General features: G+C 53.1%; 2 protein-coding genes across 5 annotated transcripts; one reads left to right on the top strand and one right to left on the bottom strand.

The window, feature by feature from the left end:
- Positions 1 to 31,745: 31,745 nt before the first annotated feature.
- Positions 31,746 to 45,309, bottom strand: MRPL14 (mitochondrial ribosomal protein L14). Of its 3 annotated transcripts, none has more exons than XM_032862066.1 (3): positions 45,187 to 45,309; positions 34,749 to 34,827; positions 31,746 to 32,217 (listed from the first exon to the last, which is right to left on the bottom strand). In XM_032862066.1, the coding sequence occupies exons 2-3, from the start codon at positions 34,817 to 34,819 to the stop codon at positions 31,851 to 31,853; spliced, it is 438 nt and encodes a 145-aa protein (XP_032717957.1). In that variant the 5' UTR covers positions 34,820 to 34,827; positions 45,187 to 45,309; the 3' UTR covers positions 31,746 to 31,850. The 3 variants fall into 3 exon arrangements, with proteins under 3 accessions (XP_032717957.1, XP_032717958.1, XP_032717959.1); XM_032862067.1 differs by lacking the exon at positions 45,187 to 45,309 and adding an exon at positions 38,535 to 38,558; XM_032862068.1 differs by lacking the exons at positions 34,749 to 34,827; positions 45,187 to 45,309 and adding an exon at positions 32,934 to 32,955.
- A 98-nt stretch (positions 45,310 to 45,407) lies between these two features.
- On the top strand, positions 45,408 to 67,477 carry TMEM63B (transmembrane protein 63B). 2 transcript variants are annotated; one of them, XM_032862064.1, is made up of 24 exons: positions 45,408 to 45,530; positions 51,427 to 51,609; positions 51,896 to 51,975; positions 52,210 to 52,251; positions 53,209 to 53,299; positions 54,744 to 54,781; positions 55,709 to 55,851; positions 55,958 to 56,009; positions 56,501 to 56,609; positions 57,212 to 57,282; positions 59,149 to 59,229; positions 59,607 to 59,730; positions 60,341 to 60,474; positions 60,588 to 60,725; positions 60,843 to 60,996; positions 61,996 to 62,102; positions 62,348 to 62,434; positions 62,643 to 62,708; positions 63,927 to 64,089; positions 64,692 to 64,797; positions 65,802 to 65,969; positions 66,244 to 66,359; positions 66,559 to 66,639; positions 66,924 to 67,477. In XM_032862064.1, exons 2-24 carry the CDS (start codon positions 51,451 to 51,453, stop codon positions 67,113 to 67,115), a joined length of 2,502 nt encoding a protein of 833 aa, XP_032717955.1. In that variant the 5' UTR covers positions 45,408 to 45,530; positions 51,427 to 51,450; the 3' UTR covers positions 67,116 to 67,477. The 2 variants fall into 2 exon arrangements, with proteins under 2 accessions (XP_032717955.1, XP_032717956.1); XM_032862065.1 differs by lacking the exon at positions 52,210 to 52,251.
- The last annotated feature ends 1,893 nt before the right edge of the window (positions 67,478 to 69,370 follow it).

Here is a 69,370-nt window from a genome sequence, read left to right as displayed (position 1 = left end):
CAGGGAAGAGAACTGAAATAGGGGCTCCTGGATGGCTCAGTCAGTTAAGCATCAGACTCTTGGTTTTGGCTCAGGTCACGATTTCACGTTTGTGGGATCACACCCCTCATCAGGCTCTGTGCTCAGCGCAGAGTCAGCTTCAGATTCTCTCTCCCTCTCTGCCCCTCCCCCCATGCACCCTTGCTCTTTCTCTCTCTAAAATAGATAAGTCAAATCTTTTAAAAAGAAAAAGCAGGGCGCCTGGGTGGCTCAGTGGGTTAAGCCGCTGCCTTCGGCTCAGGTCATGATCTCAGGGTCCTGGGATCGAGTCCCGCATCCGGCTCTCTGCTCAGCAGGGAGCCTGCTTCCCTCTGTCTGTCTCTCTGCCTGCCTCTCTGCCTACTTGTGATCTCTCTCTGTCAAATAAATAAATAAAATCTTTAAAAAAAAAAAAAAGAAAGAAAAAGAAAAAGCAAACTGAAATAACTCTGGGGTGGGGTTGCTTCTTTGTCTGCAACCTGCCCGAGCCAAGCACCGAGAACGAATCCCAACCCCAGCTCAGCCACCCCAGTGAGCTTGGCTCCTTCCTCTGCCTGCTGGCAGCCTGGTCTGTCTGAGCTCCTCACTGGCTACCAATAGGCAAAGCCAGACAGCAGGGCCATCTGCCACATCCTCTCCCAACCCGATGGGAAGCCTGCTACGGGTTTCCTATTCTAGAACTCTCTGCGAGTTAACCCAGGTAGGAGAAACAATTTAGGCTCCAGACAGGCCTCAGTCCTTGTCCAACTGGGTGACCTTGGGCCCAACACAAAACCAGTATGAGCCTCTGTTTCCTTATCTGTAATGCAACAAAATCAGTATGAGCTTCTGTTTCCTTATATATAACTAATAATTGGACTAACTGTAAGGGTTGTTGTGAATATTGAAAGGCCAACTGTGTACGGAGTCCGCACATAGTAGGTGTTCAGTAAAATTCTTACTCTATGTATGCAGCAGGTGCCCCATAAAGAACCTGTTGAATTGGGATTTGCTGTCAGCATGTCTGAAGGCAGACAAATGAGCCTTTACACAATACCTTTCTGCAGAAATTAACAGCCATCCCACCATCCAGGGCCCTCTCCAAGCTCACCCACTCCTGGGGCCGGGGTATGGGGTATCCTGTTCTCTACCCAACTCCTTTTTCTCTTTCTGCACTGCCTTCACCTCAAGCATGAGCTGAGGGTGACACCTGGCGGTCATTCCTGTAGCTGCAGGCCCCTCACCGGAGACACCCTCCAGTAGGAAAAGCATGACATCTGGTGGGTGAGGGAGCCATTCTTCCCAGCACTTTCCCTCCACCTCACACCTCCCTTTCAGGGCTCAGGGGACCTCCAGACAGCCACTCCCCACTCCACCTGAGAGAGCTCTGACACTTGTACGTGCCTGATGGGCGGGATGATCAAGGAAACTTCTGCCCAGATCCTGCCCTGGCTGCGGGCAGAAGGCAGAAGGCAGAAGGATAATGTTTAATCTTCCCTCAAGAGCTGCTGGGCCCTTACAGGCACCATCTCACTCAATTCTTATCACTAGGGCCTATGACTGAAGCCAAGAAGTCAGGCACAGCAAAGTTAAGCAACTTGCTCAGGGTCGCACAGCTCAGAAGGACCTGAATGATGAAACGAATGGGATAGCGGTAAGCCTCCAGGCGACAGAGGAGGCCAAGAGGAAGTGGCCTGCCAGAGGGTTAGAAATGCCAAGTTCCAACCCAGCCTTGCCCAACCAGTGGAGTGACCTCCCTCAAGGGCCTTCTCAAACTGGCTGTACAAGAGAATCACCTGGGGAGAATTTGTAAAACGTCAGTGCTTGCCCTGGCCCTGGCTGATGAAATCAGTGTCAGGAGGAGTGGGGCTGAGGTATGGGTATTTTTTAAAAAATCTTTCTAGGTGATTTTAAAGAAGCCAGGGTTGCAAATGGGGCCTCTGGGAGTTTCCCATCTTCAGACTCCCCTGCTCTCCAGAGGTCAGCTCCCCAGGACTACCCACCCCCCACCCCCATCCTGAGGGCTCTCCAGAGAACCGGCACCTTCCTTTCCCAGCATTCTTGGGACATCTTAGCTTGTCCACCCAGACCCCCAGGACAAGGCATCAACTCACCCGAGGCCCCCAGGGAGAAGATTGGTCACCAGCTCATGCCAGAGGGGGCCCACCAGGCTTGAGCCTCCTGAATCTCTGACCCCAGGCCTCGCCTCTGTGGTGGGGGCAGTGAAGGCCACTGGGAGCTTAACCCCAACAGGATGAAGGCGCCATAATTAGGGTCAGGCGGTTGGCTCAGCCTGCGGAAATCCCCAGCTTAGTAGGGATGGGGGGCTTCAGCCTGGGAAGGGGGGGTCAGGGCAGAAGTGAGGGGGCAGGGAAGCCCAGGCATGTGGAGACCCCAGGACCTAGCCCCCAGCCACCTCCTGGGAGCTCAACCCAGTTCACCCCCACCCTGGATCGCTGACCCCCAGGGAGGGAAGAAAAGACTGGCCCCCTAACCCAGACATCCCAGTGCTCCTTCAGGCTGGGGTGTGCGGGGACCAACCCCCAACCCCAGCCTTTGGTGGGGGGAGGAGGGTACCTGTGGGAAAGGGCTACGTGAGTGTTCCCAGGACAACACAGGCTGCTCTCCGGCCCATAATCCTCAGGCCTTGAGTGCAGAATCACTTTCCTCTGTGGAATGTAACGCTGAGGGGACAAAATGTGTCAGGAGGATAGGGGGGTGGAGGGGGCAGACACCAGGGACTGAATTTTGCTGGGGGTATTTCCCAGCCCCTAAACAGCCCTCCAGGAGGTGGCTGTTACAAAGAGAAGTTTCCCCTACTCCTGGCTCATTCCAGGGCACAAGGTCTTGGGTTGGGCAGGGAGCCTGCTTCCTCCTCTCTCTCTCTCTCTCTCTTTGCCTGCCTGTCTGCCTATGTGTGATCTCTGTCTGTCAAATAAATAAGTAAAATCTTAAAAAAAAAAAATGGTAGAGCAGATGAGTCCAAGGCCTGCTGTGTCCCAGACACTCTGCTGAATTTGTTAGATGCAGGGGAGTCAAGTGTTGGACGTAGAACTCCCAGCATCCCTCCTAGGGAGCCAGGGCTGCAGCAGGGGGGCGAGCACAGCTAGCACGTGCACACACATGCACACACACACCCAGGTGGCATGAGTCCCTGCACGCCCTAGGAGACAGAGTGTCCCAGCCCATTCACTCCCCTCTGATAACCCAGTAACTTCCAGCAGGACAAGCACATACCTTCAGGCTGGCCACCTCGGGCACGTGCCAGGCCAGCTGCCAGGGCCCAGATCCCCAGCCCTGCTTGGCCCTTGAGCGTGACCTCCTTCATGGCTCAGCCTGTTCAACCTCAGGGAAGTGAGTGACCCGGAGGATGTGAGGCCCAGAGCACTCCCCCTCCAAGCACCTCCCTGGGGCTAGTGTGCACTGCAGGGCTAGAGACTAATGGAGAGCCTCGGGAATCCCTGTGGCTCAGTGGAGGCCGCTGGGTTATCAGAGGGGAAATTAGGGGTAAATGTGGGAAAGGTGGAGGTGTCTGTGTGAGATCAAGGTTTGGAATCCACGAGAAGTATAGAAGGTGCCTGGCCAGGGAATGCTACAAGGGCAGCTGGAATTTAGGGAAGAGAGCACCCATGGGGGCATAGACGGAGGAAATGGACTTCTTTATCCTGCTGCTTATAAGCTGGATGCCCTTGGGCAGGTAGCCTACTCTCTCTGAGCCCCTTGGTATCATAGTACCCACCTCACAGACTTGTGAGAAGTAAATGAAGTAAAACACTGAGCCTATAGCCTAACACACAGGATCTGACCAACTCACAGGCTCTATTGCAAGGAAAATCCAAAAGGCTCTGAGAGCAAACCCTGAAAAAGAAATCAAGCCTGTGCTGGGTCTGGTAGAAAGGAAGATTACAGAGCCGAGAGACCGGGAAGGTCCTGGGGCTTTAGACCTGGGGCAGACAACCCTCAGTGCCCTTGCCCATGGGGGATTCTGAAGTGTCCTGGGAGAGTCCTCTCCACCCCGGGCCCTCCTCATTCACATGAGGGGGCCTAGGTCCAGAGAGAAGGAACTGGCCCAAGGTCACTCTGAGAAGGCAGATCTGCTAACCCCCAAGCCAACCTCCTTTCCCTTGTGGTCACCCTGGCCCATGTTCAGAAGAAGAAGCCAGAGGCAAAGACCCCTCAATTCCATGAAAGGGAAAGACTTAGAAATCAAACTCCCGGGAGATAAAGACAAAAAGGTCCATTCCCATTCCCACTCGGGGCTTTAACCAAGACCTTGCTGAGGCCTGCAGAATGCTCATGTTTCCTCCAAAGACCAGACCAAAGGCACCTCCTCTGAGAAGCCCTCCCTGACCAGCTATGGCAGTGGTCCAAGTTGTGTTCCTGAGTGCCTGCTCTCTGAGGCTTCCACTGAGCCACCTCTGTGGTCAGCGGATTTTTTTTTTTTTCTCTCCACTGGGCTGAGGCAGTGGCAGGGTCTCAGTCAAGTTGGAGAGCCAAGGGCCAACGTCATATCCCAGCCTAGTGCTGGGAAGTGTGGATGAAGGAATCAGTTGGACCCAGATCTATCAGGGGCAAGGGCACCCAAAAAGTAGGGACAGGACTCTGGGGCAGCTGCTGTCCTGTTCTGGCCAGTCCTTCCCACCCCTGTGCCTGAGCCCCATGCTAAGAGCAACTTCCTGGTGCAGGATGTACCCTGTCCCAGATGCCTGGCATTTACCAAAAGGGCAGAGATGTGAGAAGGGCCTCACCTGTGCCATCCACTCAGCAAGGAGCTAGGCGGCCAGCAGGAGGGAGAGGAGTTAGGTTTCAAAGTGGCCGAAGATGACAGAGTGATGGCAGATGCTGGCCATGTCAGAACCCGCAAAGGCTTAGTTTCTAGACCAGACTATAGAAGGGGCTTCTGCAGAGCAACAAGAGGACAGCAAGCCGACCCCCAAAATGGACAAGAGATATGGACGGGCAGTGGAAGGAGATAAGACCCCCAAAAGCAAACACACATGAGGGGAGGTGCTGAAAATCACCAGGCTTCGCTTACCTCCAAAGGATGGGCAAAAATGAGAGAGCTGGAGAAAGCCCAGCAAGGGCAGGGATGTGGGGACCCCGGAGCCCATCACACAGGCGGGTGTAGGCTAGGCCACGCACTATGGACTCGGGTTGGCCATGCTCTGTCAGATGAAACATGAGGTCCCCTGTGACCCAGCAGCACCACTCATGACTGCATGCCGGAAGTCTCAGCCAGGTCCCCACGCGCCAGGCCCGGGGAGCCCCACAGCTCATTCCCACGGGGGGGAGCAGAAATTTGTGGGACTGCACCTCATGGGATACGGAGCAGCAGTTCGGAGCACCAAGGCTAGATTTTAAAACAGTGTTGAGTGAAAATGATAACACAAGGAACACAAACGTTCACCAAAGTTGTTTTGTTGTTGTTGTTGTTGTTGTTCGAAATAGCAATGCCTGTGGGCAGGAAATGTACAACTGGAAAGAGCTGCATCCACTACTATGAAGGGAAGAAAGGTATAAACACAGAAGATGGGCCAGGGTTGCCCGCTAACTGCAGGTGGGGGCCACAAAGGGGAAAAGTCCCAAAGTCCTCCACGCAGACCACAGGTGGGGCCAGGAGCCCCTGGCAGGCAGGTCAGAGCCGGGCTGCTCCCAGAGGTTGTCCCCGCCCTCCGCTGGCAGACGAGGGTCTTGACCAAGGTCAATCCACCCCACACTCAGAGTCCACCCAGCCTGGGCATCTTCCATGCCCTGGAAGTGGAAGCAGAAGAAACCTCAAACCCAGGGCCGTGGAGCTCCCCTGAGCCGGCCACAGGGAGGAAACCAGAGGTGAGTCCTTGCCTTCACAAACATCTCTGTAATTAAGGGATTTTTGTCCTTTTCCTGAAGCAGAGTCTTTACCTTTGGACGCACATTCAGAAAAATCTGTAAAACAATATGCAGCCTGAGGCATGCTTCAAAATCATCTCAGGGTGGGAGCAGGGGGAGTGGGGAGGGGGTTGGTGGAACCAGATTGGCCTCGAACTGTTTGCTGCTGAGTCTGGCGATGCGGGTATGCTAGTTCGTTATGCTTTGTTCTCTACTTCTATGTGTATTTGCAAGTCTCTCTAAAAGAAACTTGGAAACGGGGGGCGCCTGGGTGGCTCAGTGGGTTAAAGCCTCTGCCTTCGGCTCAGGTCATGGTCCCAGGGTCCTGGGATGGAGCCCTGCATTGCGCTCTCTGCTCAGCAGGGAGCCTGCTTCCTTCTCTCTCTCTGCCCGCCTCTCTGCCTACTTGTGATTTCTGTCTGTCAAATAAATAAATACAATCTTTTTTTAAAAAAAGAAAGAAAGAAAAGAAACTTAGAAACAGACAACGGTCCCGGTAAGAGAATCTGTCATTTATTTGCAGAGACTAGTCCCTGAACTTAGGGAGCCCCCAGTCTGATAGGGAAGACAGAGCCCCCTGCCCTCTGGGTGGCCAAGGCTTTCCTGCGTCTTCTCATCCTGCCTGCCTGGCCAGCAGTCACGCGTGGGACAGAGGCATGGTCCTGGCACTGAGGGCTGAGCCCCTGGAACTGGCCCTCATCCCTGAGGCCCAAGGGTCAGGTACAGGTACCACATGTAATCAGACTTGGTTCTGGAATTGGCTCTACCTGCTTGTGGCCTAGGTTCCTCCCCTTAGCAGCACCTGCCTGGAATAGAGAAAATGCCCCCTGTGAGTCCAGTTATCATGGGAGGAAAGGTGTCTCTGCTGCCCAGCCCCTCCCTAACCATGTCCCTCTGTCCTTACTGTGGTTACTCACCTCTTGCTGCTTCTGCCTCCAGGCCTATCTGATGAGGACCAGAATCACCAGAGTTTGAGGATTAAATGTGGTAATGGTTCATAAATGCTCATTCTGTTACCAGGACCAGAGGAAGGGGCAGGCTACGGTCACACAGTCATGCAGTGGCACAGCTCACTTAGTCACAGGGGCGGGATGCTGAGCCAGCTTCTCCCTCACTCACTATGAGGCCTGTAGACTGACAGAAAGAGTGGCCTTGTCCAGAGTTGGGGTGGTGTCCCTGGGACCATCGCTTTCAGCCCCCAGTTCCATTGCTCAGGACTCTGACTAAGAATCACCAGGAGCCCTGCATGGGTGAGATGCACGCCAGAGAGGGGAGGGCTGGGGAAAAAGGGAGGAGGAAGCCTTTCTCCTCCTGCCCTCGCATCCTCAGGAATACAGAGGGGCCCAGGGACATCCAACTAGGAGAGCATGTCCAGACTCAGGGGCTCTATCAGGGGCTGCTGGGCCATCGGGAGTCTAAAGCAGGCCTGGACGCCCCTCTTATGACAGTAGCAAGAACAGCCAACACTAGCACAGTTCCCGCTGCGTGCAAGGCAGGGTTCTGTCTGCCTTAGATGTATTATCTCAACTGATTCTCACAACAATCCTAAGAGGCCAGTGTGATTATTGCCCCCACTTCACAGATGGGAACACTGAGGCATCCAGTGATTAAGTAACTCTCCCAAAGTCACTCAGCTTATAAAGAGCAGAGCTAGGCTTTGATCCCAGGCAATCTGTCTTGAGTCTGTGTTCTTAACCACTCCAGCCCACCCCCTGAGAGTCACAGCCTGGCTTCTCCTGAGATAGTACTTCTGATTTTCCAAGGGTCTGGTGGTTACTGATGGAAGAGGCGGGGGTTCTATCACAAAGGGGCTGCCACACCTCCTTCACCCACGTGAGCCTGAGGCCCCAGCTCCCAGGAGACCAGATGGCATGGAGACCTGTCGACACCACCACCCATGGGATGGGGTCTCCTCCTCGTACAGCCTGCACTGCTGGTGCAAGACCGCCCCCATCTCTTGCTTTGGAAAGCGCAGTAGAAGGATAGTGAACAGGGAGTGACTGTATCAGAGAGATGGGCTTGAATCTACTTGGTTTTTCTTCCTAATTAAAATCAGTCACAGTGGGGCACCTGGGTGGCTCCTTTAGTGAAGCATCTGCCTTCGGCTCAGGCCATGATCCCCAGGTCCCAGAATCGAGCCCCATGTGGAGCCCTGTGTCAGGTTCCCTACTCACCAGGGAGCCTGCTTCTCCCTCTCCCTCTGCCTCTCCCCCTGCCTCTCCCCAATTCGTGGGCGCTCTCTCTCAAATAAGTAAATAAAATCTTTTAAAAAATCAAACCAGTCACAGGAAGTTAACCAAGATCACTAACAAATCACTTGCGAAGGACCCTCGCCACCAGTCACAGCGCGGCCCAGCAGAAGCTCTGCCCTCTACTGAATGAGAGCAGCTGGTGCGCTGCCTCCCCAATACCCCTCTGAGGCTTGGGCCTCTATGGAGAACACACAGTGCATGGGTGGGTCAGGAGCATGGCTTTCGGGGCCCACATGCCGGTGCTCCAGGTGAGTGCTGCCACTTGCGAGCTATGCAATGCCAAACCACATATTACTAACCTCTGGGCCTCAGTTTGCTCATCTGTGAAGTGGTGATGATAATACCATCCCCTGCACAGAGGGTTACAGGGTTTTTTTGTTTTTTGTTTTTTGTTTTTAATTTCATTTATTTGGAAAGAGAGAGAGCATGAGCAGGGGGAGAGGCAAAGGGAGAGGGAGAGAGAAAAGCCCAAGCAGACTCTGTGCTCAGCGCAGAGCCTGATGCATGCCTCAACCCCATGACCCTGAGACCATGACCCGAACTGAAATCAAGAGTCAAATGCTTGGGGTGCCTGGGTGGCTCAGTGGGTTAAAGCCTCTGCCTTTGGCTCAGGTCATGATCTCAGGGTCCGGGAATCGAGCCCCGCATCGGGCTCTCTGCTCAGAGGGGAGCCTGCTTCTCTTCTTCTCTCCCTGCCTGCCTCTCTGCCTTCTTGTGATCTCTGTCAAATAAATAAATAAAAATCCTAAAAAAAAAAAAACAGAGTCAGATGCTTAGCCACCCAGGCGCCCCAACAGGGTTTGGCACACAGTAGGTGCACCACATGGGCCGTTAGCATTATGATATGACTCCTCAGGGGAAGGAATCACATCTCGTTTATCACTGTCTACCTCAGCATTCCAGGGCTTGGAACACAGTAGGTACTCCAGGTTTTAGGTCAAGGTCCCCAGAAGCAGATCCTGAGATGGGGATTCCCAGCTCAGTGTTTTCCTAAGGCAGTGCTCCCAGGGGACACTGAAGAGGGACTGGGGGGAAGCAGGGTGGGCCAGCCAGGGTGCAGAGGCTGGCTTCAGCCTGTCTTGCAGGAGACTCTGGGGTACACGTTACACCTCAGGGTTCTCCCCATGCCAGGCAAGGGAGCTGAGCCCTCCATCGCCTGCATCTCAGTTGTTGGCTAAGGGCCACTTTGTGGGGGAGGGTGCAAACTTCCAGATACTTCCAGTATGGTCTAGCAGCTGAGTGCAGTCTGGAGAGAGAGAGCCCACAGAAGGGAAAATACACACAGGCCAGGGACAGGGCACAGAAATGGAAAAAGGGCCTCAGGGGATCTGCTACACTCCAGAAATATCTTCTTGGTTAACTGGAAACCAGTCCCAGCCCAGCCTCTGAAGGATCACAGACCCCTGAGGAGAGCAGAATGGTGAAGGCAGAGAGGGGCAGATGGCCAGGCAGAGGGCAACAGCTCAAAGCACCCCGTAGAGTCCCAGCCAAGAGGGTTCCCGGGGCAGCAGCCCCTCCATCACCTGAGCGAGGGTGGGACTGGGGCGGCCTGACAGCAGTCTCGAGAGTCCCCACCGCATGTCTGGCACAGGTGCTAAGTTCTTCGCATGAGTCACTCATTTCACCCTTACAGCAACCCTAGGTGGTATCCTGCTTTAGACACGAAGAAACTGAGGCATGCAGTGGGGCAAAGGGCCTGCTGGAGGCCTCCCAAAGAGTTAAGGGCAAAGATGATTCATGTCATTAGTCATTAAGAAAACGCGATCAAAAACCACAATGAGATACCATTTCACACCCAATAGGATGACTATAAAAAGGAAAATAACCATGGTTGGCAAAGAGGTGGGGAAATTGGAACCCTCACCCGCTGCTGCTGAGAGCAGAGAACGATGCAGCTGCTGTGGAAACGGTCTGGCGGTCCCTCAGTAAGCTAAACATAGCTTCGCCATACGATCCCCACGGTTCCACTCCTCGTGCATACCAAAAGCTGTGAGAACAGGTGTTCAGACAACACTTGCACAAGAACGTCATAGCGGCACAATTCACAATGGCTAAAAGGTGCAAACCACCTCAACGTCCGTCCACCGACAGAGAAACAGAATGTGGTATATCCACGCGGCGGAATACTATTCAGCCATAAACAGGAACAACGTGCTGATGCTGCGGACAAACCTCGCAAACACCACTCCGAGCCAAAGCAGCCAGGCACAGAAGGCCACATGCTGTAGATGCCATTTTGCATGAAATGTGCACAAGAGGCAAATTCGTAGACACGGAGAGTAAAGGGGCACTTGTCGGCGGTTGGGGCAGGAGGAACAGGGAGGTTTAAGGTCAGGGCCTAGCCAGAACCAGTAATTGACCCTTCCCTCCAAAGTCCGAGGTCTCAGCCACAGTGTCTCAGGACAGAAAGAACAAATAAAACACACACCTGTCAGACGCTATGTTGACAAATTTGGGACTCGAGTTGATTTTAAACATTTCTTCCTTTGGGCCACTGGAGAAATAGAGGCTCTGGCCTTGAGTTCAGGCAGTCTTGGATATAAATACTGACTCCACCATGGCCTGTGATCTTGGATGTCCACGGTGCCTTCCCAGGCCTCAGTTTCCTCATCTGGAAAATGGAAATACAAACAAGCAGTTCAGGGTACCCAGGTGGCTCAGTAGGTGGAGTGTCCAGCTCCTGGTTTCAGCTCAGGTCACTATCTCAGGGTCATGGGATTGAGCCCTGCATCAGGCTCCACGCTAAGCATGGAGTCTGCTTGGGATTCTCTCTCCCTCTGCTCCCTACCCCCACCCTCTCTCTTTCTCTAAAATAAATACATAAATCTTTAAAAAAAAAAAAAAAAACTTGGGCGCCTGGGTGACTCAGTCGGTTAAGTGTCTGCCTTCGGCTCAGGTCATGATCTCAGGGTCCTGGGATCGAGTCCCACATCGGGCTCTCTGCTCAGCAGGGAGCCTGCTTCCCTCTCTCTCTCTGCCTGCCTCTCTGTCTACTTGTGATCTCTCTGTGTCAAATAAATAAATAAAATCTTAAAAAAAATAAATAAATAAATTTTTAAAAAATAAATAAAAAACTTTAAAAAATAATGACAATAAATTGTTTTTAAAAGCAGCAGCAGCTCTGCATGTTGCTGGGAGAATTCAGTGAGTTTGCACAGGGGGAAAAGCCCCAAGTATCTTACCTGACACACAGCGAGAGCTTGGGAAAGGTGGTTCCCTCTCCTCCCTCTCTTTTTTCACCCACACAGCCCTCGACGTGGATCTTGGCAAGATTTCATCTGGACAAGCACCTTCCCAAAGGTTGCACACACACACACACACGCACACACGCACACACACACACACACACACACAGCCACACTTGTCCAGAGTTTCTTTGTTCCCTGCCAAATCCTGCCCCAGGGATATTTACAAATACCAAATAGAAAACTAGTGAATCTACAGAAAGTGGATATGGGGAAGTGAAGAATTTCTGGATTCATCCAAGAAACATTTGGGATGCGGGAGGACTCCCTTTTCCCTCCAAACACACCACTTGGACAGCCACCTGTTTCCAGAACATTTTCCTACACACACACACACACACACACACACACACACAAATACCTAAGCCAACAATTCCCAAGAGCTGGTCCCTAACCATGGTTTCAGCTGTCCACAGCCCAAAATGTCAGTGTAAGAATGCCTATAAACCTTTCCACAGAAAGAGAATTATTTCTTTGTATTAAAATTTTCATTTTTTTAAAGACTTGTATTTATTCATTTGAAAGAGTGAGAGAAAGAAGGAGGAGCAGAGGGAGAGGGACAAGCAGACTCCAATGCTGAGTATAGTGCCCGACGCGGGGCTCAATCCCATGAGTCTGAGATCACAACCTGGGAGGAAGCCAAGAGTCAGACCCTTAACCAAATGAGCCATCCAGGTGCCTCAGTGCTCATTTTTTAGGATGTAGTCATAAGAAATTAAATTTTTAAATTATCCCATGTCCTTATTTGACAAAATAAGATGCTAGCAACCCTTACATCAGTTCCCAAAATGACTTTTTTGAAATTCTATTGGTAAATCCTCAAATCTGAGGAGATGGCCCTGCCTGACCTGTCCCTCAAGTCTCCCTCTTTTGGCAGAGGGTGAATCCTGCCTCACTTGCTCTGTGGGTGGGAGGACAGTGGGGCCCTTGGGGTCCATCCCTGCCCAGGGGGCTCTCTCCAGCCCCTGGTCCCCACAGCGGCAGACTGATCCCAGGCTGATTGCCACATCCTCACGGACCAGCCTCTGCTTACCAAGACACAGCTCCCTGCATCCTGGCACCAGAGGCCTATCCTCCAATGGTGAAGGGGGAGCCATGACACCTCCCATTCACCAGACCTTTAGTTTGGCTTAAGAAGGGACAAGCCGTATTTAGGAACCAATTTTCCTGTGAACCAAGTGAAGCTTCATTAGATTATACGGAACCCACTCATCCTGAGCAATTCACAGCCCAAGTTCTTCCACCTAGAACGGGCCCAGGGTCATCACTGGGACCTCTTAGCCCACTCCAAGCCTCTCAGGTTAGACCAGACCATTCTATGTCACTGTTCTACCACCTGGAGTGATCCTGAGGGCATAGCCAAGGCCTCCAATTCTACAGGCAGAGTGTACCCCGAACTCTTCACTGCATATCTTGATTTGGGCTTGGAAGCAACAGAAGAAGGCCACCTGGGAGACATTCCTGCTCTGGAAGCCTCTAGGCTCCAGGAAGCTCAGCCCAGCATGCGCTAGAAGCCATCAGGAGACCATGAGGAGTTGTGAAGAGAAAAGAAGGGAGAACAAGGATGGGCAGACAGACAGCAAATGTGGACTGAGGGCTGACTCTGGGCCAGCCCTGGTGCTCTGTGCTAAGAAGACAATCATGACAGAAACACACACCCTGCCCTGAGGAGCTCCCCCAGGAGCCAGTGGAACAGGTGTGGCCAGAGCTAATGGCTCAAATCTGGTCATTGTCCATAATCCCAGAGACAAAATCTTCATCCTCAAGAGCTCGAGAGCTAACAATTAAGTCAAAAAGTAGGAAAATTCTTTGGCGCCTGGGTGGCTCAGTGGGTTGAAGCCTCTGCCTTCGGCTCGGGTCATGATCCCAGAATCCTGGGATCGAGCCCCACATGGGGCTCTCTGCTCAGCGGAGAGCCTGCTTCCCCCTCTCTCTCTGCCTTCCTCTCTGCCTACTTGTGATCTCTCTGTCAAATAAATAAATAAATAAATCTTTTAAAAAAAAAAGGTAGGAAAATTCTTTAAACAATTTCTTTTGTTTGTGTAAAAGATTTTATTTATCTATTTGTCAGAGAGAGCGAGCACAGGCAGACAGAGCAGCAGGCAGAGGCAGAGGGAGAAGCAGACTCCCCTCTGAGCAAGGAGCCCAATGTGGGACTCGATCCCAGGAAGCTGGGATCACAACCCGAGCTGAAGGCAGCTGCTCAACCAACTGAGCCACCCAGGCGTCCCTCTTTAAACAATTTCTTAATGATTTTATTTATTTGAGAGATAGAGACAAAGATAGCAAAAGAGAATAAGAGTGGCACAGGGGAGTAGGGGGTGGGGAGGGAGAAGCAGGAGCCTGGCATGACTCTGGGATCATGACCTGAGCAGAAGGCAACTGCTTAAGGGACTAAGACACCCAGGTGCCCCCAAAAGGTAGGAAAGTTCTAAACTGGGGGAAATACACAGAAAGTGGGATGGCATAGAGCCGGTGATTTAAGGGGGTGGTTGCAGAGGTGACATTAGAAATGAGGTAGAGGAGAAGGAAAAGCATCCCAGGTAGGGAACAGCAAGTACGGAGGCTAGGAGGCAAGAAAGGACTTAGTACATTTGAGAATGAAGAGTGGGACAGTGGGGGAGAGACTGTGTGCCTGGAGCATGGTGAGCCACCAGACAGGGGTCGGAGACAGGTCGGGCAAGGCCTTGCAGACTGAGGTGAGGAATCTGGGTTGTGTAATGAGAGCTTCACCTGCCTTTAGCCAATAAGAATACTAAGGCTCAGGGACACCTGGGTGGCTCAGTCGGTTAAGCCACTGCCTTCGGCTCAGGTCATAATCCCAGCATCCTGGGATGGAGTCCCACATTGGGCTCCCTGTCCAGCAGGGAGCCTGCTTCTCTCTCTCTCTCCGCCTGCCACTCTGCCTGCTTGTGCTCTCTCTCTGACAAATAAAATTTTAAAAACCTTAAAAAAAAAAAAAAGAATACTAAGGTTCAGAGAGGTGAATTAACTTGCCCATTGTCACACAGCTAGTGAGTGGCCAAGCGAGATTCCTCCATGCAGTCTGTGACCAGAATGTACACTTCTTTCCCCTACACGCCGGACAGGAACAGAGCTATTTCAAAATGCAGTCACTGGAAAGGGATTAATGACAGCTGATTTAATGACGGGGCGGGAGGGTGGCCAATTCACCAGGAAAGTCTTTGCGGAGGTGCCAACAGATGGACTGGGACTTTAAGGATGAGGAGGACTTTACGAGGCAGAGAAGTGGGAGGCTGGAGGCTGGGAGCACAGGTCTGTTTGGGGGATGAGAAGCAATGCAGTTGCAGAGCATGGAAGACAAGTGTGAGGAGGCAGGTTGGGCCAGATTATGAGGGACTTGAGTGCCTAGCAAGGATGTCCAAATTGACTCCCAAGCCATGAGAAGCCAAGCTGTTCTATGCCTTAGGAAGAGAGCTCTGGTGCAGAGGCAGGAGAGCCTGGGGATGGGGGAAATGGGTGGCTAACATAGAGGAGGGGACAGAGTCTGATGGAGAAGAGTGGAAGAAGGAGGGCAGTGGTAAGTAGTGAATTGCAGAGGAAGGTAGAGCAGGGTAGGGCCCCTCAAACCCTAGAGATCCCTGGCACTGCTGGTACCCACCCCTCTCCCTACTTCCCTGGCTGGGGCAGACTTAACTTGCTCACACATGACTTCTGCAACCTGTCTGCTGGGTATTTGGGAGAACAGAGGAGCCCAAGCAGTAGGTAAGGAAGGATTTTTGTAGGGCCTCACCCCAATACCCCACTTCATTCACCCCCTCCCCACTCCCTGCCTGGCCTGGGTCCATTGGTCCATTCCTAGCCAACGGCCCCAGACCCTGCTGCCAGTGACCCCATCCACCCAGAGCTTTCTGTCCATGTCCACAGACTCCAGGCCCATCTTCTTCCCTCTTTGCTTTCTTGAAGACCCCGCCAGATGATTCCTGCCAGGACTGAGGTAGGCGTTCAGGGATTTGGCTTCTGGGCCTTCCTGCGCCCCTGCCTGCCACAGTGAGTGGTGAGGAGCTCAGCCTGTCTGAAGCTTCCCTCACCCCAGCATCAGTGGAGAGCCCGCCCCCCACCTCTGGAACTGCCCATAGCAAACCTCAGCCAGCCTGTCCCTGCCCCTCTGCAGAGGGGCCCCTCCAAGCAACCTCCCCACACCCCCCTCTACCCTATACCCCCAACCCTCCCCTTACCCCACCCCCTGCTGGGCTGTCCTGGGAAATATTCACAGTGCAGGCTCTGGGATCAGAGAGCTGGGAGCCCTTGTGCCCACTAGATGTCATGATGTGCATAGAAATGTCGGTTTGACCTGCCTCCCTCCTCGCCTACCCCCAGGAAACTGAATTCACCGCTCACTCTTTGTCTTCCTCTCGCTCTTATGCCCACTCCTCATCCCCACCCGCCCCACTTGAATGTGTTCTTGCAAAACAAGTGCATGTATTTTTCAAAACTGGTGCTTAGTACCTCATGTAATTCTTACTTTATTCCCTCAGCACCATGTTTTTAAAACCCATCCGTGTGGCTAGTCCCTGGTGGGTACCATTTACATCCCCGTTCTCGGGATGCCAGGCATCCGGGTTCCCTTCAACTCCTCCCCTTGACAATCCTGCCATGCGTGCCCTTGCCCATGAGCCTTCGGCCCTGCCTGAAGATTCAGGGAATGGAACTGCCAGATTACACTGTGACCAAGTCTGATGCAATCGCACAGCCAGCTCTCACCCGATCCACGGATGCTTCCTGGGATAAGACCCCAGGCCTCCACCTCCAGGACTGCCAGGGGACTGGAAAGTGCCCAGGTCCCTGTGGGATACGGTCCCAGTCCTTTCTCTGGGCATTCAATACACATTTTCCACATGTGCAGAAATAAATGATATTTTGCATGCTTTTATTTTACATAAATGATGTATGCATATATCAACCTTCAACATGCTTTTCCCCACTCAACAATATGTCTTGGAGAGCTACATCTCTTCACACCTATGCCATCCTTCCTCGGAACCATTGTGCCTGGATGGGCTTTACTGATCAAATCCCCCCACCTCCACCCCGTGGCTGTTCAAATTATTCCCAGGTTTCATTATCAAAAATGGGGCCGAAAGGAACACACCTGTGCACTGTGGCAGGAGACCTGTATGGGGCAGGGACACACCATCTTCTTGTCGGTCACCCGGCTCACTAACACACCTGAGGGGAGTTCTCAGCCTGGGGGGACTGGAGGCCTTGAGGGCCTCGAACCCCTGAAGTCATACCCCAACTTACCTATGCGTGCCTGTGTGTATGGACGATTCTAGGGAGAGGGGACACAACCCTCACAGGTTTTCTGGTGTTCAGAGGGCCTCATAAAAGCTAAGACACACCCACAGGCGTGAACTGTGCGCCTTTACAGATCATCTCGTTACGTGCTCAAGAGGGTGAGGTGGGCAGCATAAACCCTCTTCCGCCCGGAGGTTTTGCCAACAAGGGTCCCACCTACTGCTGAGACGACCTTTGCAGCCAGACCTGGCCCAGATCCTGGCGCCTCCCCTCGCCGTGGGCTCCTGCTTAACACAACCCTCAGTTTCCACTTTACAAAGTGAAGTCACACCTGCCTTGTAGGATTGCTGTGGAGAGAATGAAGCAGTGATAGGCGCTGCTCTGTGTCCCTGCCCTTGGCCTCCTTACTTCTGGCCAAGATCCTTAGACAACTGGGACCCTCTCAAGGGCAGGGACCAAGGCCCACCCAGAGCCTGCTACCCCCTTGGGCTGGGATCCTAAATCTGCTGTGGACAAATGAAACACTGTGAGCAGAGTCCCAGCCCTGCCTCTGTGAGCCACAGCAAAGCGACGCCACCAGACAGACCCTGCCCTCAGACCGAAGTAGTGTACGTGTGTGTGCGTGCGTGGGAGTGTGAGTGCATGTGTGTTAGTGTGTCCACATGTGCTGGAGAGACGGAGACCACAGTGGGAGGCCGGGGTTTCCTCAGAGGCAGGAGCCCCAGCCCCTTCCCTGGAGGATCTTCCAGGCTGAAGGAACAAAGACACCATCACCAGACACTGCTCCTGTCTTTGAGGAGCTCGCAAGGGACAAATGCAGGACAGATGGGTTTAAGCAGTGTTGAACTGTGGCAGCACTGTCCCTACCCACTGCAGTCAGACTCGTAATTCCACAGGCACGGCCCCATGCGTGGCACCCAGGAACAGAAGTGTGTTCAAGACCCAGAGTGGAAGTGGGGAAGTCAACTCTTTACTGGGGCCACAAACCCAGTGGGAGAGAGGGGGCCCTGCAGACCCTGACCCAGGATGTCCACGGCCACCTTCTCCCCCTGCCCTGACCCTGACCCCGTCACATGCCTATGGAGCCATGCTGGGCAGACACCTCTAGTGCATAAGCAGAAGACCACAGGGGCCCAGCACCCTAGTACACTGACAATCCTTTCTCCATCCTCAGCCCTCTCCCTCCTTCTGGACAGCTAATCCCCACCTTTCCCACCCCCAGCTCTCTGGGGGCAGCCTCCCCCTCCTAAGGCCTTCAGGAGTGAACCCTGCAAGGTGCTGCAGGCCCGCTCCTACACGCGGACTGACCTCCCAGAGCACCCAGCCTGCCACCTATTCCCTCTGTTGGGGCCTCCCCCCACCAGCAGCAACCGCAGTGGCAGAGCACCCCAGCTCCACCAGTTCCTGGCCCTGGGACCTGAGACAGTCACTCTCCCACATCCAAGTTTCAGGCTCCACCTCTGCAGCAGGGGCCACAGCCCAGGAAGACTGACTGATCATTTACCTCCTGAGGCTTTGGGAAGACAAGATAGTATCAGCGTACCAAATGCTTGGAAGAGGGCTGGTAGGCAGGGAGGGTTTGCTCAATGTGATTGCAATGGCCTTAAGCCTCAGGCAACACCCACATGTCCCCAAGGCCACAAAGGCACTCTCCTACATTCACAAGGCGCTCAGGCACCAACAGCTGGTCACTTGTCCCATCACATCAATGTCTGGTCTAAGTTAGAGGGATGGATCCCCAAATCCACCCCTCCTGGGGCCTCAGTGCCCCTCCGCCCAGGGCCCTGGCTCTCCCTCTGGCAGCTTTGTTCAACTTTCCTCCCGGGAGATCCCCTTCCTCCGGCCTGGGTGCCATCAGAGGGCCTTCAGGGTGAAACGCAGGCTGTGCTAATAATGAATGGGTCTTCCCACGCTGATGACAGGACTTCCTAGTTCTTACAGGTAGCAAAAGTTCCACAATCACAGAAGTAAAACCAGTGAATCACCCAAGCAGTAAGTAATACAAGTTCATTCTGCACACACCAAAAAGCCAGTCTGCAAAGCCACATTCAGCACTCAAACCTAAACATGGAATGAGGCTCCAGTATACTGTTTTAAAGCAGTTTATATGGTGAGGAAGCTGACTGTGTATTCTGCGCAGTGATTGGTTATAACAGAGTTTCCTTAAATGACAGGGAATTAGTCAGTGTTACCTCATATCAACCTTGGGGAAAGTTTCAGATTTGCTTGTGATTTCCAGAGGCATAAGGAAGATATGACCCAGGTCAAGCTGGTCGTGCAAAATAAGCTAAATTAAGCTTGGCTCGTGTGACTAACCTGGTTTTGTCTGCTCAGGGAATTTTTGAGGTTGGCCTCCGCTTGCTGGTGATTTTTACATATGCTAGCATCTTCTTACCGAAGACCCGCTCCCAGCAAGAAGGAGAACCCAAGGGTGTACAAACTGCTCCGATCTCTCTCAGCCTTTTAAAGCATTCCTCTTGCTGCCCTCTCTCGGTCCTCTCCTATCAGACAAGCTTCTTGAAGAAGTTCTCCACACTCTTCATGACTGTCCGCTTGCTCTCATCCATCCTCGCCCCACCACAGGCTGCTTCTGCCCTCACTCTCCGCCAGTGACAGCCAGGCACTCACGCCACCCATCCCTCTGCAGACCTCACTTCTAGGGGCCCCTGCCCCATGGGATGGGAGTGACAGCTTCCTCCTCACACCGCACCTCCACTCCGCCACCCTCCTCCCTCCCTCCCACCACTTCTTGATCTCCTGCCCAGCCACCTCTTAAACACCAGAGCTCTCCAGGGCTGTGCCCTGGCAGCCAGCCCCTCTCTCCCCTTCCTTTCTCCCTGGGGGACCACATGCATCCTGATGCCTCTGCAACCTTCCACTCTGTTCTCTCCCAGACCTTGTGTTTAGTGTCCCCCACACACTTGCAACTCACCAGCCAGAAAAGAACTCCCTTCCCCCTCTCCTCTCCTCTCCTCTCTCCTCTCCTCTCCAAGGGTCCCATCAGCCCCTCCAAAGCTTGCAAACCTAGAAGGCACCTTCACCTCCTTCCACTTCCAAATGTTCACCAGATCCTGCCCATTCCACCCTTGGGCTAGTTCCACAGTCGGGTGGCCCAGCAGGTTTAAGACGCAAGGTTCAGGATCATGGATGTACTTTATTTTGGGAAAGTGACTTGGAGGGCAGCTTCAAGCCTCACATCCCCAGCCACAGGCAGTTAGACCTGGCCTCCCATAGGCCCCAGCCGTATCAGGGATGAAGCAGGCACCTTCCCCTCCCTGCCTTGGCTCAGGCCACTGCCAGTCACCCAGAGCTGGCTATGCTCCCCTCCACAAGCACAGCCTGAAGCTTGCCCCATGCTCAACTCCTCCCCTCCCTGCCCCCATCCTCCTTCATTCTTTCCCACCACACACTTCCTCTGGAGGCAAAGCTCAGCCCTTGATAACCTATCCCCATACAGCCCCGGTTGTGCTATCTTGAGTTTCTGGACGCCGGCCCTATCTCCCGACATGACTCCCCTATGCCAAACTGTCTCAAACTGCTAACGACCGATTTCCCCCCAAAATGTCCTGACTCCCATCCCTCATCACTGCCTTGCCCTACCCTACTGCTCTTACCATCTCTTGAACTTAGAGATTTCCCTGCCACCTGCCTGGCCCTCCCACCAGCTGTTAGAGGGGTCCTCTGCACAGCAGCCTTGCCCATCTTGACAAATGCAATCTGGGATGAAGAGCCTTGAAGTATTTAAACCCAGGCAGTCAGAAGGTCAGTTGTAGCCCTGCCAGCCTCTAGGACCCCCAAACTGTTGGCAGGTCGAGATCCACCTGACTCAAGTGTCACATCTGTGCCTTTGGCTGGGATGAAACGCACGCCCACTTTAGAATGTCACTTGACTGACTAATCTTCCGGCTTCCAGGAATCTCCTCGGCAAGTGTTTCTGGGTCTCCCAGGCTGACAGCTGCTGAGGCAGACACTTCCGGATACCTTCCCACAGAATGAACTGACCCCATCACCTCCCAGGGGCTTCTCCAGGGCAGGGACCATCGTTCGCCATCTGGGTTCACACGGTCCATGTCCGTTTCCAGCAGGGTCCTAGCAGAGCACAGGTGGACCACTCCAGCAAGTTCATCTGAAGAGAGTTTAACAAAGGTGTAGGCAGGGATGCCTGGGTGGCTCAGGCGGTTAAGCGTCTGCCGTCAGCTCAGGTCATGATCTCAGGGTCATGGGATCGAGCCCCGTGTCAGGCTCCCTGCTCAGTGGGGAGCCTGCTTCTCCCTCTCCCCTGCTTGTGCTGTCTCTCTCACTCTATCTCAAATAAATAAAATCTTTAAAAAAGTGTAGGCAGCAGAGTGGGCTCCACAGCGCCCCAGGGGACAGCTCTAGGAAGGAGTGTGGCAGAGCTGCAGCAAGAGGGGACTGAGAGATGCGGATGGGGACAGCATAGTTTCCCGTACGCATTCTTTCCTCCTGTCCTGTGAACTCTTGCTGGGGCTCCCCCATGGCCAAAGCCATCTGGAAGTCAGAGGGCATGGGAGCCCCCAACACAGTCACTATACATTAGCCTCCGGGACAGAACTAGGCAGAAAGGGGCAAGAGGGACCCTGAGAGGCAAATTAAGATGTCTGGTCCAGGGCTCAATAAATGTCAGTGATCAGAATTTAATGGATGAGCTGTTTGAGCAGGGCTCCATAAGATGACTGATCACATCTCCAGGAGAAAAGGACATTCCAAGCCGAACATGTGCAAAGGCACAACTGTGGGCCCACCCGGCTTCCCTGGGCTTACAGGCAGCAGATGGGCAGGAGGGGCTGGGGAAGCAAAGTACAAGTGTCCACACTTGGCAGGACCTGCTGAGCGGGGCTGTTTAGCCAGCCTCTACAAGACTTCCTTGGCCTGGCTTTTCCAGGTGGGAATGGGTTCGGAGGGGAAGAAGCTGCCTTTCATCGGGGCAGGGAAAGACCTGCGTTCCTTGTTTGGAAAACCATTCAGCAAACACTGAGAACCCACTTGGTACTGGGTGCTGAGAACTGCAAGGTGGGCAAGACCAGATGCCAGTCTCAGGGAGCCCACGCTCAGCTGGGCGCAGAGTGCAGGGGGAGGCCCACTTCCTTGGCTAGAGTTGAAGCTCAAGTTTCGAGGCACAGGAAACAATGCCGATAAATTAGGCAGGGAGCAGGCCTCCAGCGGGAAGCGCTGCCCTTGGCTGGCTGGAAGGAACTGACCTCAGAGAAAACTGGAAGCAACCGTGGGTGTCCACAGTGGCCATCCAGCTGATGCTTCCGCAAGACTTAACAGCTGAGGGAGGGCACGGTACCAAGAAAGATTTCCACCCTGGGTGAGTGCAGCAGCAAGAGGAGCTATGAGGTCAGGCAGACCTGACTTCCAATCCCGGCCTGCCACCAGCCTGGGTTTGCTCGCTTGCATATCAGGCACAATGGCCACATGGTGTCATCGCAAGGACTACTTGGGACAGAATGTGTAAAGTACCTGGCACAAAATCAGCTTTCAGACACCAGGCTGATGTCTATACTGATGTGATGTCTATACCGAGAGCTGGGTCTGGTGGGCAGCTGGATTGTCACAAAACCCGGCAGCAGGCAGCAGGCAGCAGCGTGGTGGCACTGTGCTGGGCCCTGGGCTGGAGGAAGGGTGCCACTCTATAGCGGGAGAATGGACAGCACTCTGTGAAAACTACGAATGGACAGGGAATGCAGGGCAAACCCAAAGGGAGTCCAAGGTTGTGAGATTTGTAAGCTAAGAAGGCGTGAGTACCACCACTAAGATGGTCTTGGAGAATGGGGGGCAGGGGCAGAAGACAAATCTCTGAGGAAAGTGACTGGCCTCCGTGACCCAACCCATGAGCAATGGCTGAGCCCAACCCACAGCCTTGCCCACAACCCCAGCCCACAGCCCTCATGTGGTCCGTGACCCTCTGTCCACAGTCTGCAAGCCCGGTACCTAGTCCTCTGATGGCCCTGACTCTGTCGGCTATTTTTCAACCCTTTGGGAAGGTGCAGCCCTCCTAAATTCCCCATTAGCTGCTACTCTACCTTTAGGGCTCAAGCCAGGACAAAAGGACAAATAAACAGTGGTCAATACAGAGTTTCATGGATTTCAGTGTTAGAGTTATTATTATGTTAGAGTGTTATTTCAACACCATTATTTAGGGACCGATGGTTGACTCTGACTCCCAGATGTCCTCTGTCCCCTCACACACAGTTCGTCTCGCCTCTGGGCTTCCTGTCCTGGGCATTGTGGACATGAGGGGCCGGATGCTCTGTGTTGTGCATGCTGCCCTGTACATCGTGGCAGGTCTAGCCCTGACCCTGGGCTCTACTCGCTTGATGCCACCCCCAGCTGTAACAATCACCAAAACCTCCGGATAGCGACAAATGTCCCTAAGCACCACTGCCTTATCCCTTGCACAACTTTCTTTTCTCCTAAACATGGTGAAAATTCAGAAATTCACCTTTAGTAAGAAGCGTGTTTATTCAGCATCTTTCCGGGTGGGGACGGTGGAGGAATTAGATGGAGGAAGGGGGAAGAGCTCTGTCAATAAGAAGCAAACAGCAGCCCTGGTACTTAGTGCTGAAGCCAACTTACGGTGGCACATTGTCACTGTCACGTGTCTCTTCCTCCTTCTTTTCCATTCTCTGTGCCCTGCCTGAGCCTGGGGACTGCTGACTGCTTCCAAGGACATCATTTGAACCCGATGGACTTGCGGCAAGGGTTAAACCATTTACCTTCATCTCACTCCTTCCATCTGCCCAGTCTGAAGGGACCGCTGCCCACTGAGCCCCTGTACACACGACTGCCTCATAAGCCACCTTGTAACTCTCTTTTATGTTGTTGCCTAAACATTTGAAGGGACTAAAATTTTTGTATGAATGAAACCAGGTTTAGGAAGGGGAAGAGTATTTTATTATTTGGAAAAGAAAGCAAAGTTCGTTCCCCCTTTTTTTTTTTCCTTTAAGGATTCCTTTTTTATCCCGGTTCATCCTGGCAAAAGATATTAAAGGTATGGCCAAAAGCCACACTCATCATGGGTTCTCTCCAAGAAAGCACATACTGACACTTTGGACACGAACGTGAACTCTGGTTTCACAGGATTACGGGTCTAGATTCAGCACAGGAGTCCCATGAGCAGGAACACTGGGCATCTGACCTGTGCGGGTGAAGTCCATGGGTAAGGATCCGCACAGAGATATGCAACCCTGTCCAGCACTGGTCCTTAGAAATATCTGTAAATGTCTTAATTTTGCCCACTCCTATGCTAAACATCTAAACACAGACTCCTAAATTAAGAATCCAAATTTGGGGCCGCCTGGGTGGCTCTGTCAGCTAAGAGTCCGACTCTTGATTTCAGTTCAGGTCATGATCTCAGGGTCTTGGGACTGAGCCCGACATCAGGCTTCCCGCTCAGTAACAAGTTTCCTTTAGATTCTCTCCCTCTGCCCCTTCTGCCCCACTTGCTCTCCCTCTCTCAATAAATAAAATCTTAAAATTAAGAAAAAAAATTCAAACTTCTATCTTGGAGCTGTCAGTATTTTTTGTGTACCTACTGAGCACCAGGGAGACCACAGGGAACAGGCAGACCCTCCTGAGGGCAAGGGGCCTGCCCGCTTACAAAGTGGTGTGAGAACTGCCATGCTAAGGGCACACGAAGCACAGCAGGGGCCCCACGGAGCAGAAAAAGAACACTGGGCCCAATTCCACTGTGTGCTCACTCAGTCTTACTATCTATGAAATAAAGACATCAGCCTGACCTACCACCCAATGTTGTCACCAAGGCAGGAAGACACCTGAGCAGCAGGCAAGGGCTAAGGCCACAAAGGTGAGAGCACTCTGCAAAGTCAAAGTATTCCGCAGAGGCAGAGGTCTGCCAGCGGTGGTGTCCACAACTCAGGCGGGCCCCCGGGAGGAAGCGGCCTGCTACTCAGATGAAGGAGGAGAAGGCAGCGTGGTGGGCTCTGAAGCCCTTGGGCCCGGGCGGGGGGCAAGGGGGGATGCAGGGCCCAGAGGGGAGGTTTCAGCCCAGAGCAGCACAAGCACCCCGTCCTCCCCAAACAGCCCCAAGGTACCCCAAACCCTACCGGGCCCAGCATAGTCACATTCTGTGACTTTCTGCCCTGGCAGGCGGGGTAGGTGTGGCCCCTTCCCAAAGTGTTTTTCAAAAAATTCACGCTATTTCTAAGTTCAGGGGCAAAAGGAGGTGCTCAGTGATGCTGAAGTGCAAGGAAGAGAACTGGACTGGGAACCAAAAAATCTGATTCTTATCCTGAATCTGCTTCTTTCATCTGTAAAATCTGTCTGTAAAAATCTGTCTTTAAAAAATCATAAAGACAAAAAAAGTGCTCTTCAGCCCCCATGTCCAACCATACCAGTTTTGTTTTGAAATAAACTCAGGCTACAGGTGGGTTACATCTGACATGCCCTGTGAGAAAGGCACCCTATGCTCCCAGCTGTATGTCACAGAAGGGAAAACTCAAAGCACCCATCAAACGAATAGCAGTTACTTAGGAAGCACAAAGTTCTCCTTTCCTTTAAACACTCACCACGACACAGACCTGTACCCCTGCAGCAAATAATATATTATATGTTAATTAAAAAATTAATTAAAAAAAACACTCACGGGGCACCTGGGTGGCTCATTGGGTTAAGCCTTTGCCTTCGGCTCAGGTCATGATCCCAGGGTCCTGGGATTGAGCCCCGCATCGGGCTCTCTGCTCCGCGGGGAGCCTGTTTCCCCCTCTATCTCTGCCTGCCTCTCTGCCTACTTGTGATCTCTGTCAAATAAATAAAATCTTTAAAAAAAAACCACTCACCACGAAATTAAATATAATTTATTAATTCAACACTTACTACATATCTACTATGTGCCAAATGATAGAATAGAGCTAGAAACTCTACCACCACATTCCTGGAGAAAGGAAAGAAAACAAACCAAGCCAGGCCATGGGGACAGGGGAAGTGCAGTGAGAAAGGCCCAGCCAAAAGCCGGAGGGTGGGCAGCAGCAAGGGGACCGAACAGGTCCAGCTCCTGCTGTCTGAACCGTCTGGTCCCCATCAGCCAGCACCAAGCCACAGGCGCAGGGGCCCAGGCTGGGTGCGGACCAGTGGGAGCATGGGAGCATGTTTCCAACACAGGTCTGATCATCAGAATTTAAAAAAAAAAGAAAAGAAAAGAAAAAGAAAAAAAAGACAATAATTCCCTTTTATTTCTTTTATCCCTATCATTATTTTGAAAACGTCAACCCTAAAATAAATTAAAAGAGGGGCACATGGGTGACTCCGTTGGTTAAGCCTCTGCCTTCAGCTCAGGTCAGGACCTTGGGGTCCTGCATCAGGCTTTCTGCTCAGTGGGGAGTCTGCTTCTCCCTCTCTGTCTGTGCTCTCTCGGTCTCTCTCAAATAAATAAGATCTTTTAAAAAAAAAAAGAATAGTATGATTGCCGTATACTCATTTAGATTCATCAATTAATCTTTTGCAAATATCAAGACACTTCAGTCCTAAATACTCTGGCATCAGGCTTTTTAAAAACATAAACACACGATCTTATAAATAAAGGGAGTAGTCAGACTAAAATTAACTTTTACATGGAACAAAAGGGAGAAAAGACATGTACATAAAGACTGTCTCTCCAAGTTACCTACCAAAAACCAACTTAATTCAGTACAAAGGGAAGCCTGTGGGACAGAACATCTGTGGCGAAGTCTGAGGACTGAGTAATTCTCAATTGTTTGGATATTTTGGGGAGGAGCCTGGAGACACAAAATCCCCAGACAACCCCAAAACCTCATTTCAAGCAAGGGTTTCATTCTCCTTCACCAGTAAACCTTTAAGCAGAGCTGGCACCAAACCAGGGCATTACCGAAGCTAAGAACGGGACCAATGGGGGACAGGAAGGGCACTGCACTGGCCTGTGGATATAGGCTGGCACAGGCCTGGAGCAGCGTCCCTGGAAAAGGCCAGCATGGGGGAGAGATCTCTGTCTCTCCTGTTCCTGTGCTAGCACTGGGGCCCTCCTGCCTTTGGGAGTGCTACAAATTTCTAGGGAGCCCAGAGCAGGAGTGGGAAGCAGGGAGGATGGCTCTGATCCCACACTGGATCATCAGTCCCAGTTGGCCAAGAGTTGCTTCTATTTGACAAGTAAACATCTGTCCTAAAATCAATTGCCAATCAAGGTTTCATAATATCCAGGGGTATCCCGATTATTTAAGAGTTCTTGTGAAATTCCCAAAATGTTTAAGGTCACTTTCATTTAAAAAAGGGGGGGGGCACCTGGGTGGTTCACTGGGTTAAGCCTCTGCCTTCGGCTCAGGTCATGATCTCAGGGTCCTGGGATCAAGTCCCGCATCGGGCTCTCTGCTTGGCAGGGAGCCTGCTTCCTCCTCTCTCTCTGTCTGCATCTCTGCCTACTTGTGATCTCTGTCTGTCAAATAAATAAATAAAATCTTAAAAAAAAAAAAAAAAAAGCTTGTGGTCTTATGAGATAGCCTGTCATAGTATCAAGCAAATGACAATAGGTATCGCTGTTCCTGAATCTGGCTGGAAACGACTGCCTTTAAAAAATCATAAAGACAAAAAAAAGAAAACATCATAAAGACATTCGCTTGATGCTGAAAACTGAGAAGTAAACTCAGGACCACTGTGAACCCGCAAAGTCCAAATAATTTGGAACATGACTAACATCTGGGAAAACACTCGGGTGAGTGTCCAAAATGCTGAGGGGAGCTGAACTGCGATCTATACCCATCCTCCAGGTAGGAGAGAATAAAACAGAGTCCCAAAGCTTGCTGTTGAAAACTGAATTACAAAATCAGAGGAAAGAAAGAAGGAACAGCTGCCAGGACAGATTGGAATTTAAGTTCATCATTTTATTCCAGTACCCTGCAATTTTCTTCAAAACCAAGAACTCTCAGCTGTTGAGAAAGAATGTGAGAGCAGAAGAAGAGGCCAAGGAAGGCAATGAGGGGACGGAGCAGGGAAGCCAAGGAGCCTGTGCCCAGGCAAGGCCTGAGCCCATGTGCCCCACAGGAGGTGCACCCTGGGGCTCCTTCCCGCCCCTCAGACACAGGAGGCAGGCCTCAGATTAATTCTGCCTCCTGATGGACTGACTCTCACTGCCCGCCCTTGCTAAAGCCAGGCTGGGCTGGGGTCTCAGGAGGGACCTGCCTCTCACCTAGGAAGAGGCCACCCTGCACAGGGGCTCGGCCTGTCTTCCAAGAATGTTGGTGGTAACAGGATGACCTCTGCACATTCTTTGGCCAGGCCCCACCTGCAGCCAAGAGCACGTCCTTCAAAGTGGCTGGGGCAAGGCCAGAAGCATGCCTGGACTACTCCAGACCCCCCCCCCCCAACCAGCTGGGTCCCCTAAGCATCCAGCCCCCGTGCAACTCCACTGAGGTTGTGGCTTGCCCAACACAACTAGGCAGCAGCACACGCCCACCGGGCACTCAGGCCTCCCAGCTACAACCACGGACCTACTAACCCCTCCACACATTTCTGTGGCACTGCCGAAGCAGAGAGAGTAAAGCTACAGGTAGAGTCGGACACCACAGGCGACATGGCGGTGAAGCCTACGAACCAAGAGACACACGGCGCTCTGACCTGTCAGGGGCAGCTTCTTAAGGGTGTGGAAGGGAAAAAACAAAAGCCAGCTTAGACTCATAAGGAAACATAATCTGTGATTATAAATATTTCATGAGCAAAGAAAGTGGTACTGGTTGTGACACTGGGGTGGGGAGGGTGGACAGCAAATTAGATCCCAGTTTGCAAAGTGATAGGGCAGCTGGAAAAGCAGCAAAGCTGAGGCTATTCTGGGCCGTGCGCTGGGAAGGCCTGCGTCATAGATGGAGAGCAGGCTCCAGCCACTCTGCTTTGTGGAAACCACAGTCTTCCAGTGGTCAGCAGAGAACACCTTGGGAGGGGTGTTTAACCCCACGGAAGACAGAGGGGGGACAGTGAGGACAGTTATTTGAAAGACGTGGGTAAGCCTCAGTGGCATGGGTGGCTCAGAAAATGCAGCAGAGAGGCAGGACCCCGCACGCTCTTGAAAGGATCCACACGCTGTATGCTGAGTAAAGGCACAGGAAGGAGTAAGCCTGACCCCAGAAGGCAAGTGACCCGAGATGCAAGGGACAGCTCAGGAAAGAGCAAAGGCCCAGCCCTTGAGCAGGTGGTGCCTGGCTGAGAATCACAATTGTGCCTTCCTTTCCAGGACAAGGGTCTCTTCCCCCTGAACCTTCGGGAAGCAGCCTGGAAAGCTGAGAAACGAGGAGCTTGCTAAGTACCAGCCACTGCAGCTGGAGAGACACTCACCACTGACAAAGGAGATCCTGGTATGGGTGGGAGTCCTCCTCCTCAGCCACAGTCAGCCGCTGCAGCAGAGCGGGCCAGCCACAGATTCCAGCAGCCCTTCCAGAGGGCCAGATGGAGAAAGACGTTAGCTCCTGAAGCACCCAGGCTCTCTTGACTCAAGCTTAGGCGGATGAACCTGGAGTGGGGGGACCAGCACCCACCTCAACCGGGAAGAAAGAAAACTACTAGCCCTCGCTTCCTTGCAGCCAGGACTTAGCAGGCAACAAGCCCTGGGGAGGTACCCACCGTCTTCAGGAAACTCAAATTCTCTTCTACGATCACAGCCAGACAATCAATTCAAGGTGGAGAGGACTCATCAACCTCAAAAAGACAGACCCCATAATGTTGTGGGAGACCCCTGGGTTTTAAGTCCCAGGATCTGACTTCAAGGCCAGCTTTACCACCTATTAGTTTTAAGACCCCATGAAATTACATTACCTCAGAAACTCAGCTCCTCATCTAAAACACGGACCAGTGCCTACCAAACCTAAGGGCTAGGAGGGAGCCAAAAAGAGACAGATGCATAAATACTTTCAAAACAGATACTAAATGCTGCTCCAATTATGAGATCATTTGCAGCCAGCTACCTACTTGATACCTCTTGGAAGTCTCAAAGGCACCCCCATCCAGAGGCCCCCAACTGCTCCCTGCCCCACCCAGACCTCTCCTAGGGCCCTACCCCCTCAATGCCTGGTAGGACCAACCATCCACGCATGGAAGCCAGAAACTTGGGACCCATTCCTGGCCTTCCCCACCATCTAAATGCACTGCCAAGCCCAGGGAACTGCGCCTCCTAAAGGCTTCTACTCCCCTCCCTCACCACCACCCCCATCCAACTCGTCCTCATCTTCACAGGGTCTGCTGCAAAGCCTATGCTACCCATTCTGGCCTCCCTTGGCCTCTGTCCACAGAGCAAATCTAAGCAGATGTCCTCTCCGACCACCTCTACCCCACATGCCAAATACCCCACAATAGTATGCCAATGCCCTCAGGACTAGGAAAGCTGCCTGGGGCTTACAAGACCCTGCACAGCCTGGCCCTGCTCCTCTCCTCCCCTCATCGTACACCATGCTCCAGCTCACTCACCCTGCTCCAGCCACACTGGCTTCTTCAAGTCCCTGGTATATATCCCATTCACTACTGCCACAGGGTTTTTGCACATGCTCTTCCCTCTGCCTGGAATATTTTTCCCTCCTCTCTTGCCTAACTAATGTCTATCCATTTATTTTTGCTAAGGTATAAGGTACACAGAGAGCACTCAGGTGTACAGCTCAGTAATTCTTTACAGATGTATATACTCCCATAACTCCCGCCTAGATCTAGATTGAGAACACTTCTAACACCCTTACATTTTTCCTCTTCCGCTTTCTGGTCTATACTCCTCCCCAGCCGCAGGTCACCAGTATGCTTCTGTCATTTCTATTCATTCCTCAGAAAGCAGCCAATGCAACCCTTTCTGGGGGAAGCTGCCTCCAATCCCTCAGAAAAAAAAGTCTAATCCTGCTATCCTGCTATCACAGGCACTTTCCCACTTGAAGATGTGCATCTGAGTACTTGGGCGATCTGAGTTGATTTTCCCTGGGAACACTATAAGCTCCAAGAGGGCAAGGACCTTATCTACTTGCATTCTCCACTATTCTTCGGGGCTAGTGCATGCAAAGTAATAACAGAAATTAGCTAATACCTCCTGAGTGCTTATTACTGCCAGGCGCTGAGAGATACTAAGCATCATTCCCACCAAGTAGTGCCATTATTATATCCCCATTTTACAGAGGAGGAACCAGAGGGACAGAGAAGTTAAAAAACTTGCCCGAAGTCAGTAAGTGGTAAGTGGTGGGAGTCAGGATTCAAACCCAGGCAGTCTGGCTACAGAGGCTGTGTTCTTAATCATTATGCTACTCTGCCTCTCAGAGGCCACTGGAACATACACAGGATATTCTGAATGAATAAAAGATTTTTTTTAAGATTATTTATTTATTCATTTATTTATTTGACAAAGAGAGCGATCACAAGTAGGCAGAGAGGCAGGCAGAGAGAGAGGGGGCAGCAGGCTCCCTGCTGAGCAGAGAGCTCGATGTGGGGCTTGATCCTAGGACCCTAAGACCTGACCTGAGCCGAACACAGAGGCTTAACACACTGAGCCACCCAGGCGCCCCGAATGAATAAAGGATTTATAAATGAGTTGATGTGATCTCATTAAAGGAACTACGGGAGCCCCCAAGTCTCCCCCAGATCGACAAATAAATGGACTCACCTGCACAGGCCCAAGATCAGGTCATCTGCAAAAGAGAAAGGCTAATCCATTTCCCCAGCAGTCCAGGGAAACAGCTTTCCACTGCTGAACACACAAGAGTGTTCTGGTCCCTAGCAGAGAGTACTTCACAGCAGAGAAAGGATCACTGCCTAGGCTCCAGAGAAGCCGGAAGGCAATGTTCCGCCAAATGAAATGAGTCCCTCAGCCCTTATTCGTGCTAACCTGTAATCTTCATACCCATTTAATATCTCAAGCCCTCTGACACAGAAAGAAGATACTCTGAATGGCAAGAAATTAAAATAGAAAATAAAAAAGCTCGCATGGTTAGAAAGTGACAGAGTCCAACTTCACATTTAGGAACTGGCATTTGGTAGGTACCTCCATTTTCCAGAGCTTGATAATCCTGGATGACCTCACAGGCTATCTCATGCCATCGGTGTGACAAGAGTCGGCCGCCTTTTAATTGCTTCAGTGCCATTTACCTCATGACCACATCCCAAAAAGCTCAGGAGGAAACATACATGAAAGGGTTTATTTTTTCACTGGACACTGTTCCCCAGCCACGGGCCCTGAGTTCCCTCCCATGATTCCTACCACAGCCAGCGGCCTGAGCCCTGCTCACACAAAGGTCTGAGCAATGGCCAGCACCTTGGAAAATTCACCTTCCCTTTGGCGTAGGCTGCTGGGGATGGGTGTCTTAATTCGGGTCCCCACAGGGTTCCCATTGTCCTCAATGAGGACCACATTGTTGGAGTCAAACCTAGGAGTCATCGGGGGACCGGGCATGCGATGCCCCACAATGAGGGCCTTTTTCTTCTGTCCCTTGATGGCCAGCAGTATCCGGTCGCCCACCTTGCCCACCCCATTCTTGTTATAGACATGGATGCAACGAGGAGGGCGATGGTACGGGGTATTCCCCAGGGCACTGTTGTCCACCACACGGACCCGCGTCATCTTCTGAATTGCACTGAGGCTCCCGGTGGTGCTGAGGAAAGAGAAAAAAAGTCTGAGGTCTGCATCTCTCCTGGTCAGGGTGCAGAGGCTTCTGAGGGCAAGGCCTGGGAGAGATCACACATTAGCAAAAAAGCACTGACAGAGCAAAACCCAGGGCCCTGACAGAAAGTTGGGTGCTTGTGAATACTTCTCTGTGCCCAAGACAGTTTCCTCACAGTCAAAAGTTCCTACTGCTGAGTCAACATCTCGATTTGGAGGGTTTTGTTTTTATTTTTGTTTTAAAGGTTTTATTTATTTGACAGAGAGATCACAAGTAGGCAGAGAGGCAGGCAGAGAGAGGAGGAGAAGCAGGCTCCCCCGCTGAGCAGAGAGCCCTATGTGGGGCTTGATCCCAGGACCATAAGGCACCCCTGGTGGGGTTTTAAATGAAACCCAATTTTCTGTTACAATGAACTTCATGGCAGCCTAACTGAAAGCCTCTGGTATCCAAAAGAACTCTGAGCATTAAGGGACTATTTTATGGGCCAGGCCTCATCCATTGCCTAGCCTGTAAAACCTGCTCCCCCAGAATGTACTGATTCCCAAATTTCCCATCAATGTGTTGCTGGGAACCAGACAATATGAATGAATAGGTTTGCTAAGGGGGCCCCTGACATAAAAGAAGAAACCAGAAATAAGTTGAGGTAACGATCTTTTGTCTCAATGCATTTTTCCCCACTAGAATGGACTTTTTTTTTTTAAGTGTACCTATTAGGGAGCCTGGGTGGCTCAGTTGGTTAAGCAGTTGCCTTTGGCTCAGGTCAGGATCCTGGAGTCCCAGGACAGAGACCCACATCAGGTTCCCTGCTCAGCAGGGAGTCTGCTTCTCCCTCTGACCCTCCCCCTCTCACGTTCTCTCTCAAATAAATAAAATCCTTAAAAAAAACAAATAAAAAAATAAAGCGTACCTATTAAAGGCAGATAAGCTATTATTAAGCATCTGATAACAGGGATTTCTGTTTTCCTGACGTGAGCACCTTAAGTGCTAGCATTCTGCAGGGTAACCCTGGGCTCTCCCCTCACATTCCACAGGCCTACTCTGGGGCAGTTTTATTGATTCCCTTTGCTTCCAACTAGTAAATTCCATCTCCAGCCTCATTTCTCTCCTCTATTCTAGCCCTGCCTTTCCACTCTAAGCTTCCCACAACATGTCCCACTGATACTGCACATTCACTAGATCCCACACTGACCTCATCATCTCCCCTTGCAAACCACCCCGTGCTGCTGCATTTATTTAGCAAATGGCTTCTCCAGCTCCTAAGCCATAACCCTCTCTCTCCATCAACGTCCTGGCTGCCAAATCCTATGATACAACCTGTGAAGCCCCTCAGTCCTCTCCCTGCCCCCCACCAACACTTCCGCAGTTTGGCAGCTTTCTCTCTTACACCAAGACTGTTAGTGTTCAAACTGGTTCCATGTGCCTCATGAACATAAAACTGAGGGGCACCAGGGTGGCTTAGTCGTTAAGCATCTGTCTTCGGCTCAGGTCATGATCCCAGGGTCCTGGGATCGAGCCCTGCATCAGGCTCCCTGCTCAGCAGGAAGCCAGCTTCTCCCTCTCCCACTCCCTCTGCTTGTGTTCTCTCTCCCTGTCTCTGTCAAAAAAAAAAAAAAAACAAAACTGAGACCACTCCCCTTAGAACTATTCAGTGGTCCTCCACTGTCTACACTGTTGACAACCTCGCCTCCACTTACCTGCCATCTGAGGGTCACAATCTCTTACCACTGACCACAGAGCGGTCAGAGTGGTCTGTGCCCTTCAGGCACGCCACACCTCTCAGCCCTCCCTGGAGGCCTGGACAGGGCCTGCTCCCACTTCCCTTCTGGGAAGGCTGCCTCTGTTCTCCCTTCCTCCTCCTCCATTAACAGCTCCTGTCTCAGGCCATCCAAAGCACCGTACAAACCTCTATTATTATACTGGTCACATTTCCTCAGATTTATTTGTTTCCAAGTTTGCTCCTGTGGCCAACTGTGAAGACTCTTTGAGGACAGGAAGCAATTCTTATTCATCTATGACCAACCCTAGGCGCAGTGCTCAGTAAACGCCAGGGAGTGCACGAATGGGGCCAGGAGGCATGTTTGCCAACAATAAGGCACCCGTGCTCTGTGTCCTGGCTTAGCATCTAAAAGGAGGGGAGGCTGTCATACTTCTATCATGCCTGAGTTTTGGTAATATGCATGTTTTAACATTTTAAAACAAGATTCCATTTTTAAAAGAGAAGGTTTTCATGCACTGGGGGAATGACAGGGTCGAGAGACGTTGGAGTCACTACAAGAATCCGGCAAGGACAGAATTTTCCTCTACTTTGGGCCATTCCCTACCCTACCTCCAACAGCAAGGTCACATCCTTACCAATCCTCTTACCCACCACAACCAAACCCCAGCTGCTCTGGCCTGTTTAGCTTTCCCAGAAGCCAAGCCCGCTCCTCTGAGTTCCCACTCCCTTTCTAGTCACATAATACCCGGCCCTGCTGGTAGGCTTACTCAGAGACAAAGCTTTAAGAACTGAATGGGAAAATTACCTGAAACTGCGCTGGCTGAGCGCTCTGCTTGCATGGGTGAAGAGGCCCCAGAGCCCAGCACAGAAAGCCATGGCAAATCCTGCAGGAAAGAGGGGGAAAAGGTTTATTTCTAAGTCAGTGTCCTTACTCAGAGCCAGCCTGCCGGGGACTTGTGTGGGAGATGGTACTTCTAGCATAAGATCATTAGTCACTAAATATAAATCTTAGTGGTTAAAAGATAAGCAGATGATCAGAGGGAACTCCAGCTACAGTTCTGCTGATTCATATTCTACCTGGGGTCAGAGAGCTGGAATGGCCCACAGCAGTTCTTGCTACAATAGCAGGGAGGATGCCTTCCTGGTTATATCACTTGACAGGCAGGAAGAAAGCAGGAATCCTTGGGTACATACCTGACAGTGACCCCTCCCCAGGTCCTCCACAGAGGAAAAAGCTTGCAAGCTAGTGCCGCTGCTAACAGTCATGTGCCTCCTGAAACCGGAGCTTTTACCCCCACCCACCCCACCCCCAGGTAGACTACCTGAGCATCGGCTGCGTTGTCATGTCACCATGTCACCTTTCCCCAAATGTAAGAGCCAGAACGCCTGGGTACCTCAGGGCTAGCCAAGGAGAGCCAAAAGATACTCCCACTAAGTCACTGACCAAAGCCTCCATTTGGGTCAGTCTCCCAAACAACAACAGAACATGGAAAAACTACGTGCCCTGCACTGCAGCTGAAAGTGGAATTTGGGAGAGCAAGTTGGAGCTAAAAGGGCAAACACTGACCCAACACCAGGGCCTCCAACTTGCAGAACCCCAACCCTGCGTCTCCCTAGCACCAACACATCCAGCAAACCCAGTGGCCTACAACTCCCAGGCATCAGTTAGGGGCATGTTGAAGAAAACCCTACAACCAGCTGGCAATTCCAGTGGCAAGACACGCCTGTTCTATCCAAATATTCGGCTGCAGAGGGCCTCATGGACAAATCTGCTGAGAAAGGCCTCTACCACTGCAGTATTCACACACAGTCTTCCCTCACCTAAGTTCAAAGCACCTTAGATAAGATTTTACTTAATAAGAGTGGGAGGAGGAGCCATTATTTACTTCCAAAGAAATATGCAGACACTCCAGAAATGCTTATTAACTACAATTTAGAGTCAAACCATAAGCTTAGTCTCCAGTCTTTTTCTTAAGACAACCCAGAAAGCACTGGCCAAAATTAATCAGAAAGTTAAACGCAAAAGAAGGCAGTGAACTTACAGAACCATTAACACCTGACACACTGAATCAAAGACTATCAGAGGAGGCCAGCTTTACCTTTATAGCTAGCTAGGTGACCCTGGACAAAGAACTCTGAGCTTCGGTTTCCCCATCTGCAACACCTACTCACAGCTGGTCACAGGATAAACCGAGCAAAGCACGCAGCACAGTGCCTGGCACACAGTACCTACTGGCTATCTCCGTTGCCATCATTGGTACCCATTCCATCCCATCTTGTCTCACAGATGAGGAAACAGAGATACAGAGAGGTGACGTGACTTGTGTGACCCATGGCTAGCCACAGAACCAAAACTGGGGCAGACCCAGAACCAGAACTGGGCCCGGCTTCGGCCCAAGGGTCTCCCCCGGCACCTTACAGCTTCACTCTGCCATTCAAAGCTCATGTCACACAGGGGGCTGAGGGCCAGAAGCAGCTTCATGGGTCACCCGGTCTGCTTCTGTTTTCTTTATGAAAATTTAGCTCAAGAGTTGTAACACATCTGGCACTAGACTAAGTACCTTACGTTACCATCTCACTTAAGCCTCACAAAAACCTCTAGGAACCAGGCATTAGTATTAGCCTCATTTTATACATGAGGGGTAATTTTCTAACCACTGAGGTTAGAGAATTCACCCACAGTCACACAGCCAAGAGTGACAAAGTTGAAATTTGCACCCCAGTCCTCAGCTTCCTGAACCCATGCGCTTACTCAACAACTAACACGGTTTAACTTTAAATATTAATATTTTTACAACTGTGAAATCATCCTTGTTCCACCACTGATAATTACAGGCACATTTTTCTCATGCCCAACTCAACACTTGCTGAGTCAACCGAAATGTATAAACACCAGGTGAAAATTACTCACTTTAATCTGATTTAAGTTTTGAGCACAATGTGTAGTGTAGGTGGCAAGAAGAGCTCCACGTTCAGAGCAATAACTAAAGATCGCCCTTAGAAAGAAAAAAAGGGGGGGGTTGTGAAAAGCCGTCTGTCTCGCCCAGGCTACAGTGACCTCCAATCTCAGCCAAGCTTTCCCATCTGACGCTGGTGGGCCCTTGTTCTCATTCCCAGGGAGAAAAGAGGCTCCTCAGCTCCTCCACAGAACCCTCAAGATTAGCCCAGCACCACCCACCCACATTCTCTCTCCGAGAACGGCAACACCCTGCCTCTCCAGGCTGCACCTCTTCCTCAATAACACTTCCGTTAGCCAAGGACTGCTGAAGTGCTGGGGGCTTCCCAGAACTTTCCCAACTTGGGTAAAACAAACCCACGATTCAAGGCACCTCTCTAAAATCTGCTGGGCAGCCTGGGCACAAACCCAAACCCAGACCTCTTCTCCGTGCCTTGTTCACAAGCCACCCCCACAACCTATGCCCGTCTCCTCCCAGCTAAATCTAAGGACACCCAACACGTCTCCCCCAGGAAGCCTCGTGTAAAACTAGTTACACCACCTGCACACTGAGGACATCTGGGGATCCCGGGCCAGAGGAACTCTCACAGCTCCAATGTTCACTATCCAAACCCAGTCAACTGCATACATTTGGATACTTTTTTTCAGATAAGGCTGATAACCCTTAATATCCTAATTCTTGCTACTCATTTGCCAAAACTCAGGAGCCAGAGGTCTTGGTAACCTGGCACCTGATCTCACACTGGAATTCAGAGATCATAGAGACTCAGAACATGAGGATTCTGTGTACTACCTTCAGACACAGGAGCAATACACTCACTTCTCCAGGGGTACTACCATTTTCACAAGACAAGGTCCAATCCAGACTTTTCCCTAGCTCCTTAGTGGATCTGATAGTGACCTCCACACCCAAAGGACTTAAGACATCAAATGGACAGCAATAAGCATTCCCATGAACATGAAAGCACAGAAAAACCAAATATATTCACTTACTGTATACATGTCCCCTTTTTTTTTCTTTTTTAAAGATTTTATTTATTTGTTTGACAGAGAGAGTGAACAAGCACAAGCAGGGGGAGCAGCAGGCAGAGGGAGAGGGAGAAGCAGGCTCCCCACAGAGCAAGGAGCTCAATGCAGGGGGGCGGGGTTGATCCCAGGATGCTGGGATCATGACCTGAGCCGAAGACAGATGCTTAACTAACTGAGCCACCCAGGTGCCCCATGTCCCTCTTTTGTAAAACAACAAAAAATCTGTGGTCCCCTCCATTCCCATCCCAGCAGGTCCTGACAGAGTAGGAATGCAAAGAAAATCTGTTGAATAAAATAAATGCGACAGTTAACAGAAAAAGACCTCCCTCACTCATGGCTCTACACAGAAGGAAAGCCGGACCCTGCTGAGCTCTTATCTGTTACCAGGAACCAGGACATCACATGCAAACATACTTTAGGAGAATCGTGGTACCAGCCATGGGAGGATTAGCCCATGCCATGTTTACAAGCCCCTGGAATGATCTCCTGGGCCTGGTGCCTACAATGCCCACTGCGGAAAAGCCCTCATCCCACCACGAAATAACTGGTTTGGATTGGGCCAGGGGAACGGAGGCAGCAATTTACTTCAAAGCCACTCCGACTGACCTTGATGTTACTTCCCAGCATAAATCCATCAGCAGACACAGGCCCTGATTCACTTCAGAGCAGTCTATATATAATGCTTGGTTTCACAAGCAATGTCATTCTGAGTCTTGTGTTTGCACAGGAAACTAACCCCCATGGTATTTCCTCCTCCACAACACTCTCACTCAGAGGCCGGGTATTCTGAAGACTCCAGTGCCAGAGATGGCTTTTCATGCCACTTCCCGGTCGGCACCAAGTACTGCCCTTCAGGTTTAGAGTATGAATCACAACCTCTCCGGAGAGGGGGAAGGGGAAGCAAGAGAAGTAGGAGGGAGGGAGGGAATGAAAGAGATTACTTAACACAATCCAAGAATTGTGCTCACTTTCCAACCTGGTTTAGCTTTAAGATATCCCTTCCGTTTTGGCCAGGGAGGGCTGTAAGTTTCAGGGACACACAGACGAGTGTTTTACTTGACACTTAACAGGCCCCACTGGAAGGTCCCACCTTACAGATCCCACAGGAAATACAATAGGTGACAGCAGGGACGAGGCCGGCAGGGCTCCGTGCTGCACAATCAGAGGACTCAGCACAATGCACACAAACGGAGTTTACTAAGTATCTGTTAAATGAATACAATTCAACCTGCAATTGCAATTCATGCCCCAGCTCCAGAGAGGCTCTGTGATAGGGGGCTGGTGGTCTTCAGGCTCTTAGTAACTTGGGGAAGCCTCCTAGACACAGGGAACTCTTGTTTAATGAATTTTAATACACAGAGACTGAGCTGGAAAAGCAGACAGAGTTTATATCTCTATTGCTTTGCAGAATGCAGAAATGTACTACTTGAGCAAGGATCAGCAAAATGGCATACTTCCTGCATGTATTCATTGTTTCCACCTTATGTGGATTCATTGTTTGTGGATTCATTGTTTCCATCTTTAAGTGCCTGACATGTCATGTACATTTTTTTTTAAGATTTTATTTATTTATTTGACAGAGAGAGATCACAAGTAGGCAGAGCAGCAGGCAGAGAGAGAGGAGGAAGCAGGCTTCCTGCTGAGCAGAGAGCCCGATGTGGGGCTCCATCCCAGGACCCTGAGATCATGACCTGAGCCGAAAGCAGAGGCTTTAACCCACTGAGCCACCCAGGTGCCCCTGTCATGTACATTTTTAAAGGCCTCTCAAGAGGATGGGCTCCAAAGAAACAAAAAAAAACAAAAACAAAACAAAATCAAAAGTTCAGCACAATCACAAAGGCATGTTCAAAGGACATTGTCAATAACTGAAAAGAAATGCCATACAAATACAGGACCGAATCACAAAAAGGAAAAACACCTAGGGTAAGGATACAAGTGTCCTTAATCAAAGGAGGGAAAAACAAGCCTACCAGCTTCCAGGAATCAAAAAAGGCACTCCCTGACCCTCTGCCCTATCATGCAGACACAGCCCCTTCCACCGCCTGCAGGTGTTGCCCCAATCTTTCTGTACCAGTAAGTACTCTTATTTGCTGCTTAAAAACTCATTACTGAGGGCACCTGGGTGGTTCAGTCCTTAGGCACCTGCCCTCGGTCATGATCTCAGGGTCCTTGGATCGAGCTCTGCATCAGGCTCCCTGCTCGGTGGGAAGCCTGCTTCTCCCTCTCCCGCTCCCCCGGTTGATTCCCTCTCTCACTGTCTCTCAGTCAAATAAATAAATAACATTAAAAAAAAAAAACCACCTCATTATTGTTTTGTTGTACAATTAGTCTCTTTTAGGAAGTTTTAGGATTTTTTTTTAACCTCACACAAGTAGAACATGTTACAATTCTTGAAGTACTTTCATAGATCATTTTGTTGGATGACTCCCTTCTTTTTTTTCTTTAAGATTTTATTCATTTATTTTTTAAGACTTTATTTATTTATTTGACAAAGAGACACAGCAAGAGGGGAAATACAAGTTTGGGGGAGTGGGAGAGGGAGAAGCAGGCTTCCTGCTGAGCAGGGAGCCCAAGGTAGGGCTCCATCCCACAGCCCTGGGATCATGACCTGAGCCAAAGGCAGACCCTTAGCCGACTGAGCCACCCAGGCGCCCCAAGATTTTATTTTTAAGTAATGTCTACACCCAAAGTAGGGCTCAAACTCACAACCGCAAGATCAAGAGTTGCATGCTCTACTGACTGAGCCCGCCAGGCACCCCTGGACGACTCTTTTCATGAGCACCCAAGAGAAACCTCCAGAAAAATAACAAACAACAACAGTCTACAAGGGGCTGAATCTGCTAAAGGTTTTGAATAGTTCTAGGGGCTCAAGAAAACACCATTTTGCAGATGAAGAAATGAAGTCCAAAACGTTAACCAACCTGTTGCCTGTCCAAGGTCAGAAGTCTGTTTCTGTTGCACCCTACACAGCTAAGAGGGCTCCTTTAACCACAATAAACTTCACAGAAACAAATATGCCACACAGAGTGTAAGCTCTCTTTCTCCTCTGTCGAATCTTAAAACTCAGGAATTAAAAAGCTTTTTTTTTTTTTCCCTAAATTAAATTTTACTTAGTTAACATACAGGGCAATATAGGTTTCTGGAGTAGAATTCAGTGATTCATCACCTACACACAACACCCAGTGCTCATCACAAGTGCCTTCTTTAATACCCATCTAGCCAATCCCCCACCCACATAGAAAGGTTGTTTTTGGTTTTTTAAGATTTTTTTTTTTTTTAGATGTTGAGAGAGTGTGCATGTGCGAGGGAGGAGAAGGGGCAGAGGGAGAGAATCTCAAGCCAGGACCCCCTCCCCCGTTGAGCTGGGAGCCCCATAGGGGCTCAAACCCAGGACCCTGAGATCATGGCCGAGAGCCAAAACCAAGAGTCCAATGCTTAACTGACTGAGCCACCCAGGTGCCTGTGTCTTTCCAATAAATATCTGCACTATACCCAGGCCAGCCTAGGACCAAAGCTGAAACTGATCTGATTCACCTGCCAAAGTGTCAGTTTTCACAGCATCACTATCAATAAGCAAAGCATCCCAGCACAGCACAGTGGGCTCTTTCTACCAAGGTTACCAGTGAGGACCCTATTTCTCAATTTGATTCACAAAAATAAAATGTTTCCAGGTTCTTGTCCCATGCTTGTTTATTTACCTTATGCTCCACCTTGTTACAAAATATTTTAAATAGTAGTTCTTTAATATACAATGCCAATCTCAATTACTCAAGTTGGTTTTTCAATGTGTGGATTGTATCTATTCTAGAGCTTTGCTCCCCCTCCATCCCTACCTCACAGGTGTGCCAACACCCCCAGTGCCAGAAATAAGTTTGTAGCAATCTATACATGGTCAAACTCAGAAAAACTATACAAGGCAAAGTTAACTTCTACTTAATCACATACACATTTCCTTCCCATTAGTACTGCTACTGGGCCACTGGCAAGGAGCCAGGTTTATGGAGCTGACAGGTGGGCAGTAGAGAAAAGGAAAATCCTAGGAGAGCCCCTGGATGCTGCTGATGAAAAGCAGATCTCTTCCACCCCCATTCTTTAGGACCTCAGCAACTCTCTGTCAAGCAGGGGTCCAAGGAAGAGCAAAGAGACATGCAAATGAGAATGCTTTGGCTTCCCTCATGAAAGGGGTTGCCTTCAAGTGGGGAATCCCTCCCTGAACTAACCCGTAGGGACTAGGTCTGCAGCATAAGCAGTTTGTTTCCCAGATGTTGACCAGGAAGAAAAGCCTCACTCCCTGATTCTCAGGGTAGCCCCACAGGTATATCTTTAAAGATCCCTCACTCCAGGGGAAACTGGTGGCTTGGTCATTTAAGCTCTGCCTTCAGCTCAGGTCAAGATCAGGAGGATCCAGGTTCCCCCCCCAACTCCCCCCACATCCACTTGGGCTCCCTGCTCGGCAGGGTGTCTGCTTCTCCCTCCCTCTCTGCACCTTCCCTTGCTGGTGCTCTCACTCACTCTCTCCCACCTTAAAAATAAATAAATAAAAATAAAGATCCCTCACTCCTAAAATTATTTTTCACATGTTAAAGTAGATGTGGCGAAGTGCTCCTTCCCTCTTCTAAAGACACAAATGATTTTTAGAAAGTTCTGACAGGAGGACTTTCCCACTCTGAGTTGTGTTTCACTAATAAATAAGCTGCCTGGTGCCTTTCTTAACAAGAAAGCATATTATCTGACCCAGAGCAACACTGTGAGACTCTGTATCAGTCCTCTCTTTCAAACCTGCTGTCACTGCTAATACACATGTACAATCGCACCAGGGTGAGCTACAACCCAAAACAAACCATCAGCCTCTAAAATAAAGGCTAACTTGGAACCTGATTTTTGAGACCCTCAAAAAGAGACCTTTGGGGGCTCCAAGTCCCCCACAGTTTATGTGGGTCCCCCAACACAAAAATGGGACAAGACAGGCTTAAAAGGACTATTACATCATCTAAGACTCTAACTGTTCAGGTGAGTCTAATCCCATTCAGTGCCCAGCAGAGTACCACCTGAAAAATGACCTCCATGCCAAGGTTTTTATCCCTGATATTCAGAAGCAATAATAAAATATTTTGCCCACTGTTTCTTCATGGATTTCACAATATGTTTGATTCAATTATTATTTCAGGCTTTTTGAAAAGTTCCCTCTTCTTTCTGTCTGTTAATATGTGGTAATCTTAATCAGGCACAGGCAGAAATATACCAGGAATCCCCCACATGTACAGATTAAAAAATAGTATTACATAAGAAATACCTTGTAGGAGCGCCTGGGTGGCTCAGTGGGTTAAGCCTCGGCCTTCGGCCCAGGTCATGATCTCAAGGTCATGGGATCGAGCCCCGCATCAGGCTCTCTGCTCAGCAGGGAGCCTGCTCCCCCCCCCCACTCTCTGCCTACCTCTCTGCCTACTTGTGATCTCTCTCTCTCTGTCAAATAAATAAAATCTTTAAAAAAAAAAAAAAGAAATACCTTGTAGTGATCCTTAGTGACCCACTTCCATCATAAATGCTATTGGCAGTGGATCACACCAGCTTAACAACCACAAAATCAACACAATATGCAAAAAGTTCCACAGGAAATATACATCCAAGAAGCTCTAAGGGTTGAATGGCCAATTCCATTTAAGTAAAAACAAAAAACCAGGGCAGATCCCTGTTCACCTCAACTGCTTGTTCCTACCCAAAACAACTCCCAGAATCCAAATCTACTATTACTTTTCCCATCACGGAGTCTACCAACGATAATTTCACACCATCCTCCTTTCTATCCTTCCTAAGTAAGCCAAACCACTTCCCACTCCAACAAAATACTTGTTCTTCAATTCCATGTATTTCCATGAGTGAAGAGTAAACTATCTTTCTTCTTGGGCAGTACCTCCCTAAAAAAGAGACACCCCCTGTTCTTTACTGTATGTTCCTAGTGTGCTGAGTCCTTCAATACAATTTTAAATGACTGAACACTTAGACTGAAGAAAGCAAGAAGGCAAACAGGAGGATACGGAAGACCCAATGCATTTGTAAGTTTTCTGTGATACACCAAAAACACACAAGGAATAACACCTAACACATTCACATACATATGTATACCTGAAGCAAGCATCAAGAAACAATACTTGGTCTTATTAAGTACAACGCACTCTGTTTGTTTTTTTTTAATAATGGCCGTGATCCACTAAACTGGATTCCAGCTATCCAATGGGACTCAGTTTGAATGGGAGTTCAGTTTGCACTGCAATAAATCAAACCTCACAGTTGCATTCCACAAGCTACTAATAAACCCTTTAAAAAGCCAGCAGACAGCAGAGACAATGACCAATCACAAGAACCAGACACAACCAGGTAGGCCGTGCCCTTTCTCTGTCCAGCAGCCAGGGTTTAAGTAGCTCCCAATATCCCAGCTTTTCCTAAGTAACCCAAAGGTTCTCCATCCACATGCTCTTTTGTTAACCTATTTATAAATTCAATCCATCCAATCTCTTAGGATGGCAAAGTTCATTTAGGGCCCACTATGGAAAGCAATACCTCCTTTTTGTCCCCAGACCAACCCCCTTCAAGCCTGAAGAAGAGAGCCTTCCAGGAACCCTAAATTCAATGAACAAGTTGGTACTCTGCGTGCCTTTGTGATCTCTGTGGGTGCTACACAGAAGTATGCACACACATGTTGTCCCTCTCTCTCTTTCCCTCTCGAAATCTTCATCTTTCCAGTCTTAGTCCCTGGCTGATGCAGCCTCTGGTGAAATGAGAAACCTGGGAACCCCCTGGAGTCAGAGGAGCCACTCATTGGCATGACAGTGAAAGCAGTGGACTCATTCTCCACACCACAGAAGCTCCTGGCAAACGAGTCACAAAGTCATCTGAAGACCCAGGCTAGGAAACAGAAAAGACGACAGAAGTAGACAAACTCGAGGAGCCACGGCAGGGCGACCGGCTGAGGCCACCTCGCAAAGGCTGGACCGCAGTCCACCCCTCCCCAGGCCGGCCCCAGAACCCTGGGAAGGCAGGTGAGTGCAGGCGGGGGGTCGCGGGGCTCCCCGCCGCCCTTAGGGGCTGGAAGGAGAGGGTCGGGATCAGGGGCCGCCCCTCTGCCCCCAAGGGGCCCAGTAACCTCCCACTCCAGCTTCTCCCCACCCACCCCGGGGACTGCAACTTCCCTACTGCAGGGAAGAAAGAGAGCGGAGAAAAAGGAGCGTGACGCCCATTCCCCCCGGCCACCCTGCCATACCGCTCTCGCCGCCCGGGGATATCCCGCCGCGGGCCTCCCTGGCCCAGCGCCGCCTTCTCCCCCCACGCGGCCTCCTCACTGCGCCTGCGCGCCCGACCCAGCCGGGCGAGTAGCGATCTGAGAGTGCGCGCGCGCCTTGCGTGCGCCGGCGTGGGGGGTGGGACCTGCGCGGCCCCGCCCCTCCTCATTCCCCCTCCCTCCTCCCGTTCCCCCTCCCCCAGACACTGCCGCGGCCGCCGCAGGAGCCCGGAGCTTGAGCCGCCCAGCGACTCCCCCTCCCCCTCCCCCAGCCCCGCCCCGCCCCAACCCGGGGCTCCAAGCCGGAGCCGAGTCTACGCCTGGGGGTGAGTACGCGACCCTTCCCCAGCCCCTTCTCTTTTCTTTGAGGATCCTACCACCACCCAAAGAAAACCCCGGACTCAGCTGCGTGTCCCCTCCCTTCAACCTCCTGCGGGACCCAGAGGTGCCCGGGCCCGCGGGACCCAGCGGTGCCGCGCGCTGCCCCCATCCCCGCACCATCCTGAGCCAAATGCGAGTCCTCCGAACCCTGCCCGAAGGTCCAGATGTTCACCGCCGTTTGTCCCCACCCCTGGGGAGATCCCGAGGGGTGGGACCCCCCGCCCCTGCCCCCTAGCGCCACTCTTCTCCCACCTGCCCGATCCAGGTGCGCGTCCCCCGCGCGCCCCTCCAGGGTTCCAGCTGCGCCCCCATCAGCCCGCCGCCGCTGTGGGGAACCTGCCGCCCCCGCCCCCGAGTTTTGGATTCCAGGGTCGCCAAGTCCAGTGCCCTCGGTCTCTTTTATCCTTTCTTCTGTTTCCGGGGCTGAGTACCCCAGAAGCCGACCCGGGGCACGGGTTTGGGCTCGGACAGGGGCAGGGTTTGCGGGAGCTGGCGTGAGGCCGGCCGCTGCCCCCGGCCCGTCTGGGGACTGGTCGCGGGCTGGGGAGGCGACTGGCCCCGGGAGCGTGTCCTCTCCTTGCGCCCCACACAGTGCAGTTCATTCATGAGCCGCCCGGGCCTGCGTTGGAGGGTGCGGTGGGGAGAGGTTTCAGACGGAACCAGGAGTGGGGCAAAGGCCCCGTTGGGGGGAGGGGGCGCGCTTTGTCCCTCCTGGCCTTCTTGACCGACTAGAGAGGACAGTCCCAAAGATTTGGCGCCTTATTCCTCTGAAGAGAAGGTCGTTTGGGAAGTGGAGAGGAGAGGTCAGAGGGGCCGGCTGCCCTTGGGGCTCTGTGCTGCCACCTGCCTGGGTCCCCTGGGGGGAGGTCTGGCCGCTCAGCCCTCCACTTCCCCGGGGGGGGGGGGGGGGGGGGGGGCAGGGGAGTCCCAGCTTCTCTACCCAGTACTACTCTCTAGCCTTTCCCTGGGTCAGTCCAGGAAAACTGTGGCTGTGCCCAACCCCTCTTGAGGACCCTCAGTCTTGCCTCCCAGGTGCATGTGAGGAGAGGAGTGGGAGTGTCTACCAGGCTTCCAGCCCTAGTGTGCTAGCAGCATGACTGTCCTCCAGGGCACCAGAGGGTCCAGGCCCTGGCTTGCTCCAGGTGGCACATGCTGGGACCTGCTGTTGGCTCATCCAACTCAGTCTTGGCCTATGGGTGGGTAGGTGTGGATGTGGCAAGGCAGAAGCCAGGTGGTGGGTAGCTAAAGGTAGCTAGGCTGGCTAATCCCCTTTCGGACATCCTGCGAGTTCTCTCCAATGATAACGGCTTCTTAGAGACCTCAGTTCAAATTCCAGCTCTGCCATTCTTTAGCTGTGTGACCTTGACAAGTTACTTAACCTGTCTGAACCTTAATTTTAATTTAAAAGTGTGTTTACTACCACCTCCTTACATGATCTACCATAGGGATCAACTAGATAACAGGTAAAGAACCTGGCGCCCTGCCTGGTGGTTGATCAATAACAGGTTCTCTTCTCTGAACTCCTGACCCATCCTGGCATAACATCACTCTCCCGTACCCCCCAGCTTTCTGGCCTGCTGCAAATGGATTCGGTATGTTTGAAGAGTTTGGGGCCACTCCCTGCCACTTAGTGGCAGAGTCCTGAATGGCCATATAAGCCCTTGGGTCTAAAAAAGAAGCCCATCCTGACCAAGGGGCTCCATCATTAAAGTCTGTTTTCCTTTGTTTTTATTTTTACCAGTTTCCTCCACCAAACCAACCCTTTTATGCCTCTCTTTATCAATAACATTAGCTGATTTTTTTTAGAATCTATCACATGCCTTGAACTGTATTAAGAGCTTTACATAAGTCATCTTGTTTCGTTCTCAAAACAAACCACACAACTGAATTATTATTCTCATTTTCAGATGAAGAAACTGAGGCCGAGGGTGGTGAAATGTATTTTCCCAGGTCAGCAGCCAGATCTGTCTCATCCTAGAGCCTGAACTCTTAGCTCCCAGGCTCTGCCACCTGTCTTCTGCACTTCTCTCAGAACCTGGAATCACAAACGCAAGGTCTGAGTGGAGGGTCTCACGGCAGGCAAGAAGGAGGGCAAACAGAAATAGGATGTGGCATTTCTCCAGAGCTGTAGCAGGCACTCCGTGGCCCCCAACTCCCAGGCCCCTGGTAGAAGCTGCTCTGTTGGCCATGGCAGCAAAATGCAGTGGCCAAGAGCATATACTTAAGCCAGGCTACCTGGGTCCATATCCGGATCTGTGACAGAGTGGCTGTGTGACATTGGGCAAATTGTGTACCTTCTCTGTACCTCAGTGTCTTCTCTGGGTCCTGATGGCCAGGAAATGAGATAACACGTGTAAAGCACTTAGTACCTGGCACAAAATCAGAGTAAAACAAACATTTGAGAATACATCCTTTTCCTACTGCTTTTATCCTCACTCAGTGATACTTTTTGCCCTTCCCTGTGAAGTTGGGGGTGGGGGTGAGGCGAGGATATTAATACATCTTTGCTACAGTTTGGAAGACTGATACCCAGGTTACATAGTAGCAGAGTGGGCCTCCATTGTCTTTTCCTCCCTTCAGACCACACCGCCTTCCTAGGAGCACAGGCCCTAAATGAAATCTTCCCGAATAAATCTGGAAGGAAAAAGCTTTTAACTTACAACTCCCCCACCCTCACAGCGCACAAACTTCTTAATGGTAAAATAACAACCTTTCAATAGCTGGAAATAAAATCTTCTACCACCCTCTACACACTGCCAGCTAAAGCCTCAGTGTCAGACTAGAGAAATTCCAGGATACAGCTGGCTGAGTGGATGAACTGCCCCCCCAACTCGTCCCTGCCCCCCGATATTGGGCCTCAGTCTCTTTCCTCCAACCAGCTACTCTCACTAAAAGTTTTGAGCAGCTGCTCTAGGTGAACTTCAGCCCAGCAGCCCCGCCCCACAACCCCCTCAGTTTGGAACTCGGAGGAAGAACCCAGTCCACCTGAAGAGCCACCAGCTCTGGCTCTACCTTTACCTGCCCTGTGATCTCTTGTGGGTTGCTTCTGCTCCGTGGGTCCCTGCTTCCTCCCCTGTAAAGTGGGTGATAGTGATCTGATCCAGCAAGTGTGCCCTGCCTTCCTTAGGTTTGGAGGGCGGTGTAAGATCAATGCGTTTGTGGAGGGGAGAGGGCTTTGTGACTGTAAAGAAGGAGGCAGCAGATGGATATGGTCATTTCAGTTACTAAGCGTCTGCCTGGACCTTCACCCACCCTATGGGGCCCCCTTAAAAGCTCCCAGAATGTTCCACCTTCCTTTGGTGTGGAGAGGACTATGTTGGTGGGGGCGGGGGGATGCCAGGGGTTTGTACCCATTACATTCTGGCCTGGTGGAGCCTTGGAGTTAGGGAAACAGTAGAATCTGTCTTGATTGCCAGAGTGCATTGGAGCTGGGAGTTAGGGAGGGGAGCCACTCCTGCAGAGGGTCCCCAACTACCACAGACCCAAGCTACCTCTACCTACCTTTAACCTCACCTTTAACCATAGTGCCCCAGCGTTCTATGCATCTTATGTTTACATACCCAGGCTCCCAGACACACCCCCACCCACATCCCAACTTAGAGATCAGTCACCTACCTCTCCCCTACACACACACACACACACACACACATTCCACATGTGTACACACCTGAACGTACACATTGCCTCAGTGCTCTGGTGTTTTCTAGCTGGAGAACATTTAATGGGCATGTACAAAGCTTCCATGTTATGCAGAGCCCTGTTCTAGGCACATCAGAAGAGCTTGGTGCCCTGAACACTGTTCTAGCTTTAAAAAGAGGTTGATGTAGTTTTGAACCCCATCTTTTTCTTTTTAAAGAATTTATTTATTTATCTGACACAGAGCAAGCGAGAGAGACAGAGAGCAAGCACAAGCAGGGGGAATGGCAGGCAGGAGAGAAGCAGGCTCCCTGGTCAATAAGGAATCCCATGTGGGGCTGGGTCCCAGGATCCCCGGATCATGACCTGAGCCAAAAGCAGCCTATTAACCAACTGAGCCACCCAGGCGCCCCAACCCCGTTGTTTTATTAGCAGTGTGACTTAGGGAAAGTTACTTAATCTCTATAAGCCCCTGTGCCCTTATCTTAAAATGGTAATAATATCCAACTCAGGATTGTCAAGGATTAAATAAAACACATATGTATTATTCTTGAAACAGTGGGCACTTGGTGCCTGTTGCAATCACTGAATTAATGGAGTTTTGGGGTTTTTTGGTTTGGGGTTTTTTAAGGCAACTTGAGCGGCAGGGAAGAGGGAGGCATAACACATCAGGCAGGTACGACCTTAGCCTTCCTAACATAGGCTTTCCAGAGACTCCCTGGGACCAAGTGAAACATATAAACAACCACAGCTTCCCCCTCCATGCGAGAGCTGGTGACTCTTGCCCTGTAATTGAAGTGTTAGGAAGAGGCTGGGGAAAACCAGGGATCAGTGGGCAGGAGAAACCCTCTGAGTCCCGCCGCCCCCCACAGGGGGCTGGAGGATGCTTGCTCCCAGAGTTACTGTCACTGATTCTAGGTTTGTTGTTCTCTCTCTTTGTCTGGTTTCCTCTCTTCCCTGGGGAGCCCCCCTCAAGGCAGAGTTTCAGTGTTGTCAGCAGAAGGGGTCCCTAGGGGCCCCCCAATAGGACGCGGGTGGGGCAGCAGTGCCTCGGCCACATTTCTCCTCCACCCTAGGAGCCTCCCCAGAGCCCTGCTAGGCTTCGCCCCCAGGCACTCCCAGAACCCAGGTATCCGGGCTGGCTGGCCCTTCCCTCCTTCTCCCCTGCCCCATCCACCCAGACCACGGAAGGCCGGACAGCCGCGCAGGGGTGGGGATCGTGGACGGAGGGTAGTACCCTGGCTGCAGGGCTCTTGGGCGGGGGAAGAGGCCCCGCCCACTCTCTCTCTCTCCCTTTGCCAATGGAAAAGCTCGGTGGAGGGCAGGCGTTCCCAGGCTGCTCTACTCCAGAGGCAAGAGCAGGGCACTCTGGGAGTTGTAGTCCTCACACCACTCAGGTGACCCCTGTGCTGAGATAATTGAAGAGGTGAGGAAGCTGGCCGGAAGGTGGGTGTAGCTGCTTCCAAGGCAGGGGGAAAGCAAAGAGAGTCAGCAGGAGTGACTGGGACCAGGCAGATCACACAAACCCAGAAACCCTACTCTTTCACTGACTTCCCACTCTGACCCCATCTTTAGGTCCCTACTCTGAGCACAGTGGACCAGCTTGGAAGCTAAACATCTTTTTCTTTTTCTTTCTCTCTCTTTTTTTAAGCCAATTGTATTGAGAAAGTGATTAACAGAGTTGAAAACTCTAAGCAGATGAAACCATGCCATTTTTCTAAGAGGTTGGAAGAAAAGATCAGGAGAAGCTAGCTGGCTCCTGACCCATCCTCCTAGGGCTTGAATCCTCATGCCTAAGACTTCCCCCATCTTCCCTCATACTCAGTTTTCCAGGGACAGAGAAAAAGAGAAAGCAAACATGTGAGTGTGAGCGTGTGTGTGTGTGTGTGTGTGTGTGTGTGTATGGAGGCGGTGGGAGGCAGACATTAGAGACTCACAACTTCCAGTTTAGAAAAACCAGTCTCCCCAGTCCAAATCTGGGCCAAGTTCCCCAGACCCAGGGTGGGGTCACAGCCTTACAGCCAATGAAGGTAAATCCATGTGACTCAACTCTCCCCTCCCCAGGCCCTTATCTCTGGAAGCCAGCGCTTCCACCCACCCAGGCTGCCTGGCAGATCTGCCCTCACTCCCTGTCCCCATGCTCCGGCAGGGAGCCATGATGGGGATCAGGGACAAGCCCAGCTGACCCCTGTTCTCTCCGCCCAGGAGGACCATGCGGCAGTAGCAGCCATGCTGCCCTTCCTTCTGGCCACTCTGGGCACCACGGCCCTCAACAACAGCAACCCCAAGGACTACTGCTATAGTGCCCGAATCCGCAGCACCGTCCTGCAGGGCCTTCCCTTTGGGGGTGTCCCCACCGTGCTGGCTCTTGACTTCATGTGCTTCCTTGTGAGTGCCCACACACTATCCCCCCGCCAACCCCACACTTGGCATCCACACCCTGTACAAAGCTCACTAACACCTGCTACCCTAACCACTCCACCTCACTCTGACTCCCCAGGCTTAACTGCGGGAGGAGTCCGCATCACCCAGCCCGAGCCTAGCCCCTGACTGTCCACCCAAGCCAGGGTCATCCCTTTCTAAGACAAAATCCCAGCCCCTCCGCCCTTGCTCTCCTGGCTAGTCCGGTGGATAGACAGTTTGTCTGCCTGCCAACCATTCCCTCTGCCCTCAGGCACTGCTGTTCTTGTTCTCCATCCTCCGGAAGGTGGCTTGGGACTATGGGCGGCTGGCCTTGGTGACAGATGCAGACAGGTAAGACTTTGGGACTCTCCCTTACCTGTACACACACACACACATGCACACACACACACTTACTTCTCAGGGATAAGAGCCAGCCCTCTCTCATCCCCCTTTGTTGGGGGGATGAAGAGGGACCAGTCCCAGAATGGACATGGGGGACATGAGGGCCTGGGCCTCTGTCCTTTGCCAGTCCCTGGGGACCCTCCCCCACCACCCCTGTTAACCCTGTCTGTTCTCTGTCCCCAGGCGTCGGCGGCGGCAGGAGAGGGAGCGAGTGGAACAGGAATAGTATGTGGGGCACCTGCCCCCTCATCCCCACTAAACCAGCTTTCTCTTTTCTTCTCTCATGCTTCTCTTCTCTCCCTGCCAAGTTACTGGTTTCTCTTTGCAGTTTTCTCCTCTGCAGGCTCGTGTTTCAGGTTAACGCAGGCGGTGTGCTTTGCAGAGCAGGGGGCTCCCCAACTTGTCTCTGCCTCACTCCCCCATCTTCCCGTCTGGCTTTCAGCCTGAGAGAAGCCCCTCCCTGTGTGCCCTGCTCTCCTGGTGACTGGGCTGGAGGGGCGGTCCTCCAGGGAACTTACAGTACACTCACCTGTTGGTCACAGAGACAAGAGGGGGCGTCACCAGTGGCTTGCCATCCTCTAACAACTAGTTCTTCGTATTTCAGGGTTCCCTGCTCACCCCTTCTGGAGGCCTGGGAGGGGGGCTTTCCATGGAGCCCCAAGTCTGGCCTTTCAGGTCACATCATTGTCTCTGCCTATAGGACTGGCATTGGAGTTTCGGCAGCTGCTGGGGTCAGGAAAAGGGGAGGGTAGGGGCCCACCTGGGGAACATCCCCCAGCCCCCAATACCCCTAGCCCTTCTGGGGCTCTCCTAGTCCATCCTTTCCTTCAGCTCCCCATTGCCCGGTGCATAATATTGGCTCTCTTGCCCCCGCATTCCATCCCCTGCTGGTCAGCTCCAGAACTGCAGGGCCTGCTCACATTGTTACTTCGGGGGTAACGATGAAGACACTGTCCTCCCTGCTCACTACCCTGCGCTGGTACCCCCCAGGCCTCCTGAAACAAAGAGGCGGATTTCAGGGAGGCAGGGAGAAGGCAGTCATTCCTCCCCGCTTCAGCCTCTGCGCTTTCTGTGCCTTGTCTAGCCCCTGGAGACCTGGAGTGGGAGCCCCCCACTTCAACCCTGCTCCCCAGGAGCTCAGACTCACCAGGCTCTCTGATCTCTCACCTCCCCAACCCCCAGTGTGGCCTCAGCTATGCACGGGGACAGTCATGACCGGTATGAGCGTCTCACATCTGTCTCCAGCTCCGTCGACTTTGACCAAAGAGACAATGTGAGTGCCCTCCCCCAGACCTGTTCACCTCCTGTTCCTCCTCCAGGGTGGGAGGCTCAGAAGCCTTGGCCTCCAGTGGTGCAGGGTCAAGGACCTATGGAATGTGACCTTCTCCTCAGCAAGGGTAACGCTTGTCTAAGAGCCGCAGGAAACCCACCCAGACTTGGAACTCCTGGCTCTGTGCTCCATGGTGACCCCCAAGCTAGCACCAGCCTAGCATCACACATCCCGAACTTTGTCCTGTCCCCCCACCCCCCGATTAATCCTAAGAACCCCTTTTCCCTTAAGGTTTTAGAAGTAACAACAGCCTTTCTGGTCCATCGAGCAAACATAGACTTCGTGTTGCTCAGAGATGGCAGGCTAGTGGCCTGGTGGCCCTCAGCGGGGTGGGGCCAGTTGTGGGTCATAGCTGAGTGACAGAGGCCCCTGTGGATGAGGCATGTACCTGGGGATTCTCAGCAGTCCCCAGACCTTCATTCACGTCAGGCCCAGCGCTCAGGCGTTACCTGTCTGGCCCCTGTCACTCGGCCAGCATGGGGGTCCTAGACAGAACTCTAATCTTTAGGCCCCAGGATGGCCCTGGTCAGTCCAGCTTGGGCTGGGGGCCCTGGGGACAGCAGCTCTTATAGCAGCCACAGTAGAAGAAGCCAGTCAGCCTCCTGAGTTGGACTCCTGCTGGTGAGTGGCAAAGCAAAGGTATCACCCCTGCCCACCGAGAGGTGTCTGGATGGTCCCCAAACTCAAGTGATGTCCGCTACAGGGAGCGGTCCTGCCTCTTAGCTGGAAGGTGCCTCTCTCCCCGATCCTGGGTTAAGTCCGGCCTTTCTACTAGGAGGAAAGTGGGGGAGGATTCTTTCCATCTGGCCCTCCCCCATATGTCCCCAGCCTGCTGTCAGGGGGGTGAGTTTCTGGCTGAAGGCAGGCCTGGGGGCTTGAGGGTAGGAACTGCAGCTCACAGGGATGCGAGGTCAGGTCCCGCTGGGGTGTGCTGGAAGAAAGGCGGCAGGAACTCGGGCAGTTTGGCCCGCCCCTCTGCTGTGGGCAGCCATGTTGCAAACGCTTGTTAGCTACAGGTCTGGAGGTCCCCACTGCCCTTGCTAGAACCCTGAGTCCCACCTGTCCCTCCCCTGGCCCACACAGCTTCAGGCCTTCCTCTGTTGGCGCTGCCCCATTGGCTTTTTGCAGGGATGTACAGCTCTGGGCACGAGATCCACAGATAGCCCAGTTTGCCCTTAGTCCTTTTCTCCTCTGAGGGCTGGCACATTCCCTCTTGCCCTCTGGGATGCACTCCTTTTGGGGGGAAGGGAGGGAGGTTGTGGAAGTTGTGCCAAGGTGGGCCACAGCCCAGAGGTGGTCACGAGCATGGGGTGGCTGGGATTCGAGGGGGGAGGGGGGTTCGGGTTGGACGGGTAGGGACTCCAGCTGATAGCCCTCTGTCCCCTAGGGTTTCTGTTCCTGGCTGACAGCCATCTTCAGGATAAAGTAAGTGAACAGTCTTCAGACTCTAAGGAGAGAGAAACAGAGAAACTTGAGAACCTGTCACTTCCCCACAAAGTCCAGCCACCAGCAGCTTTGAGGGCCTTTAGTGCTCCCAGCCAGCCCAGCCGCCTGCTCCCTACTCCAGGAGGCCAGGCCCTGGGGTCCTGGCCTCCGTTGTCCCCTGAGCTCGCCTCACCTTACCCCCACCCTGTCTCCTGTGTGCCCCCTGCCTGGTGGGCCCACTCTGCCCACAGCTGTCCCAGCTCCTGCCACCCCCTGCCCCGAGGGCAGAGGCTGGAGCCCCCCCACCTCAGAGCCTCGTGCAGCCAGCGGGTGGGGGCAGCAGGCAGGCTGGGAGCAGCCAGCAACAGGCAGGAGCCAGTATCCAGCAGGCAGAAGTCAGGAGATGGAGCCCGAGTGCAGCAGGCAGTCAGTGAGCGCTGAGAGAGGCAGGAGGCCCGGACAGGTCAGCACCGCAACCGCCCCGGCCCGGGCCCCAGGGCCCCTGCCCCAGTGCCCCACGCCTGTGCTTCTCCAGCACCCATAAGGCACCACTGTGGCCCCAACCCAGGTCCTCCCTCCTGTTTCTACCTCTCCCACCAACCTACCTCTCTCCCTCCTCACCTGCCCTTTCCATACCCTTCTGCTTCACATCTCTCACCCTGTCTTCCTCTCTCTGAAGCCTTCCCCATCGCCCCTCTATTCCTCTCTTCTCTCTGTCTTCTTCTCTCTTCCTTCTCCTTCCCTCTCCCTTTCTCCCCACTCCCTTCCCAAAAGATGGGGGGCCCAGAGACCCCACCCCACCCCCACAGTGGTGCCAGACCAGCAGGGGCTGGGGGGACATGGGGTGGGGGTGGGCAAGACAGGCAAGCTGTGACCCCTCGGCTGCCCCAGGCCTCACCTAGGTCCTCTGCCGCCCCTCACCTGCAGGGATGATGAGATCCGGGACAAATGTGGGGGCGATGCCGTGCACTACCTGTCCTTCCAGCGGCACATCATCGGGCTGCTGGTCGTCGTGGGTGTCCTCTCTGTGGGCATCGTGCTGCCTGTCAACTTCTCAGGGGACCTGCTGGGTCAGTGAGGGCCAGGATGGGGGTGGTGGGAGCAGAGGATCGGGGGCAAGAGGACCCATGTTCTGACCCCAGCATCATCCTCTCCCTCTTCTTACCCCCTCCCCAGAGAACAATGCCTACAGCTTTGGGAGAACCACCATTGCCAACCTGAAATCAGGGTAAGGTGGGAAGCCAGTCAGGGAGGTCAGGGTCTGCACCGAAGTCTAGCCATGACAGGGAAGGGTGCAAGGGGCCACACGGTAGGGAGAGGTGGCTGAGGCTGCTGGCGAGGCTGTGGGGCCCCGAGGATTTGGACTGGAGACGGAGGAGGTGGAGGTCTGTTGGGGAGCCCCAGGAATGACTAGACCCAGAAGTAGCTGTGTGACCGAAGGCCAAGGAAAAATGGCAGCGGGCAGTTGGGGTGGGAGGCAGTGTAGCCAGTGGGCAGGGCAGCAAGAGATGACCTCTTGGGGTCATTTCAGCTGTAGTGGAATAATCTTGGGGCCTGGACAACGTGGAGTGTGGGGCCTGCCCCAGGAGGGGGTCCGTGCCCAAAGACCTGGGGCAGGTGGGGGGCCCCGTACCAGGGCTGAATTCACAGCGGGAGCTTGGGGGCTGTCTGAGTGCGTTGCCATCCCCAGTGGCTCCTTGTCCCCCTCTGCCTTCCCAGGAACAACCTGCTATGGCTACACACCTCCTTCGCCTTCCTGTACCTGCTGCTCACCGTCTACAGCATGCGGAGACACACCTCCAAGATGCGCTACAAGGAGGACGACCTGGTGAGTGGAGCAGAGCCCCAGCTTGCCCTGCCCCAGCCTCTTCCCTTCCCTCCTCCTTGCTCGCCTCAGCCCTAAGGGGTGTCTGTGCTGGGAGGAGGCCACCTGGGTTCCCATCCTGGCCCCGCAGCTCGAGAGCCCCTATCCACATTAAGTGACCTCCCCAAGCCTCAGCTTCCCTGTCTGTAAAATGGGACAACAGAACCTTCCTGAGGTCGGAGGGAAGGGGAAGTGGATGGACCCATGGAAAGCACCTGTGCTGTGCCTGGCCCCCAGGAAACAGCCATGGGGATGCTGTGGTAGTGACAAACACTGTCTGCATTCATCACCAGGCCAGCCATGGACCCGGCCCTTACGGCCTGAGGGTCAAGAGAGCCGGCCCCCCTTTCCTCTCCCCCAGTGACCGCTTGGGAGCAAGAGGCCAGATGGCTCTTTCATTAAGCTTGCTGCCTGATTTCAATGAGATACACTCTCCTGGCATGCCCTGGGACCTGGCTTATCCCGAAGGCCTCCTCCCACCCTTCAGCTCCTTGTTCCCCACACCCTCCTGGCACATTCTCGAACCTCCTCCTCCGGAAGGCAGACCCACTCCCCTCTCACCCCAGGTGAAGCGGACTCTTTTCATCAACGGAATCTCCAAATATGCAGAGTCAGAAAAGATCAAGAAGCATTTTGAGTGAGTGGCCACTCCTACCCCCAACCCCAGGTCCTGAGGGCCCTTCTTTGCCATTCAGCCCCTTAGACTCCTCCTGCCCTTGCACTGAGGTCTGGGGCTGATGCAGGGATGGAGGTGAGACCACGGGAAAATGACATGAGTCCAGGGTATTCCAGCACTTGGGCTGGGTGAGAGGCACCTGCCAGAACAGGGGAAATACAAGAAATTCTTGAAAAGTGAGAAAAGTGGGGTCCTATCCCCTCCCCTGCCATCCCCACCCAGCTTGAACTGGGTCATGGGTTGTTGACTCGGGGTCCATGGGCCCTTTGAGGTGTGTGGCTTCAGACTTCGATGTGACATTCTGAGGTTTGTGTGCAGACCAGGAGGAAGGAGCTCCTTGGCCTTTGTGGATACTGAGGGAGCCCAGGTGTACATGTTTGCCGAGGCTCTTTCCAGCTCTGGGGCTCTATCTTGTGGGGAGGAGAGTACCCTCCTCCAGGAGTGCTGTGTGACCGGGACAGTGTGTGGACAGGGTTAGGGATCCTGTCATACATTCACCTATACACTCAGCAGACTTTCTCAGATGATGCCAGGCCAAAGCACTGCGGTGGGCCTTGGGGCCATAAAAATGAATGAAAGGTCATTAAGCTCTCGGGGGTTCCCCTGGGGAAAGTGGGCCTTAGGAGCTGGTGCAGGGTCTGATGAGAGTTTGGTCTGAGGTCGGTCTGTGGCCAGAATTAGGAGTTGGCCAGTGGCCTTGATAAGGGACCTTGGTGATCAGGATCAGGACTTCAAGAGGTCTAGATCCACCATTAAGTGGCCTGGATCGAAAGTCAGTTGTTCTGGATCAGAACCGGACTGGGAGGCAGTGTCTGGCCAGGGTCAGATTGCAGACCCGTTGACGGCCCACCACGAGTGGTTTGTGATCAGAAGTAGCGGATGGATACCCATTCATTCAACACACCTGTCTTGTCACCTTCTATACCCCATGCGTAAACAAATTAGAAACAGGCCCTGCCCTCCCAGAAGTTACAGAACAGTGGTCAAAATTAGATCATCCTCAGTCAGTACAAGAGTGACTTGGGATCCTATCTGGAGTCCGAGCCGAGATCAGCATTAGGGGGCAGTCTGGGTCAGGATTAAGGACAGCGTGTGCTCAGAATTAGGTGACATCTGAATATTCCTGTCCTGTTGGACTCAGCTGTCGGCTCCGACTGGTAAGCCTTTAACAAGAGAGCCTGCGGTGCGCCTGCGCTGGAGTCAGGCTGGGGTTTCAGCAGTATCCAAAAAAAAGAAGCAGCCTCTTCACTCACCTCCCGTCCCGGTGGACGAGGCACATAACAAACAAACAAACTAGTGACAGACATGGCGTCAAGCAGGGGTAGGCGCCGAGAAGAAAACCAAAGCAGGGAGAGGGACAGGGTGAAGGAGTCAGGAAGGGGTGCCGTTTCCAGCGGGGTAGGCTGGGGGGATTCTCACAGGGTCCTGCCTGCAGTGAGGAAGTAAACCCCAGGAACCAGGCATCCTTTCAGCACATGGGTGCTGTACATGTACTGTGTATTTCATACCAGACCCGATGGGTGTCCGTGGGGAGCTCGGAGTTCAGCTTGTCTGTTTCAGGGGTCAGCTTGTGGTTTTGTTTAAGAAGCAGACTCTGATTAAATTTAGTGGCCAGCCTTTAAGCAGGAGTGGGGGAGACTGTGGTCCTGATTGGGGCTTGGGGGGTCGAGGGGGTGAGCATGAGGGAATGACCGTCTCATAGATCCATTCGTTCAGCACATGTTTACTGAGCAGCTACTAGGTCTAAGCTGTTGGCCCAGGCCTGATGTATGGCGGCAGGCATGTGGGCGGGGTCCCTACAGACGATGATGGTGGACTGTGTTTCAGGGAGGCCTATCCCAACTGCACGGTTCTTGAAGCTCGCCCATGTTACAACGTGGCTCGTCTTATGTTCCTCGATGCCGAGAGGTAATGGGGGGGATGACACAGGAGGGGCACCTGCCTTTTGCAGGGGGCATCCTGGCTGTCCCATGGGGACCCAGCTTCGCTTCCAGGTGGTTCCCAGGGCATGTGATTTTAATCTGAGGACATACCCTTCTTCAGCTGCAGTATAAGAAACTCAGGCCAAATCATAGTAAGAATTTCTGGCCCTTAAGGGATGGGTGGGAAGACCCTTGAATAGAGGCGTATCTGAACCATGTGTTCTAAGCTGATCCGATTGTAAGCTCATCCCTGTCCTTAGGGAGTGGACATAGAGGACCCCTGAGCTGAGCTCCCTACCCGCCCTCCCTGCCATTCATGGCCCCAGTTGGGCCAGTGGGTGACTGGGCACCTGGGTCTCACAGGAAGAAGGCTGAGCGGGGGAAACTCTACTTCACAAACCTCCAGAGCAAGGAGAATGTCCCCACCATGATCAACCCCAAACCCTGCGGCCACCTCTGCTGCTGCGTGGTACGAGGCTGTGAGCAGGTACGATGTGACCCCGGGCTCCCAGAGCTCCAGGTGGGTATGGGGAGGAGGTGGACAGATCCCGGGAAAACCAGCCACAGTAGAGATGGACACATTCCAGACTTGGGTCCCCTGGACACAACACGGGCCTTGCACATAACCAGCCAAAGGTAAACAGACTCCCAGAGCAGGCAAGGCCCCGAGGTGGGGTAGGGTTGGGGGGCCCGGGACTGGGAGCAGAGTGCTGCCCTCCCCTCAGGGCCCCACCTGTCCCTACAGTCTTTGAAGCCCCGGTTCCCCTGTTGGGTTCGTCCCCATCCATGCAGTGACCCAGGTTTACAAACCCCAAATCAGAAAGGCTCAGCCAAGAGAACAGCCTTGTGCATATTTACTGACTCTGTGGCTTTCAGCGAAGTTTCTCGACTGCTCTGTGCCTCAGTCTCCTCCTCTGTAAGATGGAGCTACCCACCTCCAGATTGCCGTGAAGGTTACATGAGTTAACGCGTATAAAGGCTAGAGCAGCGCCTGGCCTGGAGTAAGGCCCGGGTCAGTGCCACCAAGTGTGCCGGGGAGCAGCCTGGCTCTCTGACCAGATCCCCCTCGTACCCCCCGGCTCGCTTGCCCTTGGCAGGTGGAGGCCATCGAGTACTACACGAAGCTGGAGCAGAAGCTGAAGGAGGATTACAAGCGGGAGAAGGAGAAGGTGAACGAGAAGCCTCTTGGCATGGCCTTTGTCACCTTCCACAATGAGACCATCACCGCCATGTGAGCCCCTGTCCTGCGGCCCATCCCCATCCTGGTGCCCTGGGGACTAGCGGGGCTCCAGGGTCCCCGAGCTCATGGCCAGCCCTTGGCAGTAACCAGTGCCCCTCCCCCAGCATCCTCAAGGACTTCAACGTGTGTAAGTGCCAGGGCTGCACCTGCCGTGGGGAGCCGCGGGCCTCATCCTGCAGCGAGTCCCTGCACATCTCCAACTGGACTGTGTCCTACGCCCCCGACCCCCAGAACATCTACTGGTGAGCACTGCAGGGCGGCCGGGACAGGCTTCATTCAGCTTGGTGGCTGCAGCAGGGACAGGGGAAGGGAGGCAGGGCTGGGGTATCCCTAGAATGACCCTCACCTCTGCCTTCCAGGGAGCACCTCTCCATCCGAGGCTTCATCTGGTGGCTGCGCTGCCTGGTCATCAATGTCGTCCTCTTCATCCTCCTCTTCTTCCTCACCACCCCTGCCATCATCATTACCACGATGGACAAGTTCAATGTCACCAAGCCTGTGGAGTACCTCAATGTGAGACCCAGGCCCCATACCACCCCCTCCGTGCTGGGTCCCGAGACACAGATACCAGTCCTCGGAACCCTCTTTGCTGGGGGTGGAGGGGGAAGCCAGAATGCCCTCTGGCCCGGGCTAGCTCCGGTTCTGCTTAGCCAACCCAGCCCCATCAAGAGCTCCCTGTGACCACAGGCTGCAGAGCCCTCTGAGAATGCCCTTGCCACCTTCCCCCAAGAGACACCACCCTTGGGTTTGCACAGCCCTAGAAAGATACCAGAGAAGAGAGTGAGCCCGGGCCAGTTTTAACAGACAGTGTGACCTCGGACAAGTCGTCTTCTCCTCATGCCCCCCACCCCCACCCCGCCAACCCCGTCTCTCCAACAGAAGAACAGAGGTTCAGACTTCGACTGCCTTCCGAGCTTAGATTCTGATGCCCTTATCAAAAGGACTCTTAGGTGAACCCCAGTGTGGAAAGCAAGGCTGCTCAGATGGCTATAGAGTGAGGGGTCATTTCCACCATCTCCTCCCTCGCTCCTCCTGCCACGCACACAGCATACCTTCTTGGAGCCTCAAAGTCCAAAGTCAGACAGTTTGAAAATTCCTGAGTGATAAGAGCAAAATACACCAGACCCAGTTGGCCTGGGTTCCTATCCCCACGCCATTGCTCACGTAGCTGGGTAACCTACTGAATCTCTTTTTGCCTTAGTTTGCTCATCTGTAAAATGGGCCTATAGCATTGTTGGGAAGATCCATACACATAAAGCCCGTGATCAGTGCCCAGCACTCAGGAGGTACTCAGCCAATGCTAACCATGACAGTAACTCCCCCTGCAGTGGTATTCGTGAGCCTGGCCCCCACCCTCGCTCTGGCCCTGCAATGTTCTGGATTTCTGCCACAGGGCCCCAAGAGCCATGGGGCCTGGGGCTTAGAGGGGGAGGGTGCAGGTAAGCCAAGCATGCTAGATAGGGGCCTGCTAGACAGCCCCCGCCTGAAATGCCCCTCTGTGCTCCACTGCAGAACCCCATAATCACTCAGTTCTTCCCCACCCTGCTGCTGTGGTGCTTCTCGGCCCTGCTCCCCACCATCGTCTACTACTCGGCCTTCTTCGAAGCTCACTGGACACGGTGAGACACCGCACACATGCCCTGTGCTCTGGGCCTCCTAGGTGTTTGGCCGTCCCTGCTGGGTAGCCTTCTCCCCTGTGGTCTCCCTGCCCCAGGCAGTCCCAGAGCTGCCAGGGAAGGGAGGCTGGCCAGCATCTCACACTGGGAGGCCCCCATCCCAGCAGATACCATACTGGCTGGGGGGAGCAGGTCTGGGGCAGGGGGTGCTGGTTCACTTGACCTCTGCCCTTGTGCCCCTGCCCCAGCTCTGGGGAGAACAGGACCACCATGCACAAGTGCTACACCTTTCTCATCTTCATGGTGCTGCTCCTGCCCTCGCTGGGACTGAGCAGGTGGGTTGCAGAGGATGGAATGGGAGCTGGGGATGATGGGGAGGGGCAGGATGAGCAAGGGGAGCAGTTCAGGCTCCCACTTCCCTCACAGAGCTGGGGGACCCATGTCTAGGGGGCATCCCCAGAGGCTCATGGACTAGACTCCATCTCCCCTGGTGTTCTGGGCCGTTCCAGCCCCCCACCACACCTCTCTACTCCTCCTCTCCAGCCTGGACCTCTTCTTCCGCTGGCTCTTTGACAAGAAATTCTTGGCTGAGGCAGCTATTCGGTTTGAGTGAGTGACCTGGGCCCCTAGGGAAAAGGACCGGGGGTGGGGTATATGCCTAAGACACACCGGAGGTGGGGGTAGGGAGCTCAGATGGCAGGGCAGAGTCATCCCAAGATGATACCACAGTGCTCAGGTATAAGACGTGGGAGATGTCCCTGGGGTCTGTGTTGGGGCTCATTCTCTGGGAAACCATGTAGAGGGTACCTTCAAGGTATATTTGGGGCTCTGGAACCCACACTGGGGGATTTCTGTGACAGCCTATAGAGCTTGTATTCTCGGATTAACTCTAGCAGTCAAATTTCACACAGGAGACATCTGTAGTGGGATCTTGGTCATAATTTGGGAGTGACTTGGGGGTACCCCTGAAGGTCCTTGGAGCCCACACTTAAATATCTGTGGAAATCTTGGGCTCACAACTCCAGAGTATTTATGGGGAACTATGGGGCTCATACTTCGGGGGTTTATGGGACACAAGTCATGGGAAGACCTCTGCAGTTTCAGGCTCTTATCCAGAAGTATGACTGTGGAGTTCCTTATGGGGTACCTTTTCTGGGGAGCCCTAGGAGGCTGTTTGGGGGTGAGGGGATGGAGGGCCACGTACCATTACTGTATATATGGGCACAAGGTCTAGGGGTCGCTATAAGCCATCTGTAAAAATCTTGGGCTCACACTTGGGGTGTCACAGGCTTTGACAAAGGTGCTGGGGCTCCCCACCCTGGAGATCTCTGAGGAAGGGTCTGTGGAGCTTGCATTCTGGAGGTGTCTGAGGCACACACTCTGGGGGTAACTGTGCTTTAATTTAAGGTCTAAGGGGGTACATTCTGGGTATTCTTAGGGCTCACACTCTTAGGGGTCTTTTAGGGTCTTGTGACCTTTGTGGGGATCTCAGGCAGTCATACCCTGATCATTGGTGGTCTTAGGGATCCGGAGCGCTCTTCATGGTCTTTATAGGGCACAAGTTCTCCGGGCACCTCCAGGCTCACACCCTTGGGTTGGATCCACTCACACTGAGGGTGTTGGACGTGTCTGTGGACAATCTGCCGTCTTCCCTGGGGCTCACGCTCTGGGGGGCACCGGGGCATGGGTGCTTGCGGGCTCAGCTGGGGTGTCCCCACGAAGGAAGGCGCGTCGGGGGCGGAGGTGTGGCGTGCTGGCATGCTGGCCATGGGCAGGCAGCCGCTGGGTCGCCCGAGAGGGCAGTGCTGGAGCACTTGGTGCCCGCAGGTGCGTGTTCCTGCCCGACAACGGCGCTTTCTTCGTGAACTACGTCATTGCCTCCGCCTTTATCGGCAACGCCATGGACCTGCTGCGCATCCCAGGCCTGCTCATGTACATGATCCGGCTCTGCCTGGCGCGCTCTGCCGCTGAGAGGCGCAACGTGAAGCGGGTACGGCCGCCTAGGGCCGCAGCGACCCACGCAGCGCCCCCTGGTGGGCCCAGTCTGAAACAGTGGCGGCCATGCTAGGGTGTGGGGGGCACAGGGGTGCTGGAACTCGGGGGACCCAGTTCCGTGGCCCTGGGATATCCCCTTCCTATCTGGAGCCTCAGTTTTCCCATATGTGCAGCGATGGATCAACATAGATAACCCAGCCAGTCCTGACAGTCTAGTGTTCTGATGGGAGTTGGGGAGGTCCGGGTCCCTAGACCTAGGGTCTTTGCACCCTAACCCCACACGAGGGCCCTGGGCATCCCATCCCCCAGGCCTAGCCACCTGCCAGCCCCTGATCTCTCAAAGGTCCCCCGCCCCCTCAACCCATGGCCCATCACTGTACCCGCCCTGAACTCCCCCTCAGCCTCAGCCCCTCTTTCCATCCGCTTCGCCCTGCCGCACCCTGGATATTGGGTTCTTTTTCCCCACGGCTTCGTTCCTAGCCCCCTGTCCCCTTCTACCTGCCCTGCGCCCTTCTAGCCTGTCCCTCCCTCCCTCCCTGCGCCCTTCTAGCCTGTCCCTCCCTCCCTGAGCCACCCTCCTGCCCCTCTCCCCCCCAGCATCAGGCCTACGAGTTCCAGTTTGGCGCAGCCTACGCCTGGATGATGTGCGTCTTCACGGTGGTCATGACCTACAGTATCACCTGCCCCATCATCGTGCCCTTCGGTAGGCACCGCCGCGCCGGGACCTGGGCCCTGCTCGGGGGGACCCAGGACCTCACCTCCTTCACTCTAGTAAGGCAGGCTGCCCTGAGTGGACAGGGCCCCGGCTGGGAGACCGGCCCCTCAGGCCTCCCGCCCGGTCCCTGCCTCAGTCTGGGGCCCGGCCTTGGGGGGTGGAGGGGGAAAGCCATCTCAGCTCAGGCTGGCCCCAGCTGGTGTGCCAGGCCCCTGGGCAGAGTCACCCCGACATGGCCATACTCATCCACACCAAGTGCCTTCACTCAGCTGACATACTCAGACATACATCACATGTCCCCAGTGGTGTTCCCACACATGCACACACTCACACTCCTACACGGAGTCCGCTGCTACACTTGGAGACAGTCCCATAAGCTCAGGAACGACCTTTGGAGTCCAGGGCGGGGCTGGGCTCTTGCTGCTCACAGAGGTACCCCGTGGTAGCTGAGCTGTGCACCTCAGACTAAGCAGCTCTTCCTTCTGAAATCTAGCAGTTTCTCTGCAGCTGTCACCCTACTAGTTCCCTCCGCTGTCCGCCTCATCATACCCTACCCCTTAACCACCCTCCCTGGTTATCAAAGTTTCCAAACTCCCAAACTAACCTCCTCATCCTTTCAAAAGCTCCCGTTCCCTCAGGCCCCAGGAAAACAGAACTTACCACCTAATTTATACTCCTCTGTGTAGGGACAGGGTAGGAAAAAAAAAAAAAAAAAACATTAAGGGTTTCAAGAAGAAGCTCATTGACCCAAAGAACCGACTTCTAACAGTAGGATTTTCAGTGAGGGGCCATGGAAAGAGGCAGGGAGCCTGAGGAAGGTGACACTGTGTGCTCTTGCAATGGACTTGGGGCTCTGTCCCGGACTGAGGCTAGGACAGGAGGAGGGAGGCCAGCCTCTCAGCTGTCTGGGAAGGACTAGGACGAGCTGGGATGAACACACAGAGGCCCCGCGGCACTGGTTCCGAGGTCAGAGCCCGTGTGGCTTCCCCCAGGGCTCATGTACATGCTGCTGAAACACCTGGTAGACAGGTACAATCTCTACTACGCCTACCTGCCGGCCAAGCTGGACAAGAAGATCCACTCAGGGGCTGTGAACCAGGTGGTGGCCGCACCCATCCTCTGCCTCTTCTGGCTGCTCTTCTTCTCCACCATGCGCACCGGTGAGGGCCGCCCCACACACACACCACCCCAGGGGGCGGCAGGGCACGGTGGGGGAGGGTGCCATCCAGAGTGAAGCAGAGCAAGCCATGGGAGAGCCCATGGTGGCCAAGGGCTACAGGCAAGGAGCCCAGGAGAAGCCAGGTCAGGCCATGGCACAGCACGTAGGAATGCAGGACTGCATTCAGAAGGTAGCCGAAGTGGGGTGGTGGGCCCCCGGGAGGGGGTGCCCAGAGGAGAGGTAGCAGCCCCATCCTTTGCGTCCCCCCCCCCCAGGGTTCCTAGCCCCCACGTCCATGTTCACATTCGTGGTCCTGGTCATCACCATCGTCATCTGTCTCTGCCACGTCTGCTTCGGACACTTCAAATACCTCAGTGCCCACAACTACAAGGTGTGGGGTGAGGGGGGCAGGGGATGGCTGAGGGCAGAAGCTCAAGGGGGTGCAGGGGAGCAGGGGGCTGGGTGGGAGCTGAGGGCGGGGCAGCAAGGGGATCAGGAAGGCATGAGGTCATGATGGCGACTGAGGGCAAGGATGGCGACTGAGGGCAAGGACAGCTCCCCACTCCCTGACTCATTCTGGACCCCTCAAGATTGAGCACACGGAGACAGATGCTGTGGACCCCAGAAGCAATGGACGGCCCCCCACTGCTGCTGCTGTCCCCAAATCTGCGGTGAGTACCCGGATTCATCGTGGCAGAGGGGGGTGAGGGGGGTGGGGGGAGGAGTTGCTGACTGAGGCTCTGCCCAAAACCAGAGGTCCCACTAGTCCTCCAGGAAGTGAAGCCTGTTCCAGCCCCCGGGGGCAGGGAGAGATCTGGCTTCACTGAGGGGGCTGCCCACATCTCCCTCTGGGAGTCTCACTGTCCTGCTCTCCAGAGACCCTGAGATCCCCAGTTGGTCCCTCGCCATGGGGAGCAGCTGTCCACCCTCAACTTCTACTCCTTTCCCCCTTCAGAAATACATCGCTCAGGTGCTGCAGGACTCAGAGGTGGACGGGGATGGGGATGGGGGTCCTGGGAGCTCGGGGGATGAGCCCCCGTTGTCCTCGTCCCAAGATGAGGAGCTGCTGATGCCACCTGATGGCCTCACGGACACAGACTTCCAGTCTTATGAGGACAGCCTCATAGAGAATGAGATTCACCAGTAAGGGGAGGGAGGGGCCCTGGAGGCCACGCCCTGCCCCCACCCCACCCGCCCCCCATGGACACTAAAAAAAAAAAAAACCCGCTAATAATTTATTAGATCTAAAGCCCCTTCGTCCCTCATTCCCTGCTTTCATTAAGGTATTTAAACCTGGGGATCTCACCACTCTCCCCCACCATGGAGGGAGGGAGGGAACCCCCAACCTCAGTGAGAAGAGCCCCGAGCCGGCCCCGGGGCAAAGAGGGGTGCAGACAGGGTTCCCCCAGATCGGTGCCCCCCACGCTAGTAGTGTGGTCAGGAAAGGGTTATTGAGAGCCAAGAGGGGTACCTGGTGCCGTGGCTGGAGACCTGGGGGGGTGGCCCAGGCAGATCAGGGGCTGCCCCCCCCAGTTCTTTCCTTCCTCCCTCCTGAGCCCCCCTGGGATCTGGCACTCCAGGGAAGTGGAGCCTCCAGCCCCGTGTGGGTTGCATGAGGGGGAGGGGCTGCAGAGTGGGAGGAAGAGTCAGGCCCCCAGTCAGGGAGGCGACCTAGGGGTGGAGGGTGGGCATGGCTGACACTGGAAAATGGGTTTTTGCACTGGTTTTTTTTTTTTTTTCCTTTAAAATAAAAATGAAAAGAAAAGCTCTGAGGCAGGTGTCTGATTTTGCTGCTGCCCTGGGCACATGGGCTGGGGACTGAGCACCCTGCTCCATATCTGGAGGACTTGTCCAGTGCCTGGGCAGAGACTTCTGGTGCGGGACCTCAGTTTCTCCAGGGAGAGGAGAGAACAGGCCCAGGAGACTTAAGGGGAGCCTCGGGCAGGAGGGGCCTGCTGCGGTCACACTGGCACCCCCATCCGGTATCAGCCTTGAGCCCCAACGCTACTCCCTGCCCTGAGGAAATGGTGGGACTGCTCACAGGGACATAAACCCACTTTCTGAATCCCCAAAAGCCACACAAATGGGATGGACATTCAGGGAGAAAGGCCTGGCAAAACCACAGGTTCTCCACTGGTCCAGGAAGATGGCTTCCTGGAGGAGGAAGATCCCAGGAGGGCTACTTCTAGAAGACTCGGCAGGTGGTTCCAAAGGGGAGAGGCAAGAAAATGGGGCGGGAGTAATCTACCAAACAATATTACTTGTTGTCATTGTTGCTACAACTTCTTGAGCAGGTGTTACGTTTCTGGAATTATGCTAAGTGGCTGTATTATGTGTTCTAAGGCATTTACTCCTCAAGGAGTTGGCTCTAGGGTCAGGCATGGGTTTGCTGTGAGGATTACATGAGATAAGATATGCAAGTGCCCACTTGGCCCAGCGCCTGGCCCATGGAAAACACCCAATAAACATCAACTATAATTAATGCTATGATCATTAATAGTACCTACAAAGTGAGTGCGGTTTCCCTCTTCTTATGGAGGCTCAGGCAGGTAGCTATGGGGTTTGTCCAAGATTACCGGCCTGGAAGGAGTCAAGGGAAAAGCCCTTCTGAGCATCTCAGGGAGCCAGGCCCTGCCACCCTTCTGTCCCTTCCCCCGCAGGAGTGCCTGAGGCCTCGAGAAGCCTCCTGCTGGACAAGTCTCCTACCCAGCCAAATCTTGCCCAGTCCCAGACCCAACTGTAATCCACCCTCTGTAAAAAATTTTCTGTGGCCACTCTAGCCCATCCCCCAGAGGCCCTCCCAGCCACATGGCCACACACAGTGTCTCCTGCATGTCCAGTGGGTCTCCCGAGAGCCAGGAACTCCAGTCCCAGCTCTGCCACTACAGCACTGTGCAACCAGGGGAAGGCCACCCCTCCTGTCCGCACCCATCTGCTCATCAATAAAATCAAGGAGTAAGACCAAGTGGCCCGAAAGTCCCTGAAGCACCCTGCCCACCCATCACCCACCACCCATCAGCAGGACCCAGAGAAGAAAGGGAGTCAAGGAACTCCCAGAGGAGGAAAAAGGAGAGACCCCAGGGGCAGGAATAGGAGGGGGAAGAGAAAAAAAGATATCACAAAGGCTTGCAGACAGGCAACCAGAAATGACCAACAGCAGGGACACAGAGGCACAGACGGCACAGAGGGGCGTCTGAGTGGCTCAGTGGGTTAAAGCTTCTGCCTTCAGCTCAGATCATGATCTCAGGGTCCTGGGATCAAGCCCTGCACTGGGCACTCTGCTCGGCAGGGAGCCTGATTCTCTCTCTCTCTCTCTACCTGTCTCTCTGCCTACTTGTGATCTCTGTCTGTCAAATAAATAAAAAATCTTTAAAAAAAAAAAACATGGCACAGAGCCTGTCA

Source organism: Lontra canadensis, unplaced genomic scaffold (assembly GCF_010015895.1).
Source record: "Lontra canadensis isolate GAN:19392208 unplaced genomic scaffold, GSC_riverotter_1.0 scaffold23, whole genome shotgun sequence".
Taxonomy (NCBI): Eukaryota; Metazoa; Chordata; class Mammalia; order Carnivora; family Mustelidae; genus Lontra; species Lontra canadensis.
The sequence above is the reverse complement of the archived record's forward strand: the minus strand, read 5'-3'. Positions and strand labels throughout refer to the sequence as shown.

What these genes read in the sequence shown, in the direction of transcription:
- MRPL14 (XM_032862066.1), bottom strand. Translation starts at nt 34,819, where the DNA reads ATGGCTTTCTGTGCTGGGCTCTGGGGCCTCTTCACCCATGCAAGCAGA. An exon ending in CTCAGCCAGCGCAGTTTCAG is followed by an intron (nt 32,218 to 34,748) that starts GTAATTTTCCCA and finishes CTCTTTCCTCAG; the next exon opens with CACCACCGGGAGCCTCAGTG.
- TMEM63B (XM_032862064.1), top strand. Translation starts at nt 51,451, where the DNA reads ATGCTGCCCTTCCTTCTGGCCACTCTGGGCACCACGGCCCTCAACAAC. An exon ending in TTGGTGACAGATGCAGACAG is followed by an intron (nt 51,976 to 52,209) that starts GTAAGACTTTGG and finishes CTCTGTCCCCAG; the next exon opens with GCGTCGGCGGCGGCAGGAGA. An exon ending in CTTCTCCACCATGCGCACCG is followed by an intron (nt 65,970 to 66,243) that starts GTGAGGGCCGCC and finishes CCCCCCCCCCAG; the next exon opens with GGTTCCTAGCCCCCACGTCC.